This window comes from Hyla sarda, chromosome 11, assembly GCF_029499605.1.
Source record: "Hyla sarda isolate aHylSar1 chromosome 11, aHylSar1.hap1, whole genome shotgun sequence".
Taxonomy (NCBI): Eukaryota; Metazoa; Chordata; class Amphibia; order Anura; family Hylidae; genus Hyla; species Hyla sarda.
In genome coordinates, this window is record NC_079199.1 from 16,086,704 (window position 1) to 16,144,873 (window position 58,170).

General features: G+C 43.9%; 1 protein-coding gene across 2 annotated transcripts; it reads right to left on the reverse strand.

Annotated features, from left to right (window-relative positions):
- Positions 1–2,637: 2,637 nt before the first annotated feature.
- TOGARAM1 (TOG array regulator of axonemal microtubules 1) lies at positions 2,638–49,850 on the reverse strand. Of its 2 annotated transcripts, none has more exons than XM_056545470.1 (18): positions 49,773–49,850; positions 42,427–43,903; positions 29,722–29,848; positions 26,679–26,926; positions 25,747–25,958; positions 20,540–20,634; positions 16,047–16,205; positions 13,800–13,895; positions 13,267–13,421; positions 12,869–13,010; positions 11,287–11,373; positions 10,512–10,647; positions 9,338–9,443; positions 9,003–9,238; positions 8,731–8,889; positions 5,955–6,081; positions 4,798–4,913; positions 2,638–3,306 (listed from the first exon to the last, which is right to left on the reverse strand). In XM_056545470.1, the coding sequence occupies exons 2-18, from the start codon at positions 43,678–43,680 to the stop codon at positions 3,279–3,281; spliced, it is 3,483 nt and encodes a 1,160-aa protein (XP_056401445.1). In that variant the 5' UTR covers positions 43,681–43,903; positions 49,773–49,850; the 3' UTR covers positions 2,638–3,278. The 2 variants fall into 2 exon arrangements, with proteins under 2 accessions (XP_056401445.1, XP_056401443.1); XM_056545468.1 differs by lacking the exon at positions 49,773–49,850 and adding an exon at positions 49,593–49,723.
- Positions 49,851–58,170: the final 8,320 nt, after the last annotated feature.

The following is a 58,170-nucleotide window of genomic DNA, read 5'->3' on the forward strand; positions in this document are numbered from 1 at the left end:
TGTCTGATATGTCTCAGTTCTCTACATCCTGTGGCTTTGCAGCTGTCTGGGAACTACAACTCCCAGCCGGTTGATACAGCAGTCTCGCACAGAAATCTACACTATGAGCCTTAACAGTATTTCCCCACCAGGGGGCCTCCAGCTGTTGCAAAACGACAACTTCCAGCATGCCCGGGCATGCTGGGTGTTTGTTTTTGCAACAGCTGTAGGCACCTTGGTTGGAAAACACTCAATATTCATAAATAGAGATACGGTATATACATATATCACAACACTAGGGATGGACGGTAAGGCTTCCTGTACAGATTATATGAATTCACATTCCCTTAGTGCAGTGTTTCCCAAGCAGCGTGCCTCCAGCTGTTGCAAAACTACAACTCTCAGCGTGCCCGGGCATGCTGGGTGTTTGTTTTGTTTTTGCAACAGCTGGAGGCACCTTGGTTGGAAAACACTGAGCTGTAATTTGCCAATTTTAAGCCTGTATTACAGTAAATGTGTTGGCCGCCCCCCCCCCCACCCCCCCGTTTATTTTTTTATACTAGGCCACGACCACTTTTTCGACAGTTGCAAGCGCAAGGCAAATTTGTCTTACCATCATGCATTTTTTTTTTTAAACAATTTATGTAATTAATTCATCAAATTTAATTAATTTAATTTATTTATTTAAAACATTTTTTTTTTCCATTTTTAACTTTTGCAAGCCAGATACTAGGCGCGTATACGAGTTCATAAATTTCACCCTAAGCCAGGAGGTCACATGACACTGCTGCAATCTTAAAAAAGGAGGCTGAAAGCTGTTCCGGCACGTTGGGAGTTGCAGTATCTCAACAAAAATGTCACGTTGCCCTAGTTAACGTGACATTATTATAGAATCTAACGGCTCCGTCACCGAAATTAGTTCGTACCTTTCTAACTATACACAACATTAAAGTGCCGCTGCCAACGCGTTACACTCCGATTATATACACAACTTGGATCTGAGGAAATAAAAGACGACGCGTTTAAAGGGGACCTGTCACTGAAAAAATATATATAAAAATACAGGAAAACTAAAACATCATTTACATAGATGGCGCACTGTCATGTGCCGTCAGCTGCTCACATTTAGAGGAAGTATCCTTTAGGGTAGTGTTTCCCAACCAGGGTGCCTTAAGCTGTTGCCGCTGGCTGTCCGGGCATGCTGGGAGTTGTAGTTTTGCAACAGCTGGAGGCATCCTGGTTGGGAAACACTGTTTAATGGCCGTTACCCTAAGTCAGCGCAGAGTACTGCTGCAAAGAGCAAGTGTAGGCTCCGCGGGGGTGGAGCAAAAAGCAGATTCCTAAAGGGCTGTACTAGGCCGAGTATTCAGAAGTCGGAATGCCCAATTTTCTAGAAGATCGGATAGTCCTGTAGCTATGGAACTCGCTGGCCATTCTATATAAATAAACATAGAAGTAATAGTGCATACGGTAATTATATTATAATATATATTATATATATATGTGTGTATGTATATGACAGGTCCCCTTTAAACCTATAATCTTTGCAATGTTATTTGTATAAAAGCTGCATTATATTACATACATGCTAAAATAGCCCCAAATCCGGCTACATTATAGAAGCTACTTTTCATGAGGAAAAAAAAATAAAATTATATATATATATATATATATATATTTTTTTTTTTTATATTTGATCTCTGCTACAGTAATTTGTGGAATGGAGATAAGTTCTAATATTCAGACAATAAAACAAGATGGCTGTACCGTAGGGTGTTAGAGTTCACAGAAACAAAATGTAGCGTTCTCTCAGCTTAATGCAATGTAGAGGACTTTTCCCCTATGTTTAACTGTAGTGCCTGGTTAATGGGGCTTTATCTTTGATACTTTGTAACAAGTGGATGTCACAATAAGACAATCTTGTGTGTGTTTATATATTATATATATATATATATATATATATATATATATATATATATATATATATATATATATATATATATATATATATATATATATATATATTTAATCAATCAGCTCCCCATTTAGTAACAAAATGTTCAGAATGTAGCATTTTGTTTTGGACCATTATCCAGCAGGTTTTCCCTTCCATCCCCTGCTGGTATCTATTGAGGAAAATGATAAAATATGTTTTATATATATTTTTTTCATATCCCATCAGTGGGAAGAAGGAAAACACTTAATCCAACAAGAGATTGGCAGGTTTTCCCTTTTCCCCCTGCTGGGATCTATTAAAGAAAATAATACAGTATTATCCTTTATTTTTGTTTTTTATACATCCCAGGAGGGGGGGAGGAGAAGTATGAAAAACCGGTCTCCATCTTGATTAAAGGTTTTTCCCTCTGATGGGAGCTATAAAAACATTGTCCGATATTATTTCATATAATTTTATCCCACTGGATTATGATATATATATTATATATCATAATCAAGTAGGATAACATTTAGAGATGAGCGAACTTACAGTAAATTCGATTCGTCACGAACTTCTCGGCTCGGCAGTTGATGACTTATCCTGCGTAAATTAGTTCAGCTTTCAGGTGCTCCCGTGGGTTGGAAAAGGTGGATACAGTCCTAGGAAAGAGTCTCCTAGTACTGTATCCACCTTTTCCAGCCCACCTAATTTATGCAGGAAAAGTCATCAACTGCCGAGCCGAGAAGTTCGTGACGAATCGAATTTACTGTAAGTTCGCTCATCTCTAATAACATTATATTAAAGAATATCTGACATATAGATTTATATCTCTATTTCTATATCTGAATTTTAATTCCGGCATTACATGTAGAAGAGGAGGCAATGATTGGCAGGCTTCCTCCTTTGAAGAAAAAATGAATCCTAGATTTGACACGGTCACTGAGAACTAGAGAGATGAGGATCACACGTCCATATTGAACACATACGAAAAGGCACAATGAAGTTTTATGTCGTATGACAATTTCAGATTCGTTTTCCCCATTTCTAATAGAATTGATTTAGGTGAAGAAATATAATCCATGACCAAAAAGAAAACCCATACAATTCCCAAATCTGTACCTGTGCCAGCTGAGTGGCTCCTACACAAGAGAAGCGGCCTGACCTCACAACGACTAGTCACAATATCAAGTAGTAACAAGTAACATTACAAAGGGATTTAATACTCTTCTGGTTACTATCATAATAAAAGGTCCAGGTTATAGGCGTCACTGGTGAGGACAGATCCGCAGACGTCAGCAGGTGATGTCCCCTCACGTGTCACCTGAGCCACTTATCTGAACAATTCACTGATCGTCCCATTTCATTATGATTTTGTGTCTCTGTGCAACACACTGTACGGAAAGAGGAAAAGGAATATGAATTAATTGGATATATTCTGTATAAGTGACATCACATGATCGGGGCAGCCAATCGTAACAGCACACGTTACCCAGAATAGAGGAATATCACATTCCATTTATGCCATGCTGCCAGTACTAGTAGAACCAGTGTTAGGGTAGGATCACATGTAACAGATCGGCAGCGTATTTTACGCTGCGGATCCGTCTGGGACCCGACTCATTGTGTGCCTCCAGCTGTTGCCCCGTCCCCTGGCCTGCTCCCAGTGGCAATCCACCGCTCGGAGCAGCCACAAAGGGGCCTGAAATCTGCTGCACGCAAGCGCAGTGTACTCAGACATTGCGGCTGCGCTGTGCCACTACGAGCAGGCCAGGGGGTGGGGCTACAGCTGGAGGCACACTATAGATCAGGGCAACAGCTGAAGGGACACTATAGGTCGGGTTCACCAGCGGATCTGCAGCATAAAATTCGATGCAGATCTGTTACGTGTGACCCTACCCTTGCAGGAAGATACTAAGATTACAACTACAAATCACCTACCAACTTGATAGCTGATAAGTACCTGATTCGGTGTTTCCCAACCAGGGTGCCTCCAGCTGTTGCAAAACTACAACTCCCCTCATGCCCGAACAGCCTTCTGTCAGAAGTTTTTATCATAGGGGGATGGGGTGCTGAGACAGCCAGTGACTGCTTAAATGAGGGGGCACAAGCAGACAAGGTTGTGCCCATTTGTTTCTGCTCAGATAGCCTTTCTATAAATCATTACACCCCGCATATCACTCTATGAGCAGAAACAAATGGGCACACTACTCAACAGAGGGCTTCTGCCCCTTCGCATTAGCACCTAGAACCCGGCTGATCAAAACTTCTGTCATGTCAGAAGATTTTCAAAGTGACAGATACCCTTTAGGGTGATAAAAATAAAACCAAAAAGTGAACTACTTACTCAGTGCTGTTTACTACATTTGCATAATTAAAGGGGTATTCTGGTTTTATACATCTTATTCCCTATGCAAAGAAGATTGAAAAATATGTATGATCGCAGGGGTCTCCCGTAATCTCTGTGTCGGGCGCCACCTCTGAGATGGGGATGTAACTTCACGGTCATGACCCCTAGTGACATCACACCACACCCCTCCATTCATGTCTATGTCAACCCCCTCCCATAGACATAAATGGAGGGGTGGGGCATGACGTTACGTCCCCGTCTCAGAGGCAGCGCCCAGCACAGAATGCCGGGAGCTGCACAGAGATCGCGGGGGGGTCCCAAGCGGCGGGACCCCCTGCGATCATACATCTTATCCCCTATCCTTTGGATAGGGGATAAGATGTATAAAGCCGAAATACCCCTTTAACATGAATAAAATCGGGATAAGTGAGCAGTCAGCTGACCGTGCAGCAGCCAAGACTTGTTATGTGAGAAACTGTACGAGTTCGGTATTTCTCATTTTCCGATTTACGTGTAGAGAGAAGTCACCACGTACCTGTCGAGAGTATTGTGAGTGTTCTGCGAGACAGAGGAGGCTCTCAGGCTGCTGACACTGCCGTGGTAAGATCTCCTGCCTCGAGCCGATGGGGTATCCTGGATCTCCCCTACACCCTACATGTGGAGCAACAGAATGAAAGCAGATGGTGAATGCTAAGTAATTCAGTGGTCAATAGATTGTGATATTTACTTATTTTTAGAAAGATTTAGGTTATACTGCTGCCGTCCTGTACTGACACTTAGGTCAGTGACTAATTTAAAGGGGTTGGTCGACCATTAACCCTTCTTCTTTATCCACAGGATGGGAATGGAGTCTGGAAATGCCACACTTGGGACCCTGTAGAACAGTTTTTCCCAACCAGGGTGCCTCCAGCTGTTGCAAATCTACAACTCCCAGGATGCCCGGACAGCCAAAGGCTGTCCGGGCATGCTGGGAATTGTAGTTTTGCAACAGCTGGAGGCACCCTGGTTGGGAAACACTGCTGTAGAAGACGGCAGGGGGTCTGATTAGTCAGACACCCTGCGATCATTTGCTTATACCTTGTCCTGTCGATAGGGGATAAGTGGTAACAATCAATGTGTGGAAAGTAATAAAATAATAAATAAAATTATAAATTAAATTCCTTTGTCTTTTGTTATTCTCCATGTGGTTATTATTTTATGCTTTATAAAACAAACCAAAAAAAAAGTAAGAGGGTTTTCCAGACAAAAATTGATTGATTGCCTATGCTGAGTACTTTTATGGCTCCATATGCTAATTAGGCCTTTCACAGTACTCTCTGCTGACACCTCTGTCCGTATCAGGAACTGTCCAGTGCAGCATAGGTTTCCAATGGGGATTTTCTCCTACTCTGCACAGTTCTTGATATGGGCATCAGGTGTCAGCAGAGAGCACTGTGAACATGACAAAAAAAAAGAAATTCAAAAAGAAAATAAATTTCCTCAGTAGCATACAGCTGCTAAAAAGTACTGGAAGTGTAAAGATCTTTTAATAGAAGTAATTTACAAATCTGTTTAACTTTCTGGCAGTCAAAAAAAATGTTTTCCACTGGAGTACCCCTTTAAAGAGAGCATGACACATGGACTATCTATTTGGTGTTTAAATTCCCTGTACCCCTGCACAAGGTTTACAAGGAGAGAGTATTTATGTCTTACCTTGACTTGAATATGCTTTATTAAGTCTTTAATGTAAGGCAAATCCTTGGCCGGGATGTATTTTTCCAACAACTTGTCAAATTCTGGATGAGACATTAGATAGTGCAACATCTTTCTTCCAAAGTACCTGCAAACGAAAGCACTGTACATATTAATCCTGCTTCAGCACACGTCTTTGTCTTTCATTGCCTTTTCTGTGGAAGAAATCCAAATTTAAACTGATTTCTGATACAGATTGGCCATATATTTATGGAGTATGTTGTAGATGTACCTTAAGGGTACGTTCCCACACGGCGTATTTTGCTGCGTATTTGGTGCTGCGTATTTTCCTACCCATTGACTTCAACAGAGATAATAAAATACGCAGCAGCAAATACGCTGTGTGGGAATGTACCCTTAATGTCAGAGTTAGTAACACCCCCTTTCAGGCTAAATTCACACCTATCCAGCTCTAAATTTTGTAGACACACTGTGGTATACATTGGCATTGTGATTTAGAGCTGGATAGGTGAGATCTTAGCTTAAAGGGGTACTCTGCCCCTAGACATCTTATCACCCAGACATCCGATGCATGGAGCGAACTTCGCTCCGTGGCAGATGACTGACAATGTGGGGGCGGAGACTTGTGATGTCACGGCCATGCTAATGATTTCACAACCACACCCCCTCGATGCAAGTCTATGGGAGGGGGCGTGACTGCCGTCACGCCCCCTCCCATAGACTTGCATTGAGGGGGCGTGGCCGTGACGTCACGAGCCTCCGGCGCTGCACCCGACGCTCTAAACGAACGCCAGTTGCAGCAGGAAGATCACGGCAGGACCCCCGCAATCAGGCATCTTATCCCCTATCCTTTGGATAGGGGATAACATGTCTAGGGGCAGAGTACCCCTTTAAGCATCAAAACATGTCAGCAAAATATACAGGCACAAGATATGTGCTGAAAACTATTAGGGGAGAATTATCAAAACCTGTGCAGAGAAAAACATAACCAGTAGCCCATAGCAACCAATCAGATTGCTTCTATTTTACAGAGGGCATTTTAAAAATGAAAGAAGCGATCTGATCACAGACAAACTGCTGGAACCCCCCTCCCCCAGCAATCTCCTGTATGGGGCCCTGTCTACTAACCTGTCCTCCCAGCTTCAGTCCCAACCTTCCTAAACAGGCACAGGCTTGCTCAGCCAATCACCATCCGCAGCGATGTCCTGCCACAGCTGATGATTGGCTGAACAGGTCGTTATTTGTGCTCTTTCAGGAATGTTGGGTCCAGAGCACACAAAGAACGGTAAAGTAGACGGAGCCCTGTAAAGGAGATCGCTGGGGGGTTTCTGTGCAATCAGACACTTATCAAACATGTGGATGGGGGATAAGTTTTAGAATTTTGATCAGTCAGGGCCTGAGTGTTCAGACCCTGACCGATCACTAGAATGAGCCGGTAGAGAAGTGTGCAGCTTAGCACTTCTCACCCCTATCAAGGCAATCCCAAAGACTTACAGTCTAGGTCATGTGACACCGTGCCAGGAGAGAGAACACTTAGCACACTCTTCTCCAGGCCTGTTTAAGCAATTAGTCGAGGTCTGAACACTAAGATCCCGACCAATCAAAATTTTAACATGTCAAATTTTATTTTAAAAGCGACAGTGGCCATTTAAAGTGTACCAATTGTAATATTTTTAGGATAAACCAATAGTACATGTGGGGACATAACGTGTGTGATCTATGTTAGGAGTACTGCAGCCAATTAACACTTACCCATAGATCCATAGATCTAAATAGAAGAGGCATGTCTGTTAACCCTTTAGTGGGGTCAACGACACGAGCATTAGCCGCGCAGAGCCATGGCAATGCTGGAACCCGTACGGGAGATCACGGGGGTCCCAGTAGTTGGACCCCCAGGAATCAGACACTAATCCCCTATCCAGCGGATAGGGGATAAGTGTTCTATAGCTGCAGTACTCCTTTAAGCAATAGTAAGCTAGAGAGCGCTCCATGGTGTTGTAACGTTTGCCACCTTACTTGCCTTTATGTATTTCACTTACCCCATTTAGTTTCACTCCACCAAGTGTAACCATGGAAAAAGCATATGACAGAGGTGCCTGTAGCCGCTTCACGTCTAATGAATGACCACAATGTAGATACTTCCTCCAAACCTGCGACGGGGGTAAGAGGGCGCTGGACACACAGCAAAAGGAAAGGGATACGTTTATTCACCCATGATGCAACGTGTTTGACAGTAAGACTGCTTCAGGCAGGATCAGGACGCCAGATGGCGCAGTCTTACTGTCAAACGCGTTGCATCATGGGTGAATAAACTTATCCCTTTCCTTTTGCTGTGTATCCAGCGCCCTTTTACATCGTGGTTTAAGCAATAGTGACATCTTCACCTTTGAGCAGATTAAATACTCGCAAAAAACACAAACATTTTTTTTCATCTATACTAGGGCCCAAAGTCCCAGCCCAAGCACAGGTCCAGTGTGATGACAACAGTCGGTCCCTTGGTCCAGCCAGGACTTGCGGCCATAATAAGGATGCATAAATGCATCTGTATAACACTACTGTGAACCCAGCCAGAACTTGCAGCAAACTTGGAGCATAAATTAAATTTGTGCCACAAAAAAGCCCTGTAAATCTGAATGGATTTGTTTCTGCAGCAAGTTGTGTGATTCCAGGCTAAAGTTATGCACAGTGTCCATTTTGCAACAGCTGGAGGCACACTGGTTGGTAAACCGCTGCTTTTACACTTCCCAAGTGCAAAGAAATGTAGGAGACTACTCACCTGGTCTCCTGTGAGCCATCCTGAGCAAACTTTGCGATAGCAGGTAGAGCCCTATCTGTGATGTCCTTTACTCCAGACAGAATCCGGCCTGGTCCCATTCTCTCTACCAGATCACACATATGCTGCGCTGTGCATTTTTTGACTGCAGTGTTCAAGTGGCTACATTGTTAAAAAAGAAAAAAAAAAGTATTTATGAAAGCAAAAAAAATTTTTTTTAATTAAAAATATATTATTTATTTATCCAAGTAAAAACTCTAGTGATATTCTATTACCTAAGACCTCCATTTATGAGGGCAGTGAGGGCTCGGACCGGCGTCACATTTTGGACCATAGCATCGAGAGCCTTGTCCACGTCCTCCCGTAAGAAAATATTTGATTCTCCGGCCTTGTGCAGAAGTACGCGGGCACAGTTGTCCAGCTCGTGGTCCATGTTCTTCTTAAGATATGTAAACATGTCCCCTAAACAGCCGATCGCCGCCCGGGAAACAGTAGAACGCAAATTCTTCACCTAAAGACGAAATAGCAATGTAAGGTACAGAACAAAGTTGTGACAACCGGCACAATGAAGCGGAGTTCTGCTACAATGAGAATATTCTATACATCTCACCTCTTGTGTCACTGCAATCTTAATGTCATGAAGTTTTTCAAGAACAACATCTGAATGGAAGACGGTAAGTGATCGCATCAAGTTCAGGCCCTCGATCTTCTTCTCCCTGTAAATTCAGTTCACAGTCTGAGAATGTGCAGGAGGTCTAAAAGGGGTACTACACTGGCCAGCGCTCAGAAGAAAATGTTCTGAAAGCTTTTTTCGAGTGGCGGGGTCAGCCACACCCCTCGTGACATCACAACCAAGCCCCCTCAATGCAAGTCTATGGGAGGGGGCGTGACTGCAGTAACACCCCCTCCCATTGACTTGCATTGAGGGGGCGTGACCATGACATCACGAGGGCGTGGCCAACCCCGCAGTGCAAAAACAGTGTTGGGAAAATTTACTTCTGGACGCTGGCCAGTGGAGTGCCCCTTTAATGCAATAGACCCCTATATGCTGATTTCTTGCCTCCATTTTTTTATACAGACTATAATATATGGTATAGTCATTAAACAGATTTACCAAAGCAAAAGCACCAGGACTATTGTGTGATTTAAAGAGTAGCTCCCACCATCCTGCCTATTGCCCATCTATCCCTAACCCCCTCCCTGCCTTTAGATTATTTTTTTTACTATATTAAAAATGGCTTTTTGTCTGCCTGGTAGTGTTCTCACTTACCAGGCAGACTTCCCCAGCAGGTGCGATGTCACTGATGCCTGCTGGGGCCGACACTTCTGCCCCACTACAACTCCCAGCTTGCCCTGACATCTATTGGCTGTCAGGGCATGCTGGGAGTGGAGTGGAGAAACAACTGGAGGCACCCTGTGGAGAAAACAGTATGTGTGTTACGGCTGCCGCACATCCCGCTCTCCCGAACCCCGCCGTGCAACCCGCTATCCCCCCCCCCCCCCCCTCCAAAAATAAAAAGACAAAAGTGCAGAGTTTTTACTCAGCTGGGGTGTGGTTTTACACACTGGGGTGTGGTTGATACAACATTTTTGTTGTTATAACAAAAATATATCCCTGTGCCTCTCTATAATTAGGCGCAGGGATCGCAGTGACTGGAATGGGTAAAAACACAAGTTTTTATAATAATAACGTAAATGGATATGATAAATATAGTGGAACGGTAAAGAATTTAATGATCTTGTACAGTATAATAAACATAAAAACACATTACATTAGTTCTTACCAGTCATCATCAGACAACAACTTGAACACTTCAATGATTGACAAGTCTGGTCTGGGAACTTCTCTGGGCACCGATGGGTCAATGACATCCGAGCTACGACTGACAGAAGATCGATCTCGGTGAGGACTCCGTTGTGCTGCAGACATCACAGACGTGTTAAAAAGGAATCCTTCAGATATAATTCACATTACAAACTACTGACACTGCTTAATGTTGTTAGGACAAGGAGACACATGGGACCATTAGTATATCCGTCTTGGCTTCCGTAGAAAAATGGTTTTAATTTCTTGTGCCAAGTGTCAAAGAGGTGTTCCCAAGCCTGGAACATCTCCTCCCTCCACTCCAAGATTTGGAGGCTAAGCCCTGACTGTAAATGAAGCAGGAACAAGGGACAAGATGGGAAGCGAGGAGGCGCTCCAGCCCTTAGCACTTCAGGGGCTTGGAAACACCTCTTTGAGAATAAAAGCATTTTTCTACATTATGAAAGCACATATGAATCCTTGTCCTGACAAAATCTAACAGTGTCAGCAATTTGGAACATCAATTACAGCTGATCGCCTTTAAAGGGGTACTCCGTCCCTAGACATCTTATCCCCTTATCCTTTGGATCGCGGGGGTCCAGCGGGGATATAGCAGCGGACGGTTTTTACATTCCTCCGCCAGATCCGGCTGTGAATGCACCCTTATCTGATCCTAAAGTGCTCAGAGTGGTTGTCACGTCCCCACCAAGGCCGCACACCCTATGATCCGAGAGCATTTCTGAAAAAAGCTTTACCTGAGGATTTCTTCAAGCTGGATGTTCTTTTTAAGGCTGGAGGACTAATCTCTATGTTGTCCGGACAGTCTGACCGTGGCCTCCAAGCTAGAAGATTTAGAAAACAAGAGAGAAATGTAAAAACTTTTATAAAGCAAACTCTTCCTGTGAACTGACTAAAGGGGTACTCTCTGTATGCTCTTATACACTCTATTAGGACAGGTTGAGCCATGAATGTAACCTATAAAGGAAATCTGAGAGCTACAACTGCAGCAGTAACAAAACCTGATCCTACAATTGAGACCAACCCCCCCCCCCCCCTTTTTCTACAACCAGGAACATAAAGGCAGCTAAAATTGGGTGTTTCCCGTAAATTGGGAACGTTTGGGCACCATTTCAAAAAAATATAAAGAAAAAACACCAAAGCAATCGCTGGGAAAAAGATAAGCCAAAGATGGAATGCTGGGAGATTTCAGCTTTTTGGGCATGCTGGAAGTTGTAATTTTGCAACAGCTGGAGACACCCTGGTTGCTCAAGCTGTTGCAAAACTACAACTCCTAGCATGATGGGAGTTGTAGTTTTGCAACAGCTGGGGACACCCTGGTTAGGAAACACAGAGTTGGGGTCTTAATCCTTAGTGTGCGGTAACACTCTTCCTTCCCCGGCTTGAATTGATCTCTGTCATACGTCCCAATTATAAGTCTATGGGGCCACAGGACAGAGATCACTGCCAACCGGGTAGTATAGTGCGCAACCGCATTCTTCTCCCCACTCGTTCTCTTGATCGGTGGTGGTGGGGGGGGGGGGGGGGGGGGTCTCAGCTCTGACATCTCAAACTTTTTTTTATAAATGACAGATACACTTTAAGTCTGCAAAAATATGAATGTAGCTCTGAAGTACAGGGGAATATATCTCTATCTCTCTCTCTCTATATATTCGCCTGTACGTCAAAGCTACATTCATATTTTTTGTAATAAAAAGATATTATATATATAAACACAATAAACTGGTAGGTCACAGGGCCCTTATGAACCTAACCAGATAAAACATACACAATAAAATCATCTGAATTATATAAAGCAACAACGTGCCACCAAGACGATCGGGCTGATGCCAGGCATTAACCCCTTGAGAATACTGAAATCAATAGTAATTATCAACACTGCCATTCACAATGGAGCCATTGTTGCATGAGTTTGCAAAAATGCCGTTTGAAACCGGCCTAGCACAGGCAGTACTCCATTTTCTGTATAGATTAAAGAGGTACTCCGCAGCTCAGCGATTCGAACAAACTGTTCCAAACGCTGGAGTCGGGGAGCTCGTGATGCCATAGCCCCGCCCCCTCATGATATAAACCCCACCCCCTCAATGCAAGTCTATAGACTTGCATTGAGGAGACGGGGCGTGACGTCATTGGGGGGTAAATGGAGGGGGGGCTATGACGTCACGAGCTCCCGACGCCAGCTTCAGCGTTCGGAACAGTTTGTTCCAAACACTGAGCAGCGGAGTACCCCTTTAATTCTATATGGAAAAAAAAAAAAAAAAAAAAGGAATCAGGCTTTACATTCCATATGAAATATTCACAAGAAATAAACTAACTCACATTCTTTGGCCGCAGGGCCTGGGTCAGTCTGGGATAGCCTCTCTCTTCTGACGGGATCCTTGACATCCACCAGTTCTTTCAGGCTATGCTCTCGCTTCTGCCTCATCTTGTCCCGAGCAGATTTGGACATGGTGACTTTACCCTACGCGGTATAAGTAATATACATCTCTTTAGGACAAGAACTAAAAGTTGTGAAAATACAATGGGGGAGATCAAAACCTGAACAGAAGAAAGTTGCTGAGTTTCCCATAGCAACCAATCAGATCCCTTCTTTCATTCTTAACAAGGACTCCGCAAAATGAAAGAAGCAATCTGATTGGTTGCTATGGGCAACTGGGCAACTTTTCCTCTGGACGAAAATATAAATGTGATGGCAAATTGAAGAACCGAGGTCTTACATCAATCTCGGCGGTGGGGTTGTTCTGCTGGACGGCTCGGCCATAGACTCCTGTAGGCGGCTGATAGTTCTGCTTTACTGGACTGGAATCCTCTTGGACAGAGAAGGAAGACTGACTGTGTGACTGGAGGGTCGGAGAAGGAGTTTCAAAGACCCCTAAAAGAAAGGGTTTAAACAATATTATCAGGATGCATAGCAGTGGTGCATACAGAAGGAAAGGGGGTCATGGCAAAGATCAAACACCATTATGGTGCAGGGGTTTGTCACCACCAGGGAGTGTTTAAAAGGTCCCATCAGCTTTGACAGCGTCGATCTAAAGGGTTAATTAATAGCGGGCTGTGGCGATCGCCGCATGTTGGCTATTAATGCCGGCCCTCAGCTACAAGAATCAGCTCGGGGCCAGCCAGTATGGCGTGGGCTCGAGTTGGGAGACCGCGCCATACACCATTAATGGCGCAAGGACATTTTTTTTTTTCTTCTTCTAAAATTCAATGGTTGGCCTTATGTATGGACACCACATCTCCGTGCACTCACCTTTTCCAATGACTGCTACAGAATCCTCCGACAGGGGACCGGTCATGTCATAGTCCGTGTTATGTTGCTGGAAATTAGAAGCTGATGAGGTGATTCCTGCACATATAAAAATACAGAGATTTCAAATTACCAGGAATATTTCGAGGACACTATGGGGGAGATTTATCAAAATCTGTAGAGAGGAAACGTTGCCCAGTTTCCCACAGCAACCAATCAGATCGCTTCTTTCATTTTTGAAAAGGCCTAAGAAAAATGAAAGAAGCGATCTGATTGGTTGCTATGGGCAACTCAGCAACATTTCCTCTGGACAGGTTTTGATAAATCTCCCCCAAGGCATATGAATTCTGGGGAGACAGTCGAATATTCTTAATACTGGGATAGACCAGCAATATTAGACTGGTATACAACTCTTACCCCTCTCGCCCAGCTGCTAAAAGAGCTGCTTCCCCTCCATTACCCATCATGCACAGCTATGTATTCTAAGTAGCAGTGGTCCCTGAAATGACAGCCCATCCTATTCACCTGAATGGGACTGAGATGATCTGAGCTGTAACGCCAGGCACAGCCATTACCAAAAGAACAGCATTGAGCATAGCACTGATGGAAATGTTACAAAGAAAAAGAAATGGAGATCACACTCACCCTGGTAGATCTTCATGAAGCTCTTTTATTCAGCAACGTGTCTTGTACACGAGAAGACCCAATTTTAACAGCAGCATCCCCAAAAGTGCAACGTGCAGAGATGCAGAGCAGCAAACAGCAGGGACGTCTCACCTGGACGACAGCGGCCGTTTCACACCTGTCGGCGCTTCATCAGGCCTCCAGGCGTGAAACGGCCGCAGTAGTACAGGCGAGACGTCCCTGCTGTTTGCTGCTCTACACATTGCACTTTGGGGATGCTGCTGTTAAAATTGGATTGTTTTCTGATGCACTGTACATACTGAGCCGCAGCACCAGGTTCTTTCCATCCCCCACATTGTATCCTTCCTCTCAGGTGTTGGTCAGTATCTGCTAGTGCGGTGCCGAGTGCAGGACTCTATTTGCAAGGACTTACTGATGGAAGTGTGGTGCTTCACATAGTGGGAGTGCTGAGACCCCCCCATAAACTAATATTTACAGCCTTTACCAAGGATTGGTCATCAAGTGGAAACCTGTTTTAAACGGGTCATTATACAAAGCGGGTGTTGGTGGAGACAACAACTAAAAGTGTCAAAGGGAATCTGTCCACTCTATTTGTTACCAAGAGTTGCAGACACCATTGAATAGCTGTTAGGGTAGAAAAGCAAACTATACCTTTCTTGGAGCCAAGTGTCAAAGAGGCGGGGCCAAGCTGGTCAAGTGCAACAGCACGGCACGCCTCCTCGTTTGACACACAGGGCTTGTCTTACAATCAGAGAGGAGCTGGGAGGAGATGTGTCAGGTTGTGGCACTTAAAGAAAAACGGTCAGCTTGCTCGCCCCGCACTATCCAGCGGTACTGGCTGGTAGTGCAGGGGACGCTGATCAGTTTGACTGGCATAAGCCAGTACCACTGGTTAGTGCGGGGTGAGCAAGCTGACAGTTTTCCTTTAAAAGGGGTATTCCAATAGAAAACTATATTTATTTATTTAACTTTCTGTCACCAGTTTATTTGAAGAAAAATAAACAGATTTGTAAATTACTTCTATTAAAAAAAAATCTTAATCCTACCAGTGCTTATCAGCTGCTGAAGTTGAGTTGTTCTTTTCTGTCTGACAACAGTGGACAGTTCCTGAGACACAGAGGTGTCAGCAGAGAGCACTGTTGTCAGACAGAAAAGAATAACTCAACTTCAGCAGCTGATAAGCACTGGTAGGATTAAGATTTTTTTTTATAGAAGTCATTTTCATATCTGTTTAACTTTCTGGCACCAGTTGATTTAAAACCATTTGTTTGTAAAAATGTTAAAAAAGAGACTAAAGAGAATATTGCACCAGGCTCCTAAGATCCATTGCCCCATCCTCCCTCAACCATCATATGTTATAGAAGTTCTCATATGGCAGAAAGGAATATGGGCCCCTCAGGCACCAGGAATAGCAGCCACAAGCTCCTTATAGCAGTGGTCTCAAACTGTGGCCCTACGGATGTTGCAAAACTTCAACTCCCAGCATGACTGGACATCAATTGGCTGTCCGCGCATGCTAGGAGTTGAAGTTTTGCAACATCCCGAGGGCCACAGTTTGAGACCACTGCCTTACAGCGACACACCACTGGTTTTGTATACACCTACCTTTTATAGGTTTCGTTGCCCTTTGCACGTCTTTAGGCTGATGTCTTGTAAAGGCCGGGGAAATCTCCTTAGAAAGATTCTCCTCCGCATCTACAGTGCCATTCCTGTAGTTCATTCGCTGTCCAATCACGGTCACCGGTTTATCACTGGCAGAGGTTCCTATTTGGGGGGGGGGGGGGGGGGGGTAGAGGGATAACGTCAGAAAACAATACAGTATGTGAATAAGACTAGATCGCTACTAACAGGTTAAATGGGCACTGTCAATAAAACTAAATGTTGCTATTGCGCTATGGTAAATAAATAAAAATCTTTCTAATGTATTTAATAAAAAAAAATAATAATAATAATGACATTTTCTATGTTTTGTGTTTAAAAAAAAAAACTGCCACTACGTGTCTCCCTACTTGTCCAGAGTACACTTCCCCCATCTCGTTCACAGATTTTGGACTCCTGCTGTCCTGGCAGAAGTCCAAAATCAGGAAATGCAGTCTGGAGTGCTGTGGGGGGGGGGGTGCAGCCTTAGCCAATCATAGCTCATCTCACACTGAACTGCTCTGGGCTTTGTGTAGCAGAGTGAGGGAGGAAGTTGTCCCCTGTATGCTTCAGATGATGTCACACCTTCTGGGGAACGCCCCTTCCCAGTCTGTGAATCTGATTGAGACTGAGCAGAAAATACAGAGCAATATCAAGGTAGAAAACTAAAAAATATTAACAATAAAAGCAGGGGGTGGTTTATCATGATGGGGGCAGTGACCTGGGAGGATTAGAACATTTAACAAGATCATGAGAGGTACTCTTTAACAATCCTAATATTTGCAGGAGGATGGCAGAGGATCAGGAGGAGCTCACAGGACCAGTTCTCTCCACATTCTTCATGTTGTGTAGTACAGACCAGACAAAGACGACACGTCACCAATCCTGTATATTACAGTGTTTTGTTCTGTCAACTACTAACATGCAGCCCATTGAGAACCAAGGTGCTATAGAGAGGATTTACACAGGAGCCATGGACTGTATACAGAAAGGTGATGGGAGGAATGTGCAATACACAATATATTCTTAAATCAGCATTGTCCTACCCAAATGTAACTATATGCACACGACATCACAGACCATGGATACGGGCTGTACCACACACACACACACACAAGTTAAGAATGCCTTTCTTCTGACAACCTATACATTAGCCTCTCTGCCTGTCAATGGAAAAACTACAAACAAAATAATTTTATGTCTTCCCCTGAATGTAATGTAGTCTGTGCCTTAAATACCATGACATATTCTTGACACACACATTATTATATATACACACACACACACACATACATACACACACACACACGGCTCAAAAAAATAAAGGGAACACTAAGATAACACATCCTAGATCTGAATGAATGAACTAATCGTATGAAATACTTTCCTGGGCTGACAACAAAATCACACAAAAATTATCAATGGAAATCAAATGTATCAACCCATGGAGGTCTGGATATGGAGTCACACTCAAAATCACAGTGGAAAACCGCACTACAGGCTGATCCAACTTTATGTAATGTCCTTAAAACAAGTCACAATGAGGCTCAGTAGTGTGTGTGGCCTCCACGTGCCCGTATGACCTCCCTACAACGCCTGGGCATGATCCTGATGAGGTGGAGGATGGTCTCCTGAGGGATGTCCTCCCAGACCTGGACTAAAGCATCCACCAACTCCTGGACAGTCTGTGGTGGATGGAGCGAGACGTCCCAGATGTGCTCAATCGGATTCAGGGGAACGGGCAGCCAGTCCATAGCATCAATGTCTTCCTCTAGTAGGAACTGCTGACACACTCCAGCCACATGAGGTCTAGCATTGTCTTGTATTAGGAGGAACCCAGGGCCAACCGCACCAGCATATGGTCTCACAAGGGGTCTGAGGATCTTATCTCGGTACCTAATGGCAGTCAGGCTACCTCTGGCAAGCACATGGAGGGCTGTGCGACCCCCCCCCCCCCCAAAGAAATGCCACCCCACACCATTACTGACCCACCGCCAAACCGGTCATGCTAGAGGATGTTGCAGGAAGCAGAATTTTCTGCATGGCGTCTCCAGACACCAATCTTGCCAATCTTTGTGTTCTCTGGCAAATGCCCAAATGTCCTGCACGGTGTTGGGCTGTAAGCACAACCATCACCTGTGGACGTCGGGCCCTCATGCCACCCTCATGGAGTCTGTTTCTGACCGTTTGAGTGGACACATGCACATTTGTGGCCTGCTGGAGGACATTTTGCAGGGCTCTGGCAGTGCTCCTCCTGCTCTTCCTTGTACAAAGGTGGAGGTAGCGGTCCTTCTGCTGGGTTGTTGCCCTCCTACGGCCTCCTCCACGTCTCCTGATGTACTGGCCTTTCTCCTGGTAGCGCCTCCATGCTCTGGACACTACGCTGACAGACACGGCAAACCTTCTTGCCACAGCTCGCATTGATGTGCCATCCTGGATGAGCTGCACTACCTGAGCCACTTGTGTGGGTTGTAGACTCCGTCTCATTCTACCACTAGAGTGAAAGCACTGCCAGCATTCAAAAGTGACCAAAACATCAGCCAGGAAGCATAGGAACTGAGAAGTGGTCTGTGGTCACCACCTGCAGAACCACTCCTTTTATTGGGGGTGTCTTGCTAATTGCCTATAATTTCCACATGTTGTCTGTCCCATTTGCACAACAGCATGTGAAATTGATTGTCAATCAGTGTTCTTCCCGAGTGGACAGTGGGATTTCACAGAAGTGTCATTGACTTGGAGTTACATGGTGTTGTTTAAGTGTTTACACCCCACATAAGAGATCTTTAGGTCTCCCAAAGAATGAATACAGATAAATAAAATTTCCGGGAACCTTTTAAAACTTCACTTTTAATATAATCACTTTCAGTATGTCCTTTTTTGTTAAAAATAGTAAGTATAAAAAAATATATATTGTATAGTCACACTGACCGCCACCAGTGCTCTTCAGCGCCACACTTCTCCGTGATTTGCGCTCAATTCCACTGTATCACTTGACTGTTATTGCACAGATAACACAGCAGTATTCGATTTACTACAGATTATTGCACATATGTCCCTACTTTGTATTGTTCCTGCTTATATGGAAATACAAAAATAAAAAAATATCTCAAAGTCCAGGTGCGCCATTCAATTCCATCACCCGGACTCAACAATACTTGTGCCAAAGGATCAACATTGAAAGTTCCTTATATCCACTTCTATTTTGTATTGGGGCATCTAGTGTATAGTTCACACGGATTACAATGGAAATTCCCCAATTGCAATTTCAACATCAAATAGAACGTTTTAATATTTCAGGGCAACTTCAATTATTGTGCGTTATTGATGGAAGCAAATAGCGCACCTGGATATGGAGATTTATTTGCTATTTTTGTATTTCCATAGAAGCAGGAACAATACAAAGTAGGGACATATGTGCAATAGTCTGTAGTAAATCGAATACTGCTGTGTTATCTGTGCAACAACAGTCAAGTGATACAGTGGAATTGAGCGCAAATCAAGGAGAAGTGTGGCGCTGAAGAGCACTGGTGGCGGTCAGAGTGTGAATATACAATATATATTTTTTGATACTTTCTATTTTTAACAAAAAGGACATACCGAAAGTGTATATATTAAAAGTGATGCTTTAAAAAGGTGTGTGTGTGTGTGTGTGTATATATGTATATGTATATGTATATGTATATATGTATATATGTATATATGTATATATATATATATATATATATATATATATATATATATATATATATATATATATATATATATATATACACATACATATATACACATATATATACATATATATATATATATATATATATATATATATATATACACACACACACACATTATATGTTTATATATACACACAGACATATATACATACACACAAATATTTATTTATATAATTTTTTTATTTACTATTATACTATTTAATTTTAAATCTTTGGATAACTTAGCAGGTACTTCCCTTCTAAACCATACCTAATCCTTTAACATATTTAATTAATAAATATATAAACTTCTCACATGTCCTAGAGCAGTGTCCAAACAGTGTGCCTCCAGCTGTTGCAAAACTACAACTCCCAGCATGCCCGGACAGCCATTGGCTGTCCGGGCATGCTGGGAGTTTTAGTTTTGCAACAGCTGGAGGCACACTGGAAGCCACTGTCCTAAAGACATGTCAAAAGTTAAAGGGGTTCAGACCGCAACAGATCACAAGAACAAGCAAAGAGAGAAGCACACTGTCAGGCGCTTCTCTCCTCGCTCGGTGTCTATGAGACCAGGGCAGCCCAATAGACTTACATTAGAAGTCCATCCTGGTCATGTGACAGAACCGGGAGTGAATGCGCTAAGCCTGCACTTCTCCTAGCTTGTTTGTCATTACACTGCAGATTAGGGATATGTTTTTGGATACTATAAAACTCCTTTAACTACAACGAGACACCTGGTAAACGCACCTTGGAGAAGACCTTCTCCCTTCTTCGCAGCATCTTTGTTCCGGGCAGAAAAGACTCTCGTCGGCCGTAATTTTGAAAGCAAAGTTACGTCAGACCTGGAATTGGAACACGTACGGAATCAGTGCACAGGGTTCTGCTTTTTATGTATTTATTTTTCAATTTTTTTTCCAAAATGATGCTAATTTCATGATGTAGCCCAAATAGTTTCACTCTACACATGCTGTATAGTGTAGCCTGTCTCATTTACTTAAAGGGGTACTCAGGTGGAAAACAATTTTTTTAAACCAACTGGTGCAAGAAAGTTAAACAGATTTGTAAATTCCTTCATTTAAAAATCTTGATCCTTCCAGTACTTTGCTGCTGTATGCTCCACAGGAAGTTCTTTTCTTTCTGAATTTCCTCTCTTTCTGACGGCAGTGCTCTCTACTGACACCTCTGTCAGGGGGAATGTGACCGGGGGGGGGGGGGGGGAGAATGTGGAGAGGGGGTGAGATGAGATGTGATATGGTGGGAGAATTTGGCAGGGGAAGTGGGGAATGTGACATAGGGGGGGAATGTGATGGGAGAAGATGTGACCATGAGGGGAGAATGTGACAGGGAGAGAGAAGAATGTAATGGGGAAATATGAAATGGGCAGTGGGCATAAAATGGGTGGACAGTTGTAAAATGGAGGAGATTGGACATGAAATAGCGGGATTTCACCATTTATTATATTGCATCGCATATAGAAATCGCAATATTTAGGCCCAAAATCGCAATCGCACATTTTCTCCATATCGTGATATATATATATATATATATATATATATATATATATATATATATATATATATATATATATATATATATATATATACACACACACACAAAATGCAAATAGTTAATGCTCTTTCAGTGACCAGACAACGTGTGGGTCCGATCCCTCCGTAGGTCGGCCAGTTTCTTGCAGTCACACCACATTCCTCTAACATTAGTTTCGCCATTCCTGGTTACTCTTTAACTCCTAATATTACAGCCATGGGTGGCCATGATAATACTTTTTTGGGGGTTATGTAAAAAGGTCAGTAAAATCTAAGAGAGGACACAAAGTCCTGACCACAGGAGAGGGGTCAAAAACTTCAAACCTGACCTAATAAAAAAAAAAATTTTGAAACAAAATATTTAGAAAATGGCGGCATTTATAATCTCAAAAAATAAAATTTTAATCTTTTAATCCAGTGTTTCCCAACCAGGCTGCCCCCAGCGGTTGCAAAACTACAACTCCCAGCATGCCCAGACAGCCAAAGGCTGTCTGGGTATGCTGGGAGTTGTAGTTTTGCAACAGCTGGAGGCACCCTGGTTGGGAAACACTGCTTTAATCCAACAAAAATGGGAAAGATGACGGATTCGCAGATATTTCTCTGTATTAATCAGATCTTTAGAGAGGAATACACAGGACGAAGAATAGTGTCACGTTGGATTATAGTCAATAGAAGGTCAATATCAGCTACTACTGGGTAATCACAGTTATGAAGGAAATAATAATTAAAGGAAAAAAAAAAAAAGAAAAAAAAATAATACGGATAATTAGAAGATAAAACAATAAAGATATATATGAAAATAATAATAAAACCGGGAAAAATTGTAATTAAATTCAGAAAATAGTAGCCGACATTGCATTGTATTGTAAAATATCAGCTACTACTGATTTCAATGGGATTCTGCTGCACCGTGCACAGGCAGAATTTCTGCAGCAGAAAATCCCATTGCACTGTTCACCATTTCTGGGGATTCCATTCTGTCTATGTCTATGGAGACAGCACATTTTCCAGCAGTCCCAGCGCCGCCGGAACATTAAAATGTGCAATGTCCACCCATGTTTTCCGGGCGGACATTCTGCGCATTTTATGCCTTGTGAACATGGCTTTATATGGTTAATCTGTACTGGAAAAAGGTGGGCCGGATTATGGAGTGTATGGATGAGATTGAATGAAGAAAGTTAAATGGGCGCTGTCACTTTAAAAAACTTTGATCAGTTGGGGTCAGAGTGTTTAGACCCCGACCAATCGCTTGAATGACTATGGAGAAGAGCAGAATTAGAAGGTTTTCCTGGCTTTGTGTCATAGGACTTAGATGGACTTTATATACTAGTGTATAGGATTAAAGGGGTACTCCGGTGGAAAATATATATATTTTTTTTTTAAATCAACTGGTGCCATAAAGTTAAACAGATTTGTAAATTACTTCTATTAAAAAATCGTAATCCTTTGAGTACTTATTAGCTGCTAAATACTACAGAGGAAATTTTCTTCTTTTTGGAACACAGAGCTCTCTGCTGACATCACAAGCACAGTGCTCTCTGCTGACATCTCTGTCCATTTTAGGAACTGTCCAGCGCAGCATATGTTTGCTATGGGGATTTTCTCTTACTCTGGACAGTTCTTAAAATGGACAGAGATGTCAGCAGAGAGCACTGTTTTCCCCAAAAAAAAAAAAAGAATTTCCTCTGTAGTATTCAGCCGCCAATAAGTACTGGAAGGATTAAGATTTTCTAATAGAAGTCATTTACAAATCTGTTTACCTTTCTGGCACCAGTTGATCAAAAAAATAAAATAAATAAAGTTTTCCACCGGAGTACCCCTTTTACTAAGGCACAGAGAGCGGGGAAAGAAACTCTCAGCTGCGTGCGCTTCCCTCTCGGCTCGTATATTTTATATATACACACACACACACACACATTCATTAACAATAATATAATAAAAATAATAATAGAGTTTATGAACATTTGCTTCATTGGTCAGTATTGGGGGTATGGGAGAGATGCCAAAAGATCATTAGAACAAGCGAGGAGAAGTGTGCATTTGAGCGCTTCGCTCCCCGGCTCACTGCTATCTCTGTCCAGTTTAACTAGATGGGCTCCATAATAAACCTATGCAGTGCAGGGTGAAGCACACAGCTGCAGGCTTCTCCCCACTCATTCTAATAATCTTAGGGTTTTGAACACCCAGACAGATCAAAGCTTCTGACATGTCAAAGGTTTGTCCAAAATGACAGGAACACTTTCAAAATGTCCTAAAATCTGGGATGCAAATGTTGGTGCCCCTTTGCTGCAGTGGATAAAGAAGTTCCTCCCACCAGTTTAGCCTGACGGAATAAGAAAGTGTTCCTCTAAAACGCACCCAACCCTATAATCTGCGGCTAAAGTGCGCTTAGTAAGAAACAAAGTTTTAGATAAATGAGGGATAATCCCACACAAGGGTCTAACGCTCTTATCAGGGCAACACTCAAAGGATTAGCACCAGCTAAAAGTCACCCAAATCCCAGTTACTTACCTATATAATTACATTAAATTATATTATCGTAACTAACAATTCACATAATGACGGATACAGCCAGGGAGGTAAAGCTGCACACTATTACATACCTACCTATAAAGCTAGAAGTAAGTGGACAAGCAGATTATTACTTGTAGTGTTGAAGATATCATTTATTAAACATAGGACATTTTGCGAAACGTATTGCGTTACGTATGTTACAATGCGTTTTGCGAAATGCCCTATACTTAATAAATTATATCATCTACGCTACATGAAAGTAGCCGCCCCATTCGTTGAATTGAGCAACTACTACGTTTTTCATTGGCGACAGTTTCGACACCTGCCTGGTTATGTCACTGGATGGGAATCATTCTTAAAAGGGGTACTCCGCTGCTCAGCATTTGGAACAAACTGTTCCGAACGCTGGAGCCGGGAGCTCGTGACGTCATAGCCTTGCCCCCTCAATGCAAGTCTATGGGAGGGGGCGTGACATCCGTCACGCCCAATCCCATAGACTTTCATTGAGGGGGTGGGGCGTGACGGCATAATGTGGTGGGGCTGTGGCGTCACAAGCTCCCGGGCCCAGCTCCAGTGTTCAGAACAGTTTGTTCCAAATGCTGAGCAGTGGAGTTCCCCTTTAAAGGAGTATACCAGCGCAAAATGATTTATCCCCTATCCAAAAGGATAGGGAATAAGTTATAGATCGCAGGGGGGGGGGGGGGGGGGTCCAAGCACTGGGGCCCCCTGGGATCTCTTGGACGGGGCCAGAAAGCCGCAGCAGACATGCCCCCTCCATGTAGCTCTATGGGGGTAAAAACAAAATAAAACAAAAATGTAGGCAGCACCTAAACCCAATACACGGGTGCACGCTGCTGTGGCAAGTACAAGACACGCAAAAAAAGAAAATGGCAGCAGCACACTTGGTTAACAAAATGGAGGCTCAATGTAGCCGTGCATCCCCTTCCCAATTTCACAGGAGGTGGTTTTAGGTTGTTAGTGGATCCAGCATGTCGCCCAGCCTGATGTGAGTGAATGTTAGGGTCCCATCCTATATAAGGCCACCCCCACGTGGTGATCTCTATGGGGTACATGGGGGGGGCTTGTCGGCCGCTGCGTCATGCGGGGACAGAATGCCCCCTTTACAGCATACTGCTGTGGCCCCGTCCAGGAGATCCCGGGGGGCCCCAGCACTCAGACCCCCCGCGATCTAGAACTTATAAGTTGTATTGCAGTATAGATCTCCTTTAAAAGGAGCTACGTGCTGCATGGCAACTTATCCAAAGGATAGGTGATGAGTGTCTGATCGCAGGTCCAACCTCTGGGACCCCCCGCTATCTCCTGCACAGCACCCCACTCAGAGCACAGAGTGATTTCCGCTACATGCAAGGAGACAACACGCCCCCTCCATGTGAGAGGAGGCAATACAGGAACGCTGTTTCTCCTCCTCTCCCATAGAGATACATGGAGGGGGCGTGTCGGACACCGTTTCCTGCCATGGCTGACACCGCTCCTTCCCTGCAGAGAACTGGGCCACTCTGCAGGAGATCGCGGGGGATCCCAGAGGTCGGACCCCCCCCCCCAAGGATCAGACACTTATCCCTTATCCAAAGGAGTCATGCAGAACATAACTCCTTTAAAGAGGTATACCCGTCTCAGATTGTTATCCCCTTTCCATAGGATAAAGGGATACAAGCTGATGGGTGTGGGGGTCTGACCATTGGGATCCCAGTTGATCCAGAGAACATGGAAATAATTGTTCCCGAAATGAAATAAGCCCACCACACAGACCCCGCCATTCATTCTCTATGAGGCCACGAATATTTCTGAGTTAAATCGAGAATGTGGATGGTGGGTGAATTCGGGTCCCAGAGGTCGGACCATCCAAGTTAAACAACAAACAGAAATACTTACATTTTCTTTAGTTGTGGGGTGGGCGACAGAGGTGAATGCTGGGACTCCCGGCTGTAGACCCCACTCTCGCTATAACAACCACTAATGGGTGAAGACGTAGAGGAGGGAGAGTCTATATTCAGATCTGGACTCTCCAGGTCAGACAGGCTGCCGCTCATCTTGGCTCTCTTCCTGGCTGCGCTGTTCCGTACGTTTCTAAGCGAACTTTCCATCTGCATTTTAAATAACAGAAATATTAAACGGGCACCAACACACTTGGGAAAAACATTTGACGTGTCCTGGCGACATGTCAAGTGGTTTGGTCTGTCGGGTCCGAGTGCTCAGACCTCCACCGAACCAGGAGAACGAGACGGTAGAAGTCTGAGCTAAATGCGTTCTCTCCAGGCTCTATGTCATGTGACTGAGACACACTCTCAATGTAAGTCTATGAGGCATGTCTTGATCACATGACACACAGCTGGGAGAGAACGTGCTGGACATGGACTTCTCCCTGCTTGTTCTTCTGATCGGTTGTGGTCTGAACATTTGCTTGGGTGGTGAAGCCATATGTCACAGGATTGGGATTGGGGATAGGATAGGATAGAATAGAATAGGATAGATACACACACACACACACACACACACACACACACACACGGAGGGGAATTTATCAAACTATTTGTCTAAAGGCTGGCCTGGTACGAAATTTTCTACAACATTTCATTTGGAATTTCCCCCAGTGTGAATATATAATATAAACACACATAAACACATTTTTTATTATATATATATATTCACTCCACTTGATATGTAAAAGCACAAACCCCCTCCGCCCCACCCCAATGTGTGAATTGGATTGAAGACTATGATGCCCCGAGACTTCTTTGAAGTGGAAAATTCCCTCCGCCGCACGTCACATACGTTCTCAGAGGCGCCACTTATTTCACACAAACCTCTTCACGGTCGTCTTCATCTCTTAGGCTTAAATCCAGGAGGTCGAGCACGAGACTCTCTTCTTCACCAGTCCTGTCGAGGGGTTTAGCATTACTCCAAACGTAGCTGCCAGACACTGAACTGATTTCCGGCAATGACTTTGTTCCTTTAGTGATTGGGGGGACAGGCTTGGATTTATTGAGGTCTTTTTGCCCTGATGGGAGCCGGACAATGGAAGCCTTCAGTGGAACTGGAGCCTCTTCCCTACCTGGGAGAGAAAAACATACAGAGAAAATAAAAATTAAGGGGGTTGTCTTCATTAATAAGAATAAAGGGTCTATTTCTAGAAATGGCGCCACTGTAGTCCAAAGGCTGCCACTGGTATTGTAGGCCAGTCTCATTTCAGCTATTGCTGCAATACCAGACACAACCAACGAATGTGTCACTTTCCCTTAAAACAACGGGACTCTGCTTGTGGATTCAGAAAAAATTTAAAATCACACAGACCACACACATCTGGCCTGCGCTGCGCTTCTCTCCGGCGGCGGCTTGACGAGTGACGTCACTGATGTCCTTCTGCACGGGTCTATGGAGGAACGTCACTTGCACGACGTCCCTCGTCAGACCGCTCGTGGACCAAGGTGGCACAAAAAAGTGGCAGCAAAGTGCCGCCCGGGACCAATGGTCCCACAGAGTCCCATGGAAGGGCCGGCCCTGTACTATACCTCCCAGAATGCACCACAATGGAGTGTGGAGAAAAACCATGAGCTCTTACAGCCCGGCAGCTTTGTTTGGTCAAATGAACCCTTTGGATACCTTTTTGACAATACCCCTAAGGCAGTGTTTCCCAACCAGAGTGCCTGCAGCTGTTGCAAAACTACAACTCCCAGCATGCTGGGAGTTGTAGCTTAACATCAGCTGCAGGCACCCTGGTAAGGAAAACACTATTCAAAAAGTATATACTGGCAACATGGAGCACAGATGTGAACTCTATATTCTGTATTATTGTAGAATGTACTGACTCATCTGTTTAGCCGGGTAGACAGTCAGAAGTGATGGGTTTACATTCCCCGCAGTAACCCTTCCATTACAGAGCTGCAGCCGACAGACGTGTTCTCTTTGATCTCTATAATTACCGAGGGGAAGTGGAACTGGGGACGGCGCACGTAGCTGAAAGCTCATTCATCATGGGTCTTGTTTAGTAAACCCCCCAGGGCTGCAGAGGATTATACCTCCACTGTGTGAGGTGACCGCTACTCAATACTAACTATGCCAGGGCCCGGTATAGGAGGAAAATGTTCTTGTTGCTTTTGTCCGGAGCCGTAACTTGAAAGCGCAATTGTCATGAGATTTTACCTCCTTAACCTAATACCAGTATGTGAAAGGTGCTGACAACCGTAATGCAGCCATACCTTTCTGATGCATTTACTGCAGTTATGATTGTCCTAAAAATCTCTTCTTATGTGGAGTCATCAACCGTCGGATAGGCATGGTCAAGGGTTTACAATGCCGTGGGGCCGCCACACCTGTCTCCTCTACGTCAGCACAGGGACCACTAAGTGAATGACACAGGTCCTCAGCGCATGCGCTCTCTATTTGTTCTACGTGTGTGTGTGTGTGTGTGTGTGTTGCGCGTTCTTAGAGAGAGCGCTCACTCCCGATGTCTCCTGACACAGAGTGCAGAGAAACAAGTCAGGGAACTTGCCGTGTGCATGAAGAACAGATGTAGGGCGCATGCGCCGAGGACCTGGCCATGCATATACGACTGTTGATGTCTCCACATTAGGGTTGAGAAGACTTGGTTCCATTGGAAGGCTCGAACAGAGAGGTAAACACTGGTTTTCCTAAGGGCGTACACCGCTACAGTAGGAGGTTAAGACTGCGGACATCAATAGTAAAATACTAAAACAGCTTTAATGACAGATGACGCGTTTCGTGAGCACAGCTCTTCATCAAGTCATGTTCACACGACTTGATAAAGAGAGCTGCACTCTCAAACCGCGTTGTCTGTCATAAAACTGCTTTAATTATTTTATTCATCTACCGGACCGGGTCCTGGCTGCCACGCAACTACTCCTGTTTGTGTGCAAAAAGGTATTGAGCTCTGAGCCCAATACGTCCAGGTACATGGGCATTTTGCAAAGTGGAAACTGTTAGTGTTGTCCTTGGTAACGGCACAAAGATAGCGCCACCACTGTCTGGTTTTTCTTTCCATAAGAACTCACATTAGGGTTGGGTCACAAAACTCTTCGACAGCATATTTAACGCTGCAGATTCTACAAAGACCGTGCCTAGAGTGGGCCCCTTGCAGTGCCCGTGTGTCTGCGATCAGCGCGTGCAGTTTACTCACAGACATCGCGGTCGCTGCCCCTGCTCTCTGAGCTAGGCCTAGAGCGACCGCGATGTCTGTGAGTTATCTGCATGTGCAACTCTCAAATCAGTTACAGCGCATTACTGCTACCAGCAGACATGAAGGACACACGGGCAAAGCAGGGGGCTCACTGTAAGGACGTCGTCGAAGCATCAAATAAGCTACCCTACCCTAAAAGCAATTTTTGGGATAATCAAAACTGCTATAAAAGAAGTCAAAAAGGTATGACTGCATCACAACTGTAAACACCTTTCACATACTGGTATTAGGTAAAGGGAGTACAATCTCCAATTTAAGATCCTGGGTCCCAATGCAAAAATCTGTAGCAGTTTTTTTGTAATCTGTATCTGAAAAAGAAGTTGGTTGCTATGGGCCACTGCACCACTCTTCCTCTACACAGGTTTTGATAAATCTCCCCCCTTATCCCCTACCCAAAGGATAGGGGATAAGATGTCCGATTGCGGAGGTCTGGCCGCTGGATGATGGACGCCCCCTTCATTCATGCCTCTAAGCTTCTGTGTTCAGTAGGTCTGTGGCACCGGCCCAAGGATCAGAGGGGGGGTCCCAGCGATAAGATGTTTAGGGGCAGAGTACCCCTTTAAGGGGGTTGTACGAGATTTTAAAAAAGTTTTCTGTGTGCTGTGCTGGGTAAGAAAGAGAGAACCAACACTTGATAAGCAGCGATTCATTACCAGAGAACGTAGGTAGGGTATCAGTCTGGACACTGTACTCGGCAGGAGACTGGGGGACACAATTCCTGGTTTTAGCTGTTGGGGTCTTCACAATAGGTGTGTGATGGACATCAAATGTGGAGGAGAGCTGAAAAAAGAAAAGACAGGGTCCTCATTACATCGGAAGAACACAAAACTGAAAAATAGCGAAATAGGAAAATATTATATAACTATACACAGAGCAGTACGGAGCGACCCACTAGGCTGGAGAGTAAATTATGACAAACAGAATAAAAGACATTAAAGAAATGTCCAGGCACTACAGGAGCGCAGAGAACATACAGAGTCAATACATACGGTACATTCCTCAACATTGAAATTGCAACACTTAGGCCTCGTTCACACGGCGGAATTTCCGAGCGGAATACGGAGGAAAAATTCCGCTCTATAATTGTTCCATGGGATTCGACTGCATTGTGTCACACCCCCTCTCATAGACTTGCATTGAGGGGGTGGGGCATGATGTCATGAGGGGGCAGGGCTATGACGTCACAAGCTCCCGGCGCCATCTCCAGCTTTCAGAACAGTTTGTTCCAAACACTAAGCAGCGGCGTACCCCTTTAAGGACTCCGGGCGTACCTGTATGTCCCGAGTCCGGTTACCGGGGTTTAAAGAGCTCTCACCACCGGAGAACGCTTAAAACCACATGGGTCCCGACTGCTATCAGCAGCCAGGACCCGGGGTTAATGCCGATCGGGCCGGTGCCTGGTAGTAACCCTTTGTGTCTAAACTGAAAGTAAAACTATCCCTCCAGATCAGCGGAGCTTATCTGGACTATCGCGACAGAATCGCGATGTCTGGATCAGCTTACTGGGCGACAGGAAAGTCCTTGCCTGCCTCCTGGTCGTCCGATCGGCGATCTACTACTCCACGCCTGCTCAGCAGGCAGGAGCAGCAGAGCGCCAAGAATACTGATTAATGCTATGCTATGGCATAGCATTGATAAATTTATGCAATCAGAAGATTGTATGGTATAGCCCCCTGTGGTGGCTAAAAAAAAAAAAAAAAAAAAAAAAAAGGAATAAGTCACCCCTAATAAAAGTTTATTTCACCCCCCTTTTCCTATTTTTTTTTTTTTTTATAAGTAATGTAATAAAAAAAAAAAAAAATCATATGTGGTACCGCGGCGCGCATAAATGTCCGAACTATTAAGATATAAACCGCACAGTCGATGGCGTACACGTAAAAAAATACCAAAGTCCAAAATTGTGAATTTTTGGTCACTTCCTATACCATAAAAATATTAACAAAAAGCGATCAAAACAAAAATGGTACCGATAAAAACTACAGCCCACGGCGCAAAAATTGAGCCCTCATACATAGAGTTATAGATGTCAGAGGACGACAATTTTAAACATACTAATTTTGTTGCATGTAGTTATAAGTAGCAAAATAAATAAATAAAACCTACATAAATTTGTTAATGACCGTAACCATATGGGCCTACAGAAGATAAGGTGTCATTTTTACCGAAAAGTGTACTGCGCAGAAACGAAAGCCCTAAAAAGTGACAAAATGGCAGTTTTTTCTTCTTTTTCATTTCACCCCACAAATAATTTTTTGTTTCGCCGCAGATTATGTTATAAAATAAGTGATATTACAAATTACAACTGGTGATGCAAAAAACAAGCCCTTAGATGGGTCTGTAGGTGCAAAATTAAACGCATTATGATTTTTAGAAGGTGAAAAAAAACGTAAGTGCAAAAACAAACATTTTTTTAAGTCCTTAGGCTAATTTTCCACTTGGCTTTTTTTTCGTCAGTTTTTGAGCCAAAGTCAGAAGTGGATCCATAAGGGAGGAGAAGTGTAAGTTCTTCCTTTATTTGTCCTATTCCTTTTGAATACATTTCTGGCTTTGGCTCAAAAACTGCAGAGGCAAAAAAAAAAAAAAAAAACACAAGTGGAAACTAAGCCTTAAAGGGGTACTCCGGCGCTAAGACATCTTATCCCCTATCCAAAGGATAGGGGATAAGATGCCTTTTCGGGGGGGCGCCGCTGGGGACCCCCGTGATCTTCCGCGCCGCACCCCGTTACCATCAGCTCCCGGAGCGTGTTCGCTCCGGGTCTGATTACTGGCGATCACGCCCCCCTCAGTGCAAGCCTAAGGGAGGGGGCGTGACAGCTGTCACGCCCCTCCAATAGACTTGCATTGAGGGGGCGGAGCATGACGTCACTATGCTCCGTCCTTGTGGTCGAGATGGACTCAGCCTGAGGACCTCCAGCGGTTCTGGAAGCCGCAAAAGGTGGGTGATGCATGGTAGCTCCCGGGGGTTCCCCAGCAGCGGGACCCCGGCGATCTGACATCTTATCCACTATTCAAAAGGATAGGGGATAAGATGTCTAGGGGCAGAGTACCCCTTTAAGGTGAAAATGAGGGCTGAGTCCCTAAGGGGTTAATAGAAGAAGTAATTTACAATTCTGTATAACTTTCTGGAGCCAGTTGATCTGAAAAAAATAAAAAAATAATAATAAATAAATAATAAATAATAAATAAATAATTAATAATAATAATAATAATAATAATAATAATAATAATAATAATAATAATAATAATAATAATAATATTCATGGAATACCCCTTTAAGAGGGGTCACAATAATCTGTTCTCCTATAGCAGTGGTCTTCAACCTGCGGACTTCCAGATGTTGCAAAACTACAACTCCCAGCATGCCCGGACAGCCAACGGCTGTCCGGGCATGCTGGGAGTTGTAGTTTTGCAACATCTGGAGGTCCGCAGGTTGAAGACCACTGTCCTATAGCCTAGGTCTCCTAACTGTGGAGCCCCAGCATGCCCAGACGTCCGGGCATGCTGGGACTTGTAGTTTTGCACGATCTAAAAAGGTCCACAGTTTGGAGACCACTGTCCTATAGGTTAGTGGGACCACGTCTACAGTCATGACAACCCCCCCCCCCCCCCCCCCTTGAGGCGTGACCTTGCTAAATTCCACCGTGTTCACTCCCTGAACTAAATGACGTCAACAAGGTAAAAAGCGGCTCGAGATACCGCCGTCGTATTCTGTAGAGAAAATTATATGTCCCATCCAGAATGAGCTGGGGGGCATTTATACGTGAGGCCGGACGGAGCAGCAGGTGAACAAGTTCTTATCGGCCGTCTCTAGGCAACATCACACCTCCTGTATTTATACAGCGAGTAAACTCCGGCCAGACAATGGAAGCACTGGAGGCATTCCCCGCTTACTGGCACACGCAATATTTAACTTGTACAACTAACAAATAAAAGTGACACGGAGGCGGACACCACGTTCTGACTTCAAGAGAGGCCATTGTACACGGGGTTAAACCACACAAGCCGATCGGAGATACACGTAGGGCGTCTGGTTACTAAGAGGAAGGTCGTTCATTATCTTAGGGAGCGCTGATAAGAGCGTATGGTCCTTACAAAAAGGGGAAAAAAAAATACATGTGTACAGAAAAAAGATGATGATAATTAGAGATGAGCGAACTTCCAGTAAATTAGATTCGTCACGAACTTCTCGGCTCGGCAGTTGATGACTTTATCCTGCATAAATGAGTTTAGCTTTCCGGTGCTCCGGTGGGCTGGAAAAGGTGGATACAGTCCTAGGAAAGAGTCTCCTAGGACTGTATCCACCTTTTGCAGCCCACAGGAGCACCTGAAAGCTGAACTAATTCATGCAGGAAAAGTCATCAACCGCCGAGCCGAGAAGTTCGTGACGAATCAAATTTACTGTAAGTTCGCTCATCTCTATTAATAATAATAAATAATAATAATAATAATAATAATTAGAGATAAGCAAAGTTACAGTACAGTGATACCACGACTTACAAAAGCATTGTATGTTGAAATGATGGTATGTCGGGGCCATCCCAAAAACGGCTATCGGGCAGTGCAGACTGCTTCAGCTGCCGCCGGATAGCCGTTTAACGTGCTCCGATGAGTGTCACTCATCTGTCCCCGCCGCTCCGGACCGTCCTCTTCATGCTCCGATGCATGGCCGTCGCACTCCTTAGTCTTCATCATCACATAGCCGCGCCCGCCGTCCCGTCATCCAATAGGAGCAGCGTGCGCAGCGACGTGATGCGGTGATGGAGAGTGACGATCCAGGGCAGCGGTGACTATCCGAAACGGCGGGGACACGTAAGGATAACTTTGTCTATTATTGTACCGATCCCTCAACATACGATGGATTAAAGTAACGATTGTTCCTTTTGAACAAATTATCGTATGTTGAGGGATCACTGTACTTCGATTCGTCACGAACCTCGCGGCTCGGCGGTTTATTACTTTATCCTGCATAAATTAGGCTTTCAGGTGCTCCGGTGGCTGGAAAAGGTGGATACAGTCCTAGGAGACTCTCCAGCCACCGGAGCACCTGAAAGCCTAATTTATGCAGGATAAAGTCAGCAACCGCCGAGCCGCGGGGTTCATGCAGAATCGAAGTACTGTAACTTCGCTCATCTCTAAAAATAATAAAATAAAAATAATAATAATAATTATTATTTTATTTTTATTATTTTATTTATTTTTATTATTTTATTTATTTTTATTATTTTTATTGATAATAAATAGAAATAAGTTGGCACTAGGCACCGAGTGCCCCTCATGCCAGAATCCAGCATGGTATGGTTGCCCGTCCTCAGGATATGTTCAGTATCCTTTTTGTAAACACTTTTTGTGTATGCACATTCGCTAAAAACCTAAGAAATTAACAAAAAATAAATAAATAGTAGGTTGCCACACACTGGGTATACCATTTTATTTTTTATATTTTTTTTTGCAACAGGAGTCAATGGTCACCATACAGCTAAAAAGTATACTTCCGGAAACTTTACTGACATATGCACTAAATGGAAGGGCAAAACATAAGGTGAACAGGGCCTAAGGTGCACAGTGCACAATGCAGAGTTTTCGGAGGGGAAATTCCAGCAGAACATTCACCTCTGTCCATGTCAGGAACTGTCCAGAGTAGGAGCAAATCCCCCTAGCAAACTTCTCCTGCTCTGGACAGTTCCTGACATGGACAGTGGTGTCAGCAGAGAGCACTGTGGTCAGACAGAAAATAAATTCAGAGAGAAAAGAACTTCCTCTGGAGCATACAGCAGCTGATAAGTACTGAAAGGATTGAGATTTTTTAATAGAAGTCATTTACAAATCTGTTTAACTTTCTGGCACCAGATGATTTAAAAAGAGTACCCCTTTAAAGTCACGTTCGGTAGCCCCCTTGCAGATTTCATAGTAGGATATTCATTACAGAGCATTAAGGTTTGTTTTGGTTTTCCAAACAGGGTGCCTCCAGCCGTGGCACAACTACAACTCCCAGCATGCCCGGACAGCCTTTTGCTGTCCGGGCATGCTGGGAGTTTCAGTTTTGCCACAGCTGGAGGCACCCTGTTTGGGAAACACTGGTATAGGGCCACACGTAGCACATCCACAGCAGGTTACCTACCCTTATTATGCATTTTTCATTTGCCTAACATGTTGACATCTAAGAATTAAAAACATTTTTTGCAGGGGGAACAGGTTTCGTTTTTTGTACGTTTTAGGTTCAAACGTTACCACCATCTGTCACATGACAGCCCTCCTGTCAATCAAACTCCCTGAATTCTTCTGTACCAAACGCTCTCACCATATGGGCCGTAAAATCATTAAGTTGTCACCTGCCAGGATGACTGGTTGGAACCATTTTTTCCCCATGACCAATATAGAAACAAATTGGTCGATGCCGGTTCGACAACTTAACGTACATACAGAAAACAGCACATAGCTTTGGGAAGGACTGGGACACCTAAAGGCGCTGGACCCTTTTATACCCTATTATGACTGCAATGGGAACCCTGCTTGAAATCCCATTTTTGAGCCCAAGTAGATCATCTAAGTGACCTCTCTTCATCTGTGTGAGTGTGGGGGAGGGGCTGTTCAAGTTTGACATACTTTAAGTGTACCTGTCATAGTGCAAAAAAAAATTAAATAAATGGTTATGTTAGTCCTTCCCAATCCTGCTCATGTACTTTTTTTTATGTGTCTAGGACCTATATATCCCTAACAAATAGCATTTATATGTTGCTCACTTGCTTTTTGTTCTTGCCTTCTGGAGGGGGCGTGTCCGTCTCTCTCCCTCACTGTGGATGACTCCTCTGGGAGCAGCCTGGCAGTCTGCAAATCACTGTGCAGTAGTTTATATGCATACATTTTCTATCTGTTCCTAGTAAAGCTGGATGCATATCAACATAGCTGTCACTATGTGTGTCATTCAGCTTTCACAGACTCCGGAATGTCTTATCAGCTTCTTTGTTATTCAGGAGTCAGAGAACACTTTGGCTGTTCAAGCATGCTGGGAGTTGTAGTTTTGCATTGCAACAGCTGGAGCTGTAGTGTTTGTAAAGCACTGTGTTAGAGCAGTGTTGTCTTTAGCTGTTGCAAAACTACAACTCCCAGCATGCCCACACATCCTTTTGTAGTTTTGCAAGAGCTGGAAGCACACAGCTGGAGAATACACAGCTCTAAAACAGAGTTTTACAAAGACTGTACCAGTCATAAGAGTTGTAGTTTAGGAACAGCTGAAGGCTGTAGTGGTGCAATGGTGATCTCCTATACTGGATACCAACACACTTTATGGCCGGTATCCAGTATGCTGCAAAATACAGAGTCATCTGTCTCCATAAAGTTAGATGACCGCTAGTAGCGGCTATTTTCATTTTTTTAGTAAAATGTAAATTTTTTATAAATAAATGTATACTTAAAGTCATCTTATCAGTAGTACGCTAAAATATAAAAAGTTTTTCATAATGACAGTGCCTCTTTAAAGGGGTATTCCAGAGGGGAAATTTTTTTTTCAGATCAGCTGGTGACAAAAAGTTTAAACAGATTTGTAAATTACTTCTATTTAACATCTTAATCCTTCAAGTACTTAGCTGCTATATTCTCCAGAGGAAGTTGTGTAGGAAGTCGTGCTCTCTGCCGACACCTCTGTCCATGTCAGGAACTGTCCGGAGCAGGAGCAAATCTCTCCTGCTCTGGACAGTTCCAGACATGGACAGAGGTGTCTGCAGAGAGCACTGTGGTCAGACTGGAAAGATCTACACAACTTCCTCCGGAGCATACAGCAGCTGATAAGTTCTGGAAGGATTAAGATTACTGAAAAGAAGAAAATTTTAAGATCTGTATAACTTGAGTGTCCCAGACAAAAAGAGAAGAAATACTGAATTATTCTAACATTATTCTAATTGAGGATATGATATCACGACATATATCTAGGTGCACAGTGTCAAAGAGAGACAGTTACTTCTTTAAGTTCAACGCAACGATTCACAAGGCCTTCACTTCAAGGGGTATTTTTTTATTAATTTTTTAATTGGTGCCAGAAAGTTAAACAGATTTGTAAATTACTTCTATTAAAAAATCTTAATCCTTCCAGTACTAATTAGCAGCTGTATACTACAGAGGAAATTCTTTTCTTTTTGGATTTCTTTTCTGTCTGTACATAGTGCTCTCTGCTGACACCTCTGTCCATGTGAGGTAAAATCCCCATAGCAAACATATGCAGCTCTGGACGATTCCTAAAATGGACAAAGGTGTCAGCAGAGAGCACTGTGGACAGACAAAAAAAAGAATTTCCTCTGTAGTATTCAGCAGCTAATAAGTACTGAAAGGCTTAAGATTTTTTTTAATATAAGTAATTTACAAATCTGTTTAACTTTCTGGCACCAGTTGATTTAAAAAAATAAATAAATAAAAAAAAGTTTTCCACCGGAGTACCCCTTTAACTCAGTGTTTCTTAAAGGGGTACTACTGTGCTGACAACTTATCCCCTATCTAAAGGATAGGGGATGAGTTGCCTGATAGCGCGGAGTCCCGCCGCTGGTCTCGCACGCAGCACCCCGCTCTCATCAGGCACCGGAGCGAACATCAGCTCCGGGTCTGATGATGGGGTCGGTGATCGTGACGTCACGCTCCGCCCCCTCAATGGCAGCTGTCTCGCCCCCTGCCATAGGCTTACATTGAGGGGGCGGAGCGTGACGTCACATGGGGGCGGAGCCGTATCCTTTAGATAGGGGATAAGTTGTCAGCACGGTAGTACCCCTTTAACCAGGGTGGCTCCAGCTGTTGCAATTTTTTAATTTCTCCAGAGTACCTCTTTAACTTTTAAGTGACTGATGGTTTTGTGGGTAAGGTCCCACCACCAAACCCCGTGATCTCCAAAACAGAGCCCTGTCTCTCCCCGCTGCATGGAGTGGTAGTCGGCAGCCATTCCATGAATTGTCTACTGATGAGAGGTTTTACTTTTTACATATACACATATTATATATATATATTATATTCCCCCCTTTATTACTGCAGGTTCCTCCCATTAGAATGTATTGAAAAACAGTAGTTTCTAACTAGTGTTTCCCAACCAAGGTGCCTCCAGCTGTTGCAAAACTAAAACTCCCAGCATGCCCGGACAGCCGTTGGCTGTCCGGGCATGCTGGGAGTTGTAGTTTTACAACAGCTGGAGGCACCCTGGTTGGGAGACACTGATTTAATATGTGTTTTTTGTAACAGTCACTGGCTGAGATACTGAAGGCTCAGGTATAACTGGGTTTGTAGTACTCTCTGTAGGATGCGTGACTGCCTTATGCTGAAACCTTATCCAGATTTCTGCATCGGTGACAGAACACAAGGACGGGCAACTCTATAGTGTTAGGTGGTTACCATGGGGTCACCGGCTTATATTGCACTGGTACTACAACGTGGTCTCCCCTCAAGTTCCCACGGATAGGTAACAATGTTAGGAGGTCACTGTCCATATATAGATTTGTTTTCTTTAACTGATAATCGATTACAGTGATCCCTCAATTTACAGTGGCCTCAACATACAATAGTTTCAACATACAATGGTCTTTTCTGGATCATTGTAACTTGAAACCAGACACAACATACAATGCTACAGACAGTGCAGATCTGTGAAACGTGTCAATGGTCAGAAGAACCAACCAATCAGAATGGGCATTCACTGGTAAAAACCCCTGTATTACTGAAGTGTATGCACTGACTGGTGTCTGGTAGGTTTTTTTCCTACTCTGGACAGTTCTTAAAATGGGCAGAGATGTTAGAGAGCACTGTGCTCGTGATTCAGCAGAGAGCTCTGTGTTCCAAAAAGAAAAGGATTTCCTCTGTAGTATTTAGCAGCTAATAAGTACTGGAAGGATTAAGATTTTTTAATAGAAGTAATTTACAAATCTGTTTAACTTTCTGGGAGCAGCTGATTTAAAAAAAAAAAAAATAAAAAAAAAAGGGTTTTCCACCGGAGTACCCCTTCAATCCTCATTTTTTTCCTATTTTTGGATGACATTTTGGTGGCTTCAGAACCAATTACCAGGTTTCCATAGATTTATGGTCTCAACGTACAATGGTCTCAACATACAATGGTCGCCCTGGAACCAATTAATATTGTAACTTGAGGGACCACTGTATACGTACGGATTTTTCCATATCCCGGCTAACTTATCTTACCGTGTACCTGGATACAGAAAAAAATGGTGTCATAGAGGGCCAGTCATTTATATACATGCAACTCAATGATTCACAGGGCATTTACTTAAAGGGAATGTGTCACCAACTGTTTAAACGTTATGAAAAATGTAAATATTTTTAGGAAATATACTCCTCCCCTAAACAGGTTTTCCCCTATCCAAAAGGGCCGGCACCTCAGCATTCTGAACACTGAAGCTTGGAGTTTCCGTGTTCATGACATCACCCCACACACCCTCAATTCATGTCTATGGTAGGGGGCGTGACGGCTAGTAAATAGGCATCACGCCTCCTCTCAGACATGAATAGAGGGGGCGTGACGGCTGTGGTTGTCAGCCATCCGGCAAGGAGCAGAGTTCGCTCCATGCACCGGATGACTGGGGTGCCGCGCCGGAGATCCCAGGGGATCCCAGTGGCCGGACCCCCACGATCCAACATCTTATCCCCTAAGAGTGGAGTACTTCTTTAAGTCAGTGTTTCCCAATCAGAGTACCTTCAGCTGTTGCAAAACTACAACTTAAACATGCTCTGGGAGTTGTAGTTGTGCAACAGCAGGAAACACGCTAGGCACGACACGATCACGGGGGTCCCGCCATCTCTGCTGCAGCACCCGTCGTTTGGAGCACGGAGAGAACTCCGCTTCGTGCCCGATGACTGGCGATACCAGCCACCATGGCCCCTCTATTCACGTCTATGGGAGGAGGCGTCACGTGTACTAGCCATCAGGCCCCTCCCATAGACATGGGCGTGGCGTTACGAACACAGAAGCTGCAAGCTTCAGTGTTCCGGACGCTGACGGCCCGGATAGGGTATAAGATGTTTTCACCGGAGTACCCCTTTAAGATGTGGTTTTTTTTTGGGCCAATAATTATTTATGGTCCGTAAGTATTCACCCCCTTGGACTTTTCTATTTTGTCACAACAGGATCCCAGAATTTAAATTTATATTCTTGCAATTTTATGTAAAGTATCAACACAAAACAGTAATTTAAAGTGGGAAGGGGGGGGCAGATGACATACATTTCAAAATCAATGACAAAAAAAAAATATTTAAAATCGGTAAAGTGTTGAGCGTATACCAGTATTTACCCCCTTTACTGTGAAATTCCTAACAAAAGATCCGGTGTGACTAATGTGACTAAGTCACAGTAAATAGCATCCATCTGTTTTTTTTTATCCCAGTACAAATAAACCTGTTCTTCTGTGAAGGTCTCAGAGTTTGTTAGAGAGCATTACTGAACAAACAGAAGCATTAAGACCAAGGAGCTCGCCAAACAGGTCAGGGATCTGCGTTGTAGCACCACCAATGAAAACATATGTAACGAGCAAAGATTCACTGCTACCATACTATATTTATTTCCAGTGCCACATCAGTGTCAGTCAGCGACTAATGGCCTATCATGGTGATGCTTTTGAGTTCTGTACACCAGTTTTCTAACATACAAAGTATGGTAGAAAAGCTTTGCGCAACCCCCGTTTTGTGCAAAAATTTGCAAATTTTTTTCTTTCTTCAATTGTGCCCCACTAATGCCACTTTCTGGAAAAGGAGGAAAAGCTTAAAGGGGTACTCCACCCCTAGACATCTTATCCCCTATCCAAAAGGGTAGGGGATAAGATGTCTGATCATGGGGGTCCTTCTACTGGGGACCCCCGCAATCTCCCAGCTGCACCCTGCGTTTGTTGAGAGCGTTGGGTGCAGTGCCGGAGGCTCGTGAAGTCACGGCCAAGCACTGCTCGTGGCATCACGGCTACGCCCCCTCAACGCAAGACTATGGGAGGGGGCATGGCCGTGATGCCACGAGCGGTGCTTGACCATGACTTCAGGAACCTTCGCCCCGCATTGCCAGTCATCCGGCACGGAGCGAAATTTGTCAATCAGACATTTTATCCTCTGTCTAAAGGATAGAGGATAAGATGTCTAAGGGCGGAGAACACCTTAAGGGTGCGTTCCCACAGGGCGTATACGCAGCGTATTTGACGCTGCGCAAAATTTATGGCAGCAGCGGGAAATACGCTGCGTATTCCTTGCTCACTACACACACACACACACACACACACACACACACACACACACACACGTGTGTAGTGAGTTTTAGAGGCGGGGCCATGTGCCGGCGTATCTTTGACGCGCGGCTCCGCCTCCAAAACTCACTGCACACATAGGGCTGCCGCCGGAAAGCCCTGTGTGTATAGTGAGCAAGGAATACGCAGCGTATTTCCCGCTGCTGCCGTAAATTTTGCGCAGCGTCAAATACGCTGCATATATGCCCTGTGGGAACGCACCCTTAAGGGACGAGGTGTTGCCACTCGTGGCCAGAATTTTGGCATAAATTGCACTTGAAGGTCTTTAGCCACCCAAAAACCCATCTAGGATATAGATAGGTGTTTAGGTTTATAGACACCTCATAGCTACTGTCAATTGGAACTAAAGATAGCCGGACGGAGGTGACGGAGAGAATATAAAGCCCCAATAGATTTATAGTAGCATCCCCACTCACTGCAAAACTACAACTCCCATCATGACCTAACAGAAGGTGTAGTAGTTTTGCAGTAACTGGATGTCAGTGCAGGATAAGAGTTGTAGTTTAGCCACAGGTTTGGGAACCCTGAATAGTAAGGACCAGGTAAATAACGCTTTGAAGGTGGAGGGAGCACCTTTCTTCTGCAAACAAATACAAATTGTATCTTATCCCTGGAGGAGAGACACTTTAAAAGGGTTTTTTAAACAAAGAAACCATTATCCTTATGACTTAGAGCATAATAGAGGAAATACTCTAGGAACCCCTTTTATTAGCCAGAGCAGGGAGCTAATGCAAAAAAAAAAAATAAATAAATAAATAAAAAAAAGCAGCTCCTACTTGGACAAACTGGGTGCAACCACGTATGACTTGTTCAAGATTAGATATTATTACATTTTCCTATTTAACGCCAAGATCTTTATATAACATGAACCATCCATAGTTCATTAAAATATATAGACCAGATGGGAAATCCCAGGATGGTGAAAAAACATTTCACTCTGTGTATGAAGGTTGTGGGGTAAGAAAAGCACGCTCCATACTCCTTAGGGTCATCTCTAAAAATAAAGGTCACATATGCAGAGAGGTTGCGTGATGTATGAATGAAACCAACAGGGAGAAGACATGAAATCAACACAACACATACATGCAAATGTACCTGTTCAGAGGTCTGAGTTCCTGGAAACACATCCAAGACTGCTGGATCCTGATTGTCCCAAGGGAACTTATTTTTTCCTTTCCCAGCACTTAACATTCTTCGAGCGACAGGTTCGATGTGGGGGACCCCCCCTCTGCCACCGTGATCGACACTTTGATAATGCCCGCTTTGTACCCGATTCCCAGTTAGGAGCCAGTCAGTGTCTGCTCCAGGCAGATAAGTCCCTCTAATCTGTGCAGAAGACGGGAAGGGAAGGGCATACTCCACCAAACCTTGTGGGGTGATCCTAGGAAGGGTCTTACGAGCCAACCTGGCCTGAACAGCATTCATTAACCCATCTCCATTTTCTTGTAGTTCTACTTCATCCACCACTTTAAACAGGCTGCTTTTTCCAGTGCCCAAAGAGGCCGCCAAGACAGCAAAGGCTTCCAAGGCAGCGTGTCGGACTCTCCTCTTGCTATCGATTAAACAGGGTGCGATCTCATACGCTAGAAACGGTAAATTAAAGTCCTCGCTTGGATAGGTCAACAAGGACACCATACAGATATTCACCACCTCCTCCCTTACTCTGGAGTTTTTGTGTTTTAGGTTTTCGAGCAGCACGGTTAACACCTTGTAGGGTCCGGCCACCTTCATCAGTCTCATATAGATTTTCATATATTCCTGTTTTACTGTGATCTTACCATCTCCTAGGAGTTTCACTGTGGAAGAAATAATGGGTTGGAGGAACTCCTTAACCCCCTGACCAAGGTTAAAAACAAAGCAGTTAAGAACGTCTAAGGTGACAAGGACCACCGTGAAGTTATTGTCATCGAGCAGCGTACACAAGAAGCTGATAAACCCAACCATGTTAGAATGAGATACTGTACTAAAGTCGCAGTCTTGGATAAGAAACTTCAGCTCCTCGATGGCGCGGGTCCTGGACTTATAATCCTTCAGGTCAAGTAGACGGGACTGAAGCTCCTTCGGGATCACCCCACAACTGAGATTGCTGTCACTTACAGATATGAAGGTCTTGTCTTGAGAATGACTTGTTATAACCGCAGAGTTTCTTGTCCGTGAATGTGGTCTGCTTAGAGAATTACTTCTCGGAATAACTGGTTCATTGTCTTGAGTATGTGACCTCCTCCTTCCAGATCCATTACGCAGCTGTGAGATTTCTCCATTATTGGCAAAAGGAGCCACCCGAGATACGTGGACCTCCATATTTTTATTAGACATGGGTAAAGGGTCTCTGCTATCAGAAAACGTCATTCTCTACATGATAATGATGAGGATGCTGGAGACAGAGGTCGCCTGGTGGGCAACCCCCAAGTTGGATCCAGCTGGCAATGTTGACCTTTGACACCATCAAAAGTACAGAAATCATGTTGTGAAGGAGACAATGGAGACATGGATGGAGCTCCTACAATTGGGTAACATTGCTATCTTTAGATTTTTCCTCATACATGCTGAAGACAAGGAGGCTCCATTGGGACTGAAAGAAAAAAAAAATTCAGGAAATATGTTAAATATAACAAATTATAATATAGTACAAAATATATAATAAATAAACACTACAGAACAAGGGTAGCATGTTTACTCTGTATTCTCTGTAGAGCCAGCATTACAACACCCCTATTTTTAAGTCAAGTTAAAGGGGTACTCCACTGGCCAGCATTTGGAACTAAATGTCCTGTACGCTGTTTTCACGCAGCAGGGGCTGGCCATGCCCCTCATGACATCATGGCCATGCCCCCTCAATGCAAGTCTATGGGAGGAGGCGTGATGGTCACAAGGGGCGTGGCCAACCCCCGCAGCGCAAAAACAGCATCCGGAACATTTAGTTCCAAATGCTGGCCAGTGGAGTACCCCTTTAAACTCTGACACAAACAGTTGTGTCACATTTTGTGCTTATTAATAAAGTTTATCAACCACAATATAATATAATTATATGTATCAGTTTTAGGGGCACGATATGCCAGACCCGAGAGTTCTAAAGGGGAATTTTTGTTGGTGTGCGCCTGTGACCCAAGTTGCTGAGCTGATGGTTCAGTCAAGGTCTAATGCTTCTATAAACACTCAAAATGCTAAGACCAGCAAAGCATCTGCGGACAGAAGTAGTTGTGGTTGAAAGTCAAGGCTTATCATGAGGGACAGAGGAGCACTTTGTTGAATTGTAACCAGAAACAAATCTGTATGCAGTACACGCCTTACTGTTTTCAGATACTGGGGCCCTTAAAGGGGTATTCCAGAATATTTATATTTTGCTGGGGCAAAAAAAAAAAAAAAAAGGTCCTCTGCAGCTCCATTTTAGCACCTTCTGGTTCCCACTACTGTCTCTTCTCCCTACTACCAAGACCAGCAGTCACTGGTTGCAGCGGTCTCCCATCATTGACAATGAACGGATGCGCCAAAAACAATCCCTCCAAATATGATGAATTTTCCCCCTAGGTTGTTATCAGCCGGTTTGTTCAGCATGTGTTCTGGTTGGAGTAATTCTGATGCATGTGGTAACTTTTGGAGTCAGCACAGGCCGTCCTCTAAACGTGTGGTTGGAGGCGGCGTGGGAGGCCGGTGCCATCAGCAAAGTGTCACTTTCCAAAAAGTCGCACATAGTAAGTAAATTACCACAAAATAATTTCCTAAACAAACATATAGGGGAAGATTTATCAAAACCTGTCCAGAGGAAAAGTTGACCAGTTGCCCATAGTAACCAATCAGATTGCTGCTTTCATTTTGCAAAGACCTTATTAAAAATGAAAGAAGCGATCTGATTGGTTGCTATGGGCAACTCAGTAACTTTCTCTCCCCACAGGTTTTGATAAAACTCCCTCATAGTCAACAGCTTTAAAAATCTTTTTTTTGTTCAACTTTTTTTTTTTATTAAAGATTTTTTTCTTTAAAACAGATATTTGACTGTAAAGAAAATACAAGTACGTAGAATAAACAAAGGTCATTACATATTAACAAGACCAGGTTACAATTAGATTAGAAATCTTTTATATAATAAGATTGCACACTTTTGACTGCACCAAACCATTGCGACAAAAATAGGCGGAAAAAAAAAACCTGCTAACATAACGAAATCCCACTGCATTTAGACAACTTTGGTATGAATGGGTTTACAGCTGACCGATTCACACACTGTGGAAATCACAAATTTGCCAAAAAAAAAAGGGAATGTTTTAGGCTGCATTAACACTTCGTTTTCACGTTACGGGTGCCGGATTCGGCTGGGGGAGGGGCAAACCGGCCTCTCCCGTACCCCAACCGGACCAGCGCTGAAATCCATTTACTTTAATGAGCCGACCGGAGTCCAATGCTGTTTTCTGACCGGAATTAAAACCGTAGTATACTCCCCCAGCCGGAACCGGCACCCGTAATGTAAAAACAAAGTGTTAATGCAGCCTTACACATTCACAATACGAAATCTCTCCCCATGAGAGCCCCTCTGCAGCGGGCACAGCCAAAATCACTACGTCCTAGCGTCGATTGATTTTGGCTGTGTGGAGATTTCGTAGTGTGAATAAAATAAGCCCTAAAGGGTGTCAAAAAACAGGTTTTTTGCCAGCAATAAAAGACAATTAACTATCACAATTAGTGTAGCAACCAACAAAAAGGAAGGCACTACAGGAACTAATATTAACCAATAGGCCAGAGAGAGTATAAAAAGTAAAAAGGGGTCACCCGAGTAAGGCTGGGTTCACACCATGTTTTTGCAATACAGTTCCCGTATCTGTTTTTTTTATTTAAAAAAAATACAAAGTATATGTAATCCGTATACGGCTTGAAAAATTATGTCCAGAGGCATCCGTTTAAGAAAAAAAATGTATACGTTTTTAACTTTTCATTCCATTATGAATAAAGTTTCACTTGTTTGATTGAAATTAATAAAAAAAAACAAAAAAAAACTGTATAGTGTAAACCGGATGGAACCGTACGCACACACGGTTCCCATTGACGCCCATGTAAAAAAAAAAAAAAAAAAAAATGTGTGTGTATGTATATATATATATATATATATATATATATATATATATATATATGCAAAGTAAGTTTCTCATCACACCACCATAAAGCCAGCAGAGTTCTAATGGCCTTTTACACACACACACACATATGTTTCAATACGGGTTTTCACCCGGAAAAAAAAAAAAAAAAAACTGTGGTAGGCTACGGTTTTGGGTACGGGGAAAAAAAAAAAAAAAAAAAATGAAAACCGTACGGGATGCAAAACGGACACGATACGGTTCCGTACAGTTTTCAAATTGAAAAAAGTACACGGGAACTGTATTGCAAAGACGTGGTGTGAACCACAACAGAATACGTTTTCAGGGATCCTTTAATAAAAGGTTTACTAGCGGAGCTACAAAAATGCAAAAAAAAAAAGAGAACACCATAGAGCAATGGTTCCCAACCAGGGTGCCTCCAGCTGTTGCAAAACTACAACTCCCAGCATGCCCGGACAGACAACATCCTCCCGGCTCATACATCAGGATGATTGACAAGCCAGGAGTCTGCACCGATCCCTGCCTGTCCTCCGCTCACTTCCTGTATTTGGACTCCTCATAGCGACACACAGACAATAGCTGCAGGGACAGCATTTTTTCACCCAAAAATATACACAATTTTTAACCAATGTATATTACAAATATACATAGAATGGTATTATCTACATTATATAAAAAGCTCTTGTTGACGACAGGTACACTTTATATAAAAAGGCAAACAACATTGTAATCAGCATCAGCCGCGTTACAAGCCTGTACCAGGGGGTCAGCACGGGTGATGCTGGTGACAGATTCCCTTTAACTATGTAACTTTGGGGCGCATGCGCGCGGCTCGCTGGTGAAGACGTACTCCCTGTGAGCTCCGTGCCGCCTACGGGATCTCAGCCCTCTTAGCGCCGATTTATCGGCTCCACAGCGGTGAAACTCTCCACATTGGGTGCCAATATGTCTGCCCAGGAACAGACCAAGTCTGGTCCTTCGCAGAGGTCGCTGTCGCAAACTACTCCCGAGATCTTCCGCACGGGCCTGAAATCTAAGATGGCGCCAACTCCCTCGTGCGCTCCGAGCCCAGAGCTGCTTGAGGAGGACACTATAGCAGACTCACCGATACCGCTCACTCCGGCGGACCTCTTCCGCACGATACAAGGGATGTTCAAAACGGAGCCGTCTAGGGCTGTTACCGAATTTACTCAGCAGATCGGTGAGCTGGGCCAGAGGGTGGACGACTTGGAACTTAAGACGGATGACATGGCGGAGGCAATTAACTGAGTGTCTGACCAGTGCGGATCATGCCGACCACATGGAGATGTTAGAACTGAAAATTGAGGATTTGGAGAACAGGTCCCGGAGAGCAAACATCTGGATTCGGGGCCTGCCGGAATCTTACACGGATCTTACAAAAGTGGTCACGGGCCTCTTCCAGTCCCTCTTACCTCAAGAGGACCCCAGCCTTCTTCGCATGGACAGGGTCCACCGGGCACTTGCTCGTCCGAAGACCCCAGCTGTTGCAAAACTACAACTTCCAGCATGCCTGGACAGCCTAAGGGTGCGTTCACACCGGGTAATTCAAGAGGAATTCACAAGGAATAATTTCGGTCAGGAAATTGTTGCCTTCTCCATCAAGCGAATTTCCATGCGGAAATGAAGAGGAATGAAGGAGGAGGCTATTGAATCTACTTTTCTGAATTCCGCTCAAAAACCGATGTCGGGCAGAATTTTTTTTTTTTACCATTGACTTCTATTGGATTCTGCTCGCGGATTCAGCTTGAAGAATGAACATGAGGAAGAAATTTCCGCAGTGATAACAGGACAGAAGAAAAAACATTAAAGTCAATGGGCAGAGGAGATGAGCATTCATTTGGAGCGGAGAATTCTAGAGGAATTACTCGAGTAAATTCCTCTTGAATTACTCATTAGAGATGAGTGAACTTACAGTAAATTTGATTCGTCACGAACTTCTCGGCTCGGCAGTTGATGACTTTTCCTGCATAAATTAGTTCAGCCTTCCGGTGCTCCGGTGGGCTGGAAAAGGTGGATACAGTCCTAGGAGACTCATCAACTGCCGAGCCGAGAAGTTCGTGACAAATCAAATTTACTGTAAGTTCGCTCATCTCTATTACTCAGTGTGAACTAGGGATCGACTGATATTGATTTTTTAGGGCCGATACTGATAAGCTGTGGACTTTCCGGCCGATAGCCAATAACTTATACCGATATAAGTTATCGGCTATTTCACCACTCTCTCCCCCCCCCCCCCCTCCCCCCCAGAAACCGCTGCAGATCAATGATTTAAAGCAGACGCTTTAAATGGGCGCTGCTGCCACCTGCTTCTCTCCCCCTGCCTGTCTGGGGGTCTTCCTGAGTCCTATCACCGTCACCCCCCCACACCGCCCCTGCTGCCCCATTGCCTCCCCCATCCCCGGTTTTATAATTACCTGTTCCCGGGGCCCACACTACCACCGCCACGGCCCCCCCCCCCCACCCTGCCCAGAGACCAACGCCGCCAGTTTCTCTCCCCCTGCCCTCCCTGAGTTTAACCACTGCCCCATCCCCGGTTTTATAATTACCTGTTCCCGGGGTCCGCGCTTCTTCTGGCTCCCGTCCTGAGCCGTCACTGTGCGCACTGACATCACTCATCATTGTGCAGCGTAACGCAGGACAGTGCAGGAGCCACAAGTAGCGCGGACCCCGGGAACAGAAAATTATAAAAACGGGGGATGGGGGAGGAAATGGGGTAGCAGCGGTGTGGTGGGGGTGCGGTGCATTATCGGCAAGGTAATTGCCGATACCGATAATGTCCAAAATAGTGATTATTGGCCGATAATATCGGCCAAACTGATAATCGGTCGATCCCCAGTGTGAACGCACCCTAAGGCCGTCCAGGCATGCTGGGAATTGTAGTTTTGCAACAACTGGAGACACACTGTTTGAAAAACATTGACATAGATAGATAGGAGACAGATATGAGAGAGAGATAGATGGATATAAATAGATAGATATGAGATAGATGATATATATATATATATATATATATAAAAATAGATGACAGTTCTTACACAAATAACTTCACACAGAACGTACATATAATACAATATACACATAGTTGGTGGCGCCACCCCTGGCACTATCCTGACGTCACACAGTCATGTATACAGCGCACCCAGCAGTATATACCTTCACATACACGGGTGACAAGCCTTTCCTCACAGTCTGAGCTCTTTCGGAATAAACATGACTCCGATATCCCCAATCCGGCGGCGCTATACGGAGGTGTGTCCCGTGTGGTGCCCGCTCCCCCCCCGCCGCCTCTGCCACACACAGCGCCAGCCTCCCCCCCTGCCCTCCACAGCTTACACTGGACGCAGCTCTTGTGTTGCCGGTTGCTCTGGATGGAGGCGATCAGCTGACCCGTGACGTCATGGAGCTACAGCGCGGCACTGGGGCCAATCTTCCTCCCTCCGCGTTTGTCGTACACGCCCACCTCGTGCGCCGCTGTGTTGTAGTAACCTGGTGGTCACTCGGCTGCTGTGTGTGTTCTGACGTCACGTAGGTTGTCACATATGTCAGCAAACTGTGTATACAGCTGTCAGGAGCCTGAATAAAGAATAAGACTGTACAGTGAGTGTGCCAGGGTTTCCCAACCAGGGTGCCTCCAGCTGTTGCAAAACTACAACTCGCAGTTGTAAAACTTTGCAATTGAAAAAGGGAGAACTTTATAGATTTTTATTCAAAAGACTAAACCTACATCTTGATCTCAAAAACGCAGTTCCATAGCAGACCACTTTCCACTTTTTGCACCATTCCCGGGCCTGTATGAGGCTCATTTTTTGCGCCCCCATCTTTAGTTTTTAACAGGACCATTTTTGTTTCGATGTGACTTTGTGATCGCTTTTTTTTTTTCAATTAAATTTGGGAATTGCAGTAAGTCACTAACTACAACTCCCAGCATGCCCTGATACAGCCTGTGGCTCAGCAGCTGCCCCAAACGAAAACTACAACTCCCAGCATGTTGGACTAGTATATAGTAGTATATAGTATAGGTCAGTGTTTCCCAACCAGGGGTGCCTCCAGCTGTTCCAAAACTACAGCTCCCAACATGTTGGACTATATAGTAGTATATAGTATAGGTTAGTGTTTCCCAACCAGGGGTGCCTCCAGCTGTTCCAAAACTACAGCTCCCAACATGTTGGACTATATAGTAGTATATAGTATAGATTAGTGTTTCCCAACCAGGGGTGCCTCCAGCTGTTGCAAAACTACAACTCCCAGCATGTTGGACTATATAGTAGTATATAGCATAGGTCAGTGTTTCCCAATCAGGGGTGCCTCCAGCTGTTGCAAAACTACAACTCCCAGCATGTTGGACTATATAGTAGTATATATAGTATAGGTCAGTGTTTCCCAATCAGGGGTGCCTCCAGCTGTTGCAAAACTACAACTCCCAGCATGCCGGGACAGCCGTTATGTTTTAGATGAGCCATATTACATTATTTCTGTGATAGTTCTTCCATTCACTATACTAATAATTTCACATATCCATTTGCTCTGTGATGGAGACTTGGGTCCCCATTCTTGTGACCGGTTAGAGTTTACACCTCTTTCAAGGGTGTTTTTCTAGAAGCCCATCTGGATTTTACCCTTTAATCCCTGTACAGGGATCTGGACTTCGCTGCCCGGCATTTAAAGGGGTATTCCATGAAAAAAACTTTTATATATATACAGTGGTCCCTCAACATACGATGGTAATCCGTTCCAAACGGACCATCATTTGTTGAAACCATCGCATGTTGAGGGATCCGTGCAATGTAAAGTATAGGACAGTGGTCTACAACCTGCGGACCTCCAGATGTTGCAAAACTACAACACCCAGCATGCCCGGACAGCCAACGGCTGTCCGGGCATGCTGGGAGTTGTAGTTTTGCAACATCTGGAGGTCCGCAGGTTGAAGATAAGATGTCTAAGCACCGGAGTACCCCTTTAATTATCAGTCTCTCCCCTGCTCCCCCTTCTTCTCATCCTTATCTATTAAAGGGGTACTCCGGTGAAAACCTTTTTTCTTTTAAATCAACTGGTGCCAGAAAGTTAAACAGATTTGTAAATCCCTTCTATTAAAAAATCTTAATCCTTCCTGTACTTATTAGCTGCTGAATACTACAGAGGAAATTCTTTTCTTTTTGGAATTCTCTCTGATGACATCACGAGCACAGTGCTCTTTGCTGACGTCATTATAATAATAATAATAATAATAACTCTTTATTTATTATTGTCCTTAGTGGGATTTGAACCCAAGGCCCCAGAGCTGCAAGGCAGCAGTGCTAACTAGTGTTGAGCGGCATAGGCCATATTCGAATTCGCGAATATTCGTGAATATATGGACGAATATTCGTCATATATTCGCGAATATTCGCATATTCGTAATATTCTCATTTATTTTCGCATAAGCGAAAAATTTGCGACTGCGAAAATTAACATATGCGAAAATTTGCATATACACAATTAGAATAAACGTAAATTCGCATATGCGAAAAGTAGCATATGCTAATTTTCGCATATGCGAAAATGCGCGCACCAGTCTCACACAGTAGTATTAGAGCCTTCTTTACACCACACAAGCTGGAAGCAGAGAGGGATGATCACTGTGATGTGTACTGTGAAAAATTAAAAAATTAAGAAAAAAAAAACAAATATTCGTAATTACGAATATATAGTGCTATATTCGCGAATATTCGCGAATTCGCGAATATGCAATATTCGCGATTAAAATTTGCATTGCGAATATTCGCGAGCAACACTAGTGCTAACCACTGAGCCACCATGCTGCCCTTAGGATACATCTGCTATGCACGGTTGCTAAAATGGACAGAGATGTCAGCAGAGAGCACTGTGCTCGTGATGTCATCAGTGTTACAAAAAGAAAGGAATTTCCTCTGTAGCATTCAGCAGCTAATAAGTACTGGAAGGATTAAGATTTTTTAATAGAAGTAATTTACAAATATGTTTAACTTTCTGGCACCAGTTGATTTAAAAGAAAAAAGTTTTTCACCGGAGTACCCCTTTAAGTCTATGTTCCTATAGCTGGACAATTTATTGCCCATCTTAGTTGCCGGTAGCACAATGGAGCTCATGGCGAGGGTTCAGTGAGCTAAAATAGCGGAGTAGGGTCCCCTTACCTGCCTCCGATCGCCGATCCAATGATGCAGCTTTGTATAGCGAGGCTGTGTCAGTGGATCCCCAATCGCACTCTGTAATGTTATGCCATAGGCATAGCATTATACAATAAATGCAATCAAATGATTGTAAAAAGTGTAAAATAAAAAAAGTCTATTAAATAATATAAAACCTCTCCCCTAATAACAAATCATATAACCCTTATTTTTTTATTTTACAAAAAATTTATAATAAAAAAGTACATATTTAGTATAGCCACATGTGTAAGTGTCCAAACTTTTAAAATATAATGTTTATAAACTTGAACAGTAAACAGCACAAACATAAAATAAAAAAATACAGATTTTTTAAGTCACATCATATATTAAAAAAGTTAATTAAAAGTGATCAAAAAGTCCCAAGGATCCCTGTGCTGCACGGCATACGTGCTCCCTGATTGTTCTGGGTAGTTAGTGGTTCCATAGTAGTGCTCTCCCCTACACTCCCCTACCTTGCCATATTTATTAAGGTTTTCACAGAAAATGTAGTGGATTTATGCTGAGGAAAACCCAACAGAAAAAAAAAAAAGCAAAATGTAGGGAAACCATAGTAAATACCATAGAAAAAATTGTAGGGAATTAAAACCCACAAAGAGAACTACACTCCACTCTTAGTAAATCAGGGCCAATGTATCATTTTTACCATAAAGTACAGTGGGTAAAAAGTAAAAAAAAAAAAAAAAAATGGCAGTTTTCTTATACACTGCTTAAAAAAATAAAAGGAACACTAAGATAACACATCCTAGATCTGAATGAATGAACTAATGGTATGAAATACTTTCGTCTTTACATAGTTGAATGCGCTGACAACAAAATCACACAAAAATTATCAATGGAAATCAAATGTATCAACCCATGGAGGTCTGGATATGGAGTCACCCTCAAAATCACAGTGGAAAACCCCACTACAGGCTGATCCAACTTTATGTAATGTCCTTATAACAAGTCACAATGAGGCTCAGTATTGTATGTGGCCTCCACGTGCCCATATGACCTCCCTACAATGCCTGCGCATGCTCCTGATGAGGTGGGGGATGTCCTCCCAGACCTGGACTAAAGCATCCGCCAACTCCTGGACAGTCTGTGGTGGATGGAGCAAGATGTCCCAGATGTGCTCAATCGGATTCAGGGGAACGGGCGGCCAGTCCATAACATCAATGCCTTCCTCTTGTAGGAACTGCTGACACACTCCAGCCACATGAGGTCTAGCATTGTTTGTATTAGGAGGAACCCAGGGCCCACCGCACCAGCATATGGTCTCACAAGGGGTCTGAGGATCTCATCTCGGTACCTAATGGCAGTCAGGCTACCTCTGGCAAGTACATGGAGGGCTGTGCGGCCCCCCAAAGAAATACCACCCCACACCATTACTGACCCACCACCAAACCAGTCATGCTGGAGGATGTTGCAGGCAGCAGAACGTTCTCCATGGAGTCTCCAGACTCTGTCACGTCTGTCACATGTGCTCAGTGTGAACCTGCTTTCATCTGTGAAGAGCACAGGGCGCCAGTGGCGAATTTGCCAATTTTGGTGTTCTCTGGCAAATGCCCAACGTCCTGCACGGTGTTGGGCTGTAAGCACAACCCCCACCTGTGGACGTCGGGCCCTCATGCCACCCTCATGGAGTCTGTTTCTGACCGTTTGAGTGGACACATGGACATTTGTGGCCTGCTGGAGGTCATTTTGCAGGGCTCTGGCAGTGCTCCTCCTGTTCCTAATTGCACAAAGGTGGAGGTAGCGGTCCTGCTGCTGGGTTGTTGCCCTCCTATGGCCTCCTCCACATCTCCTGATGAACTGGCCTGTCTACTGGTAGCGCCTCCATGCTCTGGACACTACGCTGACAGACACAGCAAACCTTCTTGCCACAGCTCGCATTGATGTGAGGTGTCTTGCTAATTGCCCATAATTTCCACCTGTTGTCTGTTCCATTTGCACAACAGCATGAGAAATTGATTGTCAATCAGTGTTGCTTCCTGAGTGGACAGACCCTCCAGCGCTTCCGGACAAGAAACAGGTGGGTGCCGCATGCTATATTGCGGGGGTCCCCAGCGGCGGGACCCCCGCGATCAGACATCTTATCCCCTATCCTTTGGATAGGGGATAAGATGTCTAGGGGTGGAGTACCTCTTTAATGGGTTAATCACATCACATTCCAGTAAGCAACCAAAAATTCATATTAATACCAAAATGGTACTGATAACCACTACAGATCTTGGCAGAAAAAATGAGCCCCCATAGAGCCCGTATGCGGAAAATAGCAATTAAAAAAAAAAAATATATATATATATATATATATATATATATATATATATAGAACTTGAAGCGGTAGGCAGCACTTCCGATAGAATAAATATGGTGCAAGCAGTCTAGGGACCCTGGTCTTGGGTCCAATTCATACAAAGCAAAAAGGATGACCGCAGCACTCAATAGTAGTGAAAAAATCAAAAAAGTGGCTTTATTCCAAAAGCAAACAGCAGCAACGTTTCGGTGTTCTCACAACACCATTCTCAAGCTGGAGAATGGTATTGTGAGAACACCGAAACGTCGCTGCTGTTTGCTTTTGGAATAAAGCCATTTTTTGATTTTTTCACTACTATTGAGTGCTGCGGTCATCCTTTCTGCTTTATATATATATATATATATATATATATATATATATATATATATATATAGTTTTAAAAAATATTCAATTCTCAGTAAAACATGATGGAAACAATAAAAAATGTGTATTGTTGTCATCTCCCCGACCTAAAGAATAGAGAAAACATGTTAGTTTAACCGCACAGTGAGCAATTTGCAAAATTGCATTATGTTTTTCAATTTCTCCTCGCAAACGTTTTTTTGATGTTATCGAAAAAATGAAGAAAATTATTACAAAGTACAATTGATTCTGCGGGGGGGGGGGGGGGGGGGGTGGGGGGGGTGGGGGGGGAACAGGCCCTTATAAAAAAAATAAAGAGCTCTGGCTATTAACCCTGTACATCATGGGTCAGGTAAGGGGAACATTGCGCAGGCCCGTGTCTGTGAGTCAGATCTGCATTATAACCGGCAGATGTCTGGTAATCCCTGGTGTCTAGTGGTCCCATCATCAAAAAATTTGTAAAGAAAAAATTTCAATTAAAAAAAAGAAAGAAAGAAAAGTAAAGAAAATGTTTTTCAAAATATAAAAAATCTCCCCTAAAATTTTAAACATAATCCTTTTTCCATTTTCTCACAGAAAGATAATCCTGCAAAAGCAGTTATGCAGAATGGACCCAGTGGAAAATCAGTATTGACAAGGGGGGGGGGGGGGGGTACAAGTCACTTAAAACTTAACATTTAATTCAAGTTATTAAAGGGGTACTCCAGGGAAGTTAAGAAAGATAAAAATGTCCCAAAACCACCACAATACCTGTTCTGTAGTTATTCATGTGGTTTTGGCAGCTCCTTTGACCCCTGATGTCTCCTAAATACCTTTTCCTTGTTTGCAGCACAGACTACAACTCCCAGAAGTCAGTGCAGCTCTGCGTAATGGCTGCAGCCAACTGCTCTCACTATCTGTGTGCATGCTTACACTGCAGCTCACACACGCTGTACAAGTCTTTTCTTTCAGACTATCCTTCCTCCAGCAATAAATCATGTTGTGTTCTGAATAGCAGAAGTCAGAGATATTCAGCAGAAAAACAGCAGCCATGTGCTCAGTTGTGACTTAGGCTGCGTTCACACGGCTGTCTAGACCCGTCCTGTTCTTCTCCCGTCAAAAATAAAAACGGACTTTTAAAAAAAAAAAAAAAAAAAAAAAGGACAACAACGGATTCAAACGGATGCTATCCGTTTGCATCCGTTATTGTTCAGTTAATAAACCCCCCAAAAATTTTTTTTTGTTCTGAGCATGCTCAGAAGCAAAAAGGGATTAAGAAAAACGGATTGAAAAAACGGCATTAAAGGCTCATCCGTTTTCCATAGACGTCAATGTTAAATTTACTGTTTTTAATCCGTTTACAGCCTGCAAGAACGGAACCGAAACGGGGATTAACCTCTTCAGGACGCCGGGCGTATGCATACGCCCTGCATCCCGAGTCCTTAAGGACGTGGGGCGGATGCATACGCCCGTGGGAATTCTGGTCCCCGCCGCTAGCCGGTTGGGGAACGGACCGGGATGCCTGCTGAAATCATTCAACAGGCACCCCGGCACATCGCCCAAGGGGGTCCTGAGACCCCCCCCCCATGTCGGCGACCACAGAAAATCGGATGTCAATTCAGACATGCGATTTTCTGCTATTCCGGGCTATTATCGAGTCTCTGGTGACCCGATCACCTGGAAAATAGCGATGATCGGAGGTGTCAGTGACAGCCCCGATCATCCTGAGGGCTAGGAGTGAGGTCGCAGTGCTGCAATCTCCTCCTATCCCCTACCATTGGTCAGAACTGATTCTGACCAATGGCAGAGCAGGACAGTGGTTTGCCATGGCAACCCCCGTTCTGCACACCCCTGGATGTCGAGGGGAACATGGGGAGAAGATGGAGGCCGGTACCTGGAGGAGAAGATGCCTGGGAACCGCTGATCTTCACTGGAGACTGCAAAGATCCTGGCTCAGGTAGGGAAAAGATGGGGGGGGGGGGGGGGGATGAAAGTGAAAGTAAAGTGATCTTTACTGTGGCAACCACTAGGAAGGCCAAACTGCAACTCTCAGCATGCCCAGACAGCCTTTGGCCAAAGGCTGTCTGGGCATGCTGGGAGTTGCAGTTTTGCAACATCTGGAGGGTCACAGTTTGGAGACCACTGTTACAGTGGTGCCCAAACAGTAGCCCTCCAGATGTTTCCAAACTGCAACTCTCAGCATACCTAGACTGCCCAGGCGTGCTGGGAGTTGTAGTTCTGTAACATCTGTCCCTTCAGATTTAGCAATTTTCATGAAATTTTGGAAAATTGCTGTTCTACTTTGAAGCCCTCTAATTTTTTCAAAAAGCAAAAATATGTCCATTTTATTATTTATTTATTTTCCTTACAAGTAGAGAGCTTCAAAGTTAGAAAAATGCTACATTTTCAAAATTTTCATGAAATTTGGGGATTTTTCACCAAAAAAGGATGCAAGTAACGCCGAAATTTACCCCCAAAATAAAGTAGAATATTTCGCGAAAAAGAATCTCAGAATCAGAATATTCAGTAAAAGCGTTTTCGAGTTATTAATTCGTAAAGCGACGGTGGTCAGAATTGCGAAAAAGGGCTCAGTCCTTAAGGTGAAAAAGGGTTGCGTCCTTAAGGGGTTAAAAAAAATGGGGACCTGTAATGTCTGTTTATTTGTTTTTGCATTTTTCTGTTTAGGTGTGTATTGTTCAGAGCATAGGGAATGGTTAAAGGGGTACTCCGGTGAAAACCTTTTTTCTTTTAAATCAACTGGTGGCAGAAAGTTAAACATATTTGTAAATTACTTCTATTAAAAAATCTTAATCCTTCCAGTACTTATTAGCTGCTGAATGCTACAGAGGAAATTCCTTTCTTTTTGGAACACTGATGACATCACGAGCACAGTGCTCTCTGCTGACATCTCTGTCCATTTTAGCAA

Excerpts from the sequence above, each read along its gene's own strand:
- TOGARAM1 (XM_056545470.1), bottom strand. The coding sequence starts at position 43,680 with ATGACGTTTTCTGATAGCAGAGACCCTTTACCCATGTCTAATAAAAAT. Across the intron at positions 13,896-16,046 it reads GGCAACGAAACCTATAAAAG|GAATCACCTCATCAGCTTCT; the intron begins GTAGGTGTATAC and ends TTATATGTGCAG. Across the intron at positions 3,307-4,797 it reads ACTCACAATACTCTCGACAG|TGTGTTGCACAGAGACACAA; the intron begins GTACGTGGTGAC and ends CTTTCCGTACAG.